The sequence below is a fragment of the Corylus avellana genome, chromosome 10 (genome assembly GCF_965113065.1).
Source record: "Corylus avellana chromosome 10, dhCorAvel1.hap1.2, whole genome shotgun sequence".
In the NCBI taxonomy this organism is placed as follows: domain Eukaryota; kingdom Viridiplantae; phylum Streptophyta; class Magnoliopsida; order Fagales; family Betulaceae; genus Corylus; species Corylus avellana.
The window spans coordinates 13,534,851-13,606,939 of NC_142499.1; the positions used below are offsets into that span (position 1 = coordinate 13,534,851).

At 36.0% G+C, this 72,089-nt stretch overlaps 5 protein-coding genes and 1 pseudogene across 7 annotated transcripts in view; all 6 read right to left on the reverse strand.

Moving 5' to 3' along the window:
- Window positions 1-7,448, reverse strand: part of CAT2 (cationic amino acid transporter 2) — a 16,422-nt gene extending 8,974 nt beyond the window's left edge. The window contains exons 1-3 of the mRNA XM_059606284.2: window positions 6,905-7,448; window positions 6,043-6,244; window positions 5,634-5,718 (exon numbers count right to left, since the gene is read on the reverse strand). Coding sequence (XP_059462267.2) covers window positions 5,634-5,718; window positions 6,043-6,244; window positions 6,905-7,067 — 450 coding nt within the window. The 5' untranslated portion in view covers window positions 7,068-7,448. The remainder of the gene's footprint in view (window positions 1-5,633; window positions 5,719-6,042; window positions 6,245-6,904) is intronic.
- A 7,121-nt stretch (window positions 7,449-14,569) lies between these two features.
- LOC132192049 (uncharacterized) lies at window positions 14,570-17,856 on the reverse strand. The gene is made up of 2 exons (XM_059607238.2): window positions 17,586-17,856; window positions 14,570-15,047 (listed from the first exon to the last, which is right to left on the reverse strand). The coding sequence occupies exons 1-2, from the start codon at window positions 17,752-17,754 to the stop codon at window positions 14,956-14,958; spliced, it is 261 nt and encodes an 86-aa protein (XP_059463221.2). The 5' UTR covers window positions 17,755-17,856; the 3' UTR covers window positions 14,570-14,955.
- A 1,353-nt stretch (window positions 17,857-19,209) lies between these two features.
- On the reverse strand, window positions 19,210-35,690 carry CAT4 (cationic amino acid transporter 4). 2 transcript variants are annotated; one of them, XM_059606451.2, is made up of 14 exons: window positions 35,215-35,690; window positions 32,326-32,527; window positions 31,825-31,909; window positions 28,093-28,233; window positions 27,862-27,980; window positions 27,686-27,782; window positions 24,146-24,318; window positions 23,971-24,037; window positions 22,813-22,971; window positions 22,462-22,723; window positions 21,065-21,173; window positions 20,391-20,503; window positions 20,132-20,207; window positions 19,210-19,652 (listed from the first exon to the last, which is right to left on the reverse strand). In XM_059606451.2, the coding sequence occupies exons 1-14, from the start codon at window positions 35,594-35,596 to the stop codon at window positions 19,493-19,495; spliced, it is 2,145 nt and encodes a 714-aa protein (XP_059462434.2). In that variant the 5' UTR covers window positions 35,597-35,690; the 3' UTR covers window positions 19,210-19,492. The 2 variants fall into 2 exon arrangements, with proteins under 2 accessions (XP_059462434.2, XP_059462435.1); XM_059606452.2 differs by lacking the exon at window positions 20,391-20,503 and having other exon boundaries at window positions 19,561-19,652.
- A 9,097-nt stretch (window positions 35,691-44,787) lies between these two features.
- LOC148583373 (uncharacterized) lies at window positions 44,788-47,280 on the reverse strand (annotated as a pseudogene).
- A 13,859-nt stretch (window positions 47,281-61,139) lies between these two features.
- Window positions 61,140-61,616, reverse strand: LOC148583374 (uncharacterized). Its single transcript, XM_088511386.1, has one exon. The coding sequence runs from the start codon at window positions 61,614-61,616 to the stop codon at window positions 61,140-61,142; it is 477 nt and encodes a 158-aa protein (XP_088367512.1).
- Window positions 61,617-67,192: 5,576 nt separating this feature from the next.
- The window catches only part of BPM4 (BTB-POZ and MATH domain 4), a 10,516-nt gene continuing 5,619 nt past the window's right edge, over window positions 67,193-72,089 (reverse strand). Inside the window, exons 4-5 of one of the 2 annotated variants that reach the window (XM_059606483.2) lie at window positions 67,824-67,871; window positions 67,551-67,733 (exon numbers count right to left, since the gene is read on the reverse strand). In XM_059606483.2, the coding sequence (XP_059462466.1) occupies window positions 67,825-67,871 (47 nt within the window). In that variant the 3' untranslated portion in view covers window positions 67,551-67,733; window position 67,824. Of the gene's footprint in view, window positions 67,734-67,823; window positions 67,872-72,089 lie in introns of both variants that reach the window. The other variant, XM_059606482.2, reaches the window with a different exon arrangement.

Here is a 72,089-nt window from a genome sequence, read left to right on the forward strand (position 1 = left end):
TTCAGCAACACCAACTTCCGATCATCTTCATCGCCATCCAGCCCCTGATTAGGAAGATAGGGGGATAGCTTCCCATTGCGTGCTACCTTATTTGCCCGACGAAAATCCTCCTCCATGACCTTCAAGCTCGCCATATGCAGATCATCGTCCTTTACACCTGCCCTCATCCACTCAATCAGCCACTTTTGGGGTTTGGTCAAACCATTTTCAACAGTTATGGTGTCAGAAGTGCCTTTGGTCCTAGGTTGTGCAACCTCCACTTTCGGAACAAAATTCCCTTTCTCCATCAGACTTATGCCCCTCATCGGATTAGTGTTCTTAGGAACAGGCTTCACTTGAGCATTGTAAGCAGCGAACCCAGCGACTGGGTCGGCATGATATTGTACCAACGGAGCACTAAGGGATTCCACCGTCTCAAGAAGAAGAGAATCATTCACCCGGCTTCCTCATTCTTTCTTAGCTCTCCGGTAGTAGCTTAACATCAGCTTGTTAGGAACTATGGGAGTGCCATTATCCGATAACCCAGAAATTGAGCGTAATCTATCTCCCAATGCTAGCGCCTCTAACGAATGGGCAGCCACGGGTATCAAAGAAAAAGAATGTGAAGGGACAGAGGTATCCACTAAATGTACCTGTTCAATCCCGGTAGTCTTCGGAAACTCCAACGCCGACAAGGAATTCGAACTGGGAACCAAATAGAGACTAGAATCAAGAGGTTGAGCCAAAGCAGAAGCTGGTTCTGATCTAGATCCTGAACCAACCAGGGTCGACGAGACACCTCCTACATCTTAGACAGAGGAGGAGTCACAGATCTCGACCCAAAAAACCCCCGGCCAAGCATACCTTTTGCCAGAGAGGGTTTCCGATCAGTCTTAACAGAGGGTTTCTCCATTGCTAGGGAAACAAAATCCACCGCGACCTCCATTTGCCCTGGGTCCGCACTCTCCATGCTTAGAGAACCCACCGGAGAAGATGCAGACCTAGGTTCGGAAGGCAGCGGCGCAGCAAACCCAAAAAGAACCTCTAAAGATGAAGGAATCGCCGGAGAAGACACCGGCGTTGCAAACCCAAAACCCGTTGGCGCTGCAGACCCAGAAACCAACCCAGGAGAACTCGCCGGCAAAGACTCAACAATCTGGCTCGAAGGAGACTTATATGGCGGCTCCAAATCCCCCGAAAAAGGCTCCGAGTGGGCTGACCCAAGACCCGCTACAGAACCCGACAGCCCAGCGCAAGGCTTCACACGGGGCCTAGAAGCGGACTTGCGACCAGCCCTCAATCTAAACCCAATAAGAAGTTTGGGCTTCAAGCCCATCCTGGAACAAACCCGGTCCAGGACCAACCCAAGCCTCTCAAGAAGCTTCTTCCAGAGACGAGAAACCCTAGCGCCCTTCGTCCAAGGAAAGTCGCCACCCCCAAGACCTGATCGCCCTCCATCGCAGATTGGACTAGAATGACCACATCCGCCCATCTTGAACTCAAAACAATTCACCGGCGAACTCACCTCCCCACCGCTAACCGGCTTGGACCAAGACGCCGCGGGGAACAAGTCCAAATGGCAGTCAAAAAGTGGCTGCTGTTTCGAACTACCCGACTTCGAGGAAGCCACAGCTGCGTAAGAACGATCTGAACCCAAGACACCCCCCTCGGAGTAAACATCATAGACCGACGGCCTCTCCTCTACTGCTAGGAAAACCAAGATCTTCCGCAACTCACACACGATGCGACGCCAACCCCCTCCTTCATGACCCTCAGGGAAACAAATCCCTCCTCTCCGAGCACCCTCAGCAAATACAGCGGCCACTAAGAAACGGCCCGCCTTATTTGAAACCCTTATGGACCTTCAAGGCCTTCCCTTTCTCCCTATAGGATTTGGCAAACTCCTCCTTCCCTGGAGATCGTAATGCCGCTTCCACTGCGTCCGCCAGCCAATCCGAGCACTGGAGACTCAGATCTAAAGATCCAACGAACCCTTTTCTCCTTTCCTCCAATCACAACTTAGACTTACCTACGTTTGCCGAAAAGGAGAACGATTTAGCTTCCACAGTAAATTGTCGCTCCATCCAAACCAAACCAAGCTCATCCCACAACTTCGGGAACAGACTAGCGGAAACGTGCCTGCACGCGCCTCCGCTGAGCGTGCAGACTCTCAGACTCAGATAATCTTACCACCCCTTTGACCTATTCATTAAGCATTATAATTTGGACATCACATATTTGCCTGAATTTCACCAAAATCTTCGTCTCAAATCAATGAATATCACAACTACCGCAAACATGAAATTTAATCAGGTTCTTTATGGAAAATTAAAATGCCGCATATATATGAAGAAAGCATAAACTTTTTGATAATCCATTATCCTCGTCCTCATGGGGGTACCATAGGTGGGCCTTCTTGATTATCCATTATCCTCGTCCAGATGGGAGCTTTGGGCATGTGGCTAATGACCTTCACGGTGATTCATGGCGACATAGAGGGAGAGTGACGACAAAGAGCGAGAGAGTGGGCGGGAGAGACCGAGAGTCGAGAGACTGAGAAGAACATTATGGGTTTTCTAGTTTAGGATGAGTTTAACCTTATCCTGTGATGTAAATTCGACTAATTTAAATTAAACGGGTAAGTCAGGTCAACCAACAAGTCAAGTGCTTTGACCCATGATTGACCCGTTTATTAAAAAGGTCAAGCGAGGTCGGCCCGCTTGTGACCTAAACCCGTTTATGCTAAACCCTAACCCTCTAATTTCGTATTGGGTTCGTGGGTCGTGTCAAAAATTGGCAACCCCAACTAAAATGCACAATGAATGTTTGAGTATACATCTAATATTATAAATCTAGCCATACGAATAGATATAATAATACAAATAAACTTCACTAGTTTCAAGCATAATTTTTTTTGCTTCCCTTGATATAGAAAAGAACATCAATGGCATCATTTTCCACATTTTATACTGCTATGATTCAAGTGATTTTCATGTACACATTGCCCGTAACTACTTTTTTTTTTTTTTGATAAGTAAATTGTATATATAAAAAAAAAGCGCAAAGCGCCTCTAAGTACACGAGAGTATACATAGGTAGCCCAAAAAAACCCAAACCACAAACCCCAAAAAAAACCCAACCCAACTAGAACCACAACCAAACGAAACACCAAAGCAAAGCACCCAAAAAACCCAAAGACTGAAGCCCACAAATCCACCACCAGCCCTAAAAAAATACCAAACCCCTAATGCACCTCTGGAGGAAAGGAGAATGCATTTTTAGTCCCAACACAACCCCGACGACGATAGTACCGCTTAGGAGAAAGTCTCTCTCTAGCCTCATAATTGATGGAGCATTCTAAATTCTTGATTTCCCGCTTTCCTTTTGCCTTAGGGGTAAAGGCCTCCCGCTCCGCTTCAATATTCGAAAAGAGATGCAAAAGACTTTTCTCATCACCTCCTTCACCATTAGATAGACCCACACTAGAGGCGAAATTCACCGCATCTATAGCCACCTCCGAATCATTCCCCACCCCCTTCTCGGAGGGTTCTGCTACAACCTCGACAAACAGCTCCTTATTCTTCTGCAACTGCTTAGCAAGCTTCTCCTTCACCCTCCGGGCATACCCTATTTGAGATTTGGAAACAGAGGAGTAAATCGGAGCACCATTCTCCGACATTCGAGGAAAAGGTTCGCTTAATCTCAAACCCAGCTCAGCCGCATGCTTTTCCGAAAAAGAACAGGTCTGTGAATCTTCGACTACAACCTTAGAGCCCTTTACCGACGATGAACCCTCCTTCATCCCAGGCAGAGAGGAAGAAGAGGCATTTCTAGACCCTAAAAACCCCCGACGAAGCAACCCTTTCGCCGGAGCAGTCTTAACGGGTTCAACCTCCTTCACCGGAACAGCACCAGCTCCCACCGGAGGAGCAGAAACCACCACCGGAGGCAAAGGAGAGACATGGGTACTCACCGGAGTTAACAACCATTTCTGGGTATTCTCCGGCAGCAGAGCAGCCTCCGTCGGAAAAACAGGGACCGTCGCCGATTCAAGAGACACAGACCCCGACGCACAAACCTGTAGAGTTGACTCCTGATGCACCTTCACCATCGACAACCCCACCAACGCAAGCTCGGAATCATCGCTGGACACCCCGGCGAGACCATCGGCGAACGGCGCAAAAACCTCAGAAACGCACGCCTCACTACGATCGGCCGGAGAATCGAACTCTCCTGGCGGCAGGTCCACGCTGTTGAGGCTTGGGCAAACCTTTAACACGACGCTTCATACCCCTGCGCAAAACTGTCTTGAGGTACCCAGTATGTTTGGGCTTAAGGAAAGACCCAAACTCGCGAACACCCAGCCCAAATAAAAGCCCTTTAATTAACCCAGCTAGGACCCGGCCCAAAGCAGGACGTAAAAAACCTAGCAACATCTTATTTTCCTTCTTCTTCTTCTTCGAATGATCCGCCGCCGGGATAGAACCTGTAACAGGATAAGCAGAATCCGGCGACTCCAACTCCAAACAATCCACCATCACCCGCGACTCAAACTCACCGTACCCGGACTCGAAATAGGCCTTCACCGGGAAAAGATCAATGAGTTGCGAAGATCTTACCCTCCTCCCGACGGAAGGCTCCTCAGAACCAGCCGTCAGACGAAGAACCTCCGCAAAGGAGCGCCCAGGGTGACATCCAGAGATGGATTCTCCCAAACCAAGCTTGAGCTGCGTTCCCGGAACAGGGTGCGTAGGGGCTGGAGGACCCAACAACCTCCGCAACTCATTTGCAAACCGACGCCATCCCCTCCCTCCACGGCCCGCAGGTAGCCAAATGATTCCTTTACGACCTCCCTCAGCAAAAACGGCCACCTCCAGGAAGCTACCTGCCTTATTGACACCCCCATGCACCATCAAAGCCTTATCGCCCTCGCGGTATGACTTGGCAATATCAACCTTCAGCAGAGATTGACTCGCCTCCTCGACCATATCCACCAACCATGAAGCACAAGAATGACTCACGAAAATTACCCCTACGAACCCTTTTCTCTTCTCCTCCAACCGAAGATCAGGACACCCTTCCCTCGCTGACAGGTAGAAGGATTTCGCTTCTATGGAGAAGCGCCGTTCCATAGCGGCTCACCAGAGCCTAGCGCACAGCGCCTAGCGCCGCCGCTAGGGCAGAAAACTATCTTGCTAACCTAACTGAACTCTCTCTCTCTCGAAGCAAAACTCTCTCTCTCTCTCTCAGTTCATTCTCTGTGTTTTTATTGCCCGTAACTACTGATTGCCTAGCAACTCAGAAAAGTTGCCTACATGGCTACTGGAATCGTTAACGGTGCTGGTAGTAAATAACAATTAGGCTTGTTATTTTGGCCTAATAACAATCATGATTCTCTTGTTCTTTTTGCCCATACTAGCTATGTGGCTTCTCTTATATACTTCCTGTCTTACACTTTTATTGATATTTCGATTACTTATTAAAGAAAAGCAAATAACAAAGTCACATAGAGAACAGATTAATCTAAATCTGGAGTTACACTGAAGAATACTAGAATATAAATGCAAACGAGCCAATTTCAGCTTAGTAGAAACTACTAAAAATAACCACAAGTTGAGAATGAAATACATTAAAGAGAAAGAAATTTAATGCACCAGATTTGGGGATATGCCACGAGCAACAGCTGCGCCACCTATTGTATATTCCAGTATCAAGGCCCAACCAACCAACCAAGCAACACTGCGCACAATGACAGTACAAAGTACCAAAATCACCAACTGAAGGCATGTCAAAATTCTCATGTAGAGAAAACTTATTTACACAAATCATGTAATCAAACGAGGAACCAACAACTCCAGATGTCTATTCTCAGAAACCAATTTTTAAAAATATTAAAGTTTCAAGACTGAAATTTTTTACCGAGGAAACTATCTGGTAAAACTTTTATCACAATATAAAATGGAATGAATATATATTTTTTCATTCATTTGCAAGAAATGCGAGAGAGGAACCTTCAAAATGATAACAAAACACCACTTAAATGATTTAAGCTGTAAGAAATACCCTTCTCCAACACATATGTATGAATAGTGATAGGCACTCCCAGCAGATGGACAACGACTTGCAAGCTCTGCATAGCAAAAGGCTGAAAGAGCAGCTGCTATTCCAGCTATTAGAAAGGAAATGGCAAGCGCTGGTCCAGAATGCTCTCTAGCAACAGTTCCCACAAGAATATAGACTCCAGCTCCAATTGTTGAGCCAACTCCTAATAATATTGTATAAGAATTCAATAGTAAGCTATGAACAAAACAATGAAATGTTAAATTACACTCTAAAAAAGGTGGATTAAATAGGAGTTCACCATCTTAAAGAGAACATAACAAGGAATTCAGTTGCACAAATATTTGGCAGCATACAACCTTATAAAACAATAGTGAACATCAAAATTTCTAGTCTTTAGCATAATAGGATCGCGAAAATATGGTTAAAATATTGATCCACACAAGGCCACTACCATCAATTAAAGAGAAAAAGAAAAAAGAAATCCGTTAAAAAAATTCATTAGAGAACCACATATTAGATATAAAGCTGAGTTTTAAGTACAAGATTGAACTAATAAAGGATGAAGATTGAGCTTGCTGAAATACTTATAATTTAAAAACTATAGACACCAAGGAAATGAAATTCCAAAAAAAAAAAACTAGGGTAAAACTTCAACAAGAATTATATATATATATACAACACATATTAAAAACCATGACAGAATACAAGCAAAGAAATCAGAAAGACGATAAAATACGTAAGATATTCCAAACCCATGAACAGAGACGCCCCAAAATGCAAAAAAAAATAAAAAAGTCAAAACACGAACATCCGATCAAAAAAGTTAAGAATATGGGGAAAAAAAAGAGAGCAAAAACTTTACCAATTGCAATTAAATGGAGAACAGACAATTCCTTGGCCAACTGTTGACCCCGTTTCTTGACACGAACAGAATCCACCTGCTTCCTCCTAATCAAACTCCTAACACCACCATATGAACCACCTCCCTTTCCAGACCCCTCTTGTGAATCAACCAAGAAACCCATCTCAGAAATCACCAACCTTCTCCAAGTAAAGCCAATAACAACAACAAGAAGTCCACAACCAGGACTTTGTGGTCCTAAAGATCTATACACAAGCAAAGAAAATCTAAGCTGAACCTACCCGCATTCCCTGCACAAAATCCTGCCCCAGATTCCCAAAACAACTTGGAATATCAAAGGGAGGCGGGCAGATTCTCAAAGAAAGAGAGAGAAAAGAGAACGAAAAATTCTCTTTCCCCCTTTTTCCCCTGCTGGGATTTTGCTGAGAAGATAAAGGGAAGGCCAAGGAAAGCGGTGTCTTCCCTTTCCCTTGGATCAATAATTTCGCAAGAAGAAAACCTAGGAATCTCGGATGAATGATGGAGGGTGAGGTGGAGGAGTCTTTTTATATGATCTTCTTTTGTCTGTATGCTCATTTGCTCCGTACGCATAGAAAAAGGTGCAAGCAACGAAGGGCGTGTGGAGGAAATGGGGGATAGTGGGTGGGTGGGGCCCACAATTATTCTCTATTTTTCATTGATTGCGGAAATAATAATAATAATAATAATTAGTTACCAATTCAGCCGGTTTTCGTGATCAATAGATTATAGATTTTAATTAATTTAATTGTCCTAGTCTGGCCGACAACAAAAGAAAAACATGCTCTGCGACCGGATTCCTATAAATCTATAATTGATGCTGTAGAAATTTTAGTTACCGTTATGTTCTATTTTAAGACTAAGAAAATCCACCTTGCGATGACTTGGATTTAACCTAAAACCAGAATATCTATTGCTCTCGTATTAACTATATTTAACTAATATAAGTCTTTTTTTCTTGTTTTTTTTTTTTTTTTACTTTAAGAAATGATTCATGTTAATTTTTTTTTCCTTTTATCCAATCTAAGATTAGATTTGTGAATTCATGCGGGCTTCATACAAATTTAATAGTAAATTTATTTATTCACAATAAAGGTGATTAAAAAATTATTAAAAATAGAATGAAAAATATCGTTTCTCCTATTATATTGAGAGTAATGATTTACCTTATGTTTATTATTGGTTTTTTTCTTCTTTTCTCTCTCTTTTAGCACTTTGAAAAATAATAATTAAGAAAGTAGATAGTAGAATAAATAATGTGTTGCAATTTGTATTGAAAATGTAGTAGTTAAAAATAAAAAATAAAAAGTAAGTGTTTTAAGTAGCTAAAATAATAGGAAAAAGTGAAAAATAGTCTCATAGTTTATCTTATTTGCAATTAACTTCCCGTAGTATTAAAATGAACTTAAAAGTCTCTAAGTATGAAAAAAAAAACAAAAAAACAAAAAACAAAAACAATTTACTCCTTAGAGTGTGCCCGTTAGAGTTAATAAAATTGTGATACTTGAAGGTAAATTATTTTTTTGACATACTTTAAGAACCTTTAAGTTTATTTTGATATCCATGAATGTCGGCACAATATGATTGGATATAAGATAAGTTTAAATTTTAAAAAACCTAATCATTTTATGCCACATCAGTTAAAGTTTTTATGTAAAATTTGTTTGTAGGTCTAGCACTACTCTTTGATATCACATGGAATTAATTGTAAATCAAATAAACCACAAAATTTTATTTTACTTTTTTGTTTTTAAATAATAACTACCATTAAATATGCTCTATCATGGCCTAAAGTTGTCGGAATAGGATTTTATGCATTCTATTTGAAATTGAGAGTATTCATTTAATGTGTCTTCAACGGGTAGTTCAATCGGCTATGGACTACTCCTAATAAAGCAGAGGTCACTAGTTCGAATCTCTCATTCCCCTTTCTTTATGTGGACATGTCAAAAAAAAAAAAAAAAATCTATTTAGTATAAAATGATAAATAATATTATTTTAATATTAAAATTAAATGACCAGATTTACAATATTACTCCTCCTTTCAAAGTTATCTATAAAAGAAAGTTGTAGAGAGAATCTAGTATGGGGATCGAGATCCGAGGGCAATAATTCTTAAACATAATAATTAACAAAGATGACCCATTTTTATTATTATAATGCATTGAGGGGCACCTTTCTAGTGTTTGTAATATGAAGGGATGTTGTGGTGAAGGTTTCCAAATTGCTAATGATATCCCATTAGAATTATAAACCAGGTAGTGGGTCAAGTGGTCACGTGGTCCCAAGTAGTTTTTTTGACTTTTCTTTTTCCCTCAATAACTTCACTACTCAATTTATTTATGGATTAAACGACAAATTAATTATTCACATCTTGCTCTTTCTCTTGCCTTCTCTCTTGTTTGTATTTGATAATTGTTTTATGCACCTAATAACATTTGGATCCGCTAGTTTTATATGCATTACATATGTACCAAAGATAAAACTCCCCTTTTTTTTAGAGGATTGTCTACAATTTTAAGAGAATTGTATATTCTTAAAGTACTGAAATTTAGACTGTTTAGGCATTAAAACGTTTGAAAATGTCATATGTTACAAATGTGGCATTTTATTGAGGCAGCCAGAAAGAATTTTCACTTTTGTGGAAACACTTAGAAAACTAAAAGATAGTATTTGGTTCAAAGCTTTTTTTTTATAATATAGAGTAAGAACCTGATAAAAATATACTCAATTCTCAACTGTACATACCACATGTTTAGCAGGTGGCATTTTTCAAGTGTTTTAATGCCTAAAAAGGCTAAATTTCAAATCTACAATTTTCTTGAAATAATGTGGATATTGATCCCATTTTTTAACCCAAGAGCAATTTTCTGATTCTTCCCTAACTCATCCCTAATTTTTTCTCTAGCTTTCTCAAACATAATAATCTAGTACAGTTATATGTTTAATTATGCATCCATTAAGATTAGAAGAAGTCCTTAAAAGTTGCCAAAAGGAAGTACAAAAATCAATATTGCCAAAAGTCAGTGATGCCAGTTTGAATGGTACGTACACACGCAATTATATTCAAACGTACAGAAAGCTGTGATAAACAAACATGCTCTAATGGCAGACACGAAATTGCATATTAAATTCTTTTGTTCTATTTGTATTATTATTATACATATAATGCACAAGGTCAAATTACGTTAACAATGCGTGTTTGAATATCTAGAATATGGACAAGCGTTGAAGTGAAATGGAAGGGTCCTAAGTCCTAACCGCCGGCGGTCTTCAGCGCCAATTGGACCGGCGACGCACCAGGAAATATCTGGAAAGGCCAAGATTATCAACACCGGCCAAAAGCGCATCATTTCAATCAAGACTCTTGGAAGCTCTCACCTAGCGGCTCCACCACTACTAAAGACGGCTCCAAGTAGCCAAGCCAATACACACGACATGTGCACTTCCTTAGTGCGATCACCTCCACCCTGTGGTCCCCTCCTAGGCCTAGGGACCTAGAGACCCCCCATCCTACAAAAGGCCAAAAAACCCTAAAGCCCTAGAAGATAGAAAGAGAAAATCATGAACCAATAAAAAGGAAGATGTGGGTATCCTCATAGGTACACTTTTTTCACCTGAATTCTCTGAAATTTCCTATTATCTTCCTCCTACCCACTTGAGCATTGGTAGGGCTAGATATTTGGTCATATCGGTTCGGTGTTAATGGACTTATCGGTCGGTAATCGATAAGCTATCAGTTAAACAAATCCTAACCGATTACCGACCGATAAGAAATGTTACCGAAAATTATCGGTCATATTGGTAATCGGTTAACTGATCGGTTAAATCGGTTTTTTGTGGGCTTTTATTGGGCTTTTAACTGGTTGCTAATTAGGCCAAAAATTAATTGTTTTGAAGGTCCAAATACGTTTTGTTGGGCTAAAACCTAAAATAGCTTATTAAAAATTAGTTATTTTGGGGTATATTTTTAGCTAAAATAGCTTATAGAAGCTTTTTTTTTTTTTTTTTTTTAAATATTGATCTACTACAATATAAAATAAAAATCAAAATGACGTCGTTTTGGTTTCAATAATAAATATTAAATTATAAAAAATTAAAAATTAAAAAAAACTTATTGGTCATATGGGTTATATCGGTTTTTCGATAACAAATTATTAACCGACCGATAAGCTTTCAGTATAAAATTTTTAACCAATTACCGACCGATAACTATCAGTTACGGTTACTATCGGTTCGGTTAAATTTGGTAATCGGTCGGTAATCAGTAACCGGTTAATCTGCTCACCCCTAAGCGTTAGAAGAATCACGTTGGGTTCAACCCTGGCCACCCTCTAATCTCTTGTAGCTCTTTTTTGGCTTGGCGGGTATCAATAGTTGGGCATCGCTTGCTTGAATCGCTTCTTTATTTTGCAAGATTTTGATTCTTTATAGTTGAAAAACCCTATGCCTCCAAAAACCATATTAGTGGAAACCTGTCAATAGGAAACACCCACCCCCCCCCCCCCCCCCCCCCCCCCCACATAAACCCTGACCAAAAACCCCCCAAATTTTTATTTTTTATTTTTTATTTTTTTATAAGTAATAAATCAGTCTTATTAAAAGTATAAGACTCCACCAAGTACACAAAAAGTATGCAAAATGAATGACTTAACTAGAAAGAGAAAAACGAACAAGAAAATCATCATAATTAATTATCAGAGGAGACACATAAGCTGCAATCCAAAAATAAAGAAGATAGAATATCCTCGAAGGTCTTCTCCAAGAGTCCAAGTCCTCAAATCTTCTATTATCTTTTTTCCCTCCATAAACATCAAAAGAGGCAAGTAGGCACCATTTAACACACTGCAACACTCTTCGACTTGCCAGATGACCACCAACAAGCAAACAAGTCGACAACACGTCTAGGCATAACCCATGACATCCAAAAACGACTGAAGAGAGCACTCCAAATAGCGGAAGTCACATTGCAAGACTCCTCATTCCTCTTACACATGCAACATCTATCAATCACGATAACGTGCTACTTCCGAAGATTATTCAAGCTAAGAATCTTACCTATAGCTGCTAGCCACACAAAATAGGCCACCCTCGAAGGAGCTTGAGTCCGCTACACTTTCCTCCAAGGGAAGGGATTACCTTCATAACAAACCAAGGAGCATATGAAGGACTTGACCTTAAACAAACCTCTTTTGAAGAAAACCCACCACAACTTATCTTAACTACTTCTTCTCACTTTAATTGAATGGAATACCTAGAGAAAAGAAGCAAAGGTTTGAGTTCCCACTCGAACAATTGAGATTTTTTCTATCTTGAACATTCAAGATCCTACTTGAATGATCGAGATATTCATACTCTGAACATTCAAGTTTCCTCCCAAACGATCAAGTGAGTCTAAGAGCACTTTGAATTTTTGTCACCTCAGTCCTATAAGTGTGCTAGGAGCCATACAAAGTCATCACTATGCCCAAAAAACCCTAACTATTTCTTTAGACGTAACACCCTAGAGGAGAGAGAGGCCCTAAAGAGAGAAAAGGTGACTCTTGGAGATGTTTCATCCTCAAGAGAAAGTAACCCCTAATCTCAATCTCATTTTGACTAATTATTAACACGTATTTGTTGATGATTTTAACATTCGTCGTGTGAGTTTTAAAACATCTGTGTATTACCTTAGGCTTTTGTAATAAATCTTGCATGTGATACTTGGGTGTGGTTGACTAAGCCCTCGTTTGGTTCGCGGAATGTTTAGTCCATTGGAAAATGATTAACTACTACTGAGAATAGAAGAATGTGGAATAGATTAGCTATTCATATTCATTTGTTTGGTTGTAACGCTGTAATAGACTACTTAATCATATTCCTTTGTTTGGTACAATGCAATATGTTGGTAAATGAAATCATATTGTGATCAAATTTCCTAAAATACCCTTATAATACAAATACAATTTATATTATTAAGGACTTTCATTCTCATTTTTTTTTTTTTTTTTTTTTAAAATAAACAGCTTTTCTATAAATTTTTTTTTCTTCTTTGTTTTTAATTGTGTCAGCTATGTGGCCTTTTTTTTTATTATTATTTTTTTTAATTTTTATTTGCAATTATGCTACAAAATTATTATATATATAAAAAATTTAGTTGGAGAATGTATAGAGAATCAAAAGAAATCAAAAAACAGATTACATATTGTATTTTATAAAAACCTTGTAAATTCTGTTTCTCCGCCAAAGAAAAAAAAACCTGAGAAAAAAGAGATACGGAGAAACATAATAATAAAAAAAAGGTACATAAATAATTTAAAAAAAAACAGAGAAACGGAGAGAAGAAAATCAGAGAGAAATGGTACAGAGAATCAAAAGAAATAAAAAAACAGAATTTTTTTTTAAAAAAAATGGAGAAACAGTACAGAGAAGGGAGACGACATAGAGAAAAAAAAAATCATTTGCATTTGCAAAAAAACTGTACCATAAGAATCAGAGAGAAAATAGAAAGAGAGATAGAACGAAATATAGAGTCAAAGAAAAGAGAAACATATATCTATATATATATATATATATATATATATATATAGAGAGAGAGAGAGAGAGAGAGAGAGAGAGAGAAATATAGAAGAATCAGAGAGAGAGAACGAAATTTAATCCCACAAGTGAGGTTTTTTGTGGCAATTTACATAATTAATTTAATACCACAGGAAAATATTAGCTAAGCCACTCATTTTTGAGTGGCTTAGCTAACCCTGTGTGTATGAGATTAGTAGTCCCATGAGAATAGACTATTCCTAGGAATAAAATGTTACTAAACAAAGGACTAGCTATACCTAGTGTTAACTAGTCCAATCAAAGAGTCTATTCTGCAAACCAAACGGGGCCTAAGTGTAAAACTTATGGCAATGCATGTTTAGCCTTATTTTGCAACTAAGATTAAAGGGGCTACGGTCTATTAATACCAAAGTTGTTAAAATAAAAATAAGTTAGCCATATTGTTAAAAAGAAACAAACTTGCTCGTGCGTTCCATGTTATATTATATTATTGATGTTTTTTTTGCCTTTTCATATTATTGATGTTTGATAAGTCTTTATAAGATCATTAAGGGTCCTAGTTGAGTTGGATAATGGGTTTGAGTAGAATTTTTAGGTCTTTCATGCATTATGGTAGTCATTGAACATTCCAGTGTATATGCTGAACGTTCAAAACTTGTTGGCCAAATGTTTGGCCTAGATACCAAACGTTTGATGAATGCAGTAATCTGCATTATTAGGGTTTTCATTATGTGATTAAGGTTTTTATGTGCAAAAGTAAGTATTTCTAATATGTTGGTACTTAATATTAGAATATGATTTGCAGTGACTTAATTGTTAAGATGTCCGAGAATGTGAAAATCGCTTGAGGCAAGTAAATGATCAAAGAAAATAGCTCTAGTGACCTCATTTTTTAGGTCGGCTCGCTTCGAGGTTGGCCGTGAACCAGGGTGGCTACCTCCCCCTCCCATCCTAGGTGATGGTGGAGAAAGGATGTCTCTTTTCTACGCCACCTCAACAGACAGTCCGTTAAAAAATCAACCACTATGAAATCTGGAGAATAGGTCTCACTGCCCCAAGTTGCACTAATGCACCAATAACTACTGCAAACACAGAGAGAAGTTTGCTGGCTGAAAAAAGAAGTAACTTCTCATTGTCAAACCGTTTGATCAAACTAATCATATTTTATCCCCTAGTATAGGCCATACAAGTACAAGGCCTTAACAATCAACAGTGGGTCGATTTTGAATTTTTAACAGTAAAAAGGTGCCTTTTGAGATAAATAGTCTGAACAGTTTTCAGCTTCTATCTAAGTAACAGTTTCTTTTATTGACATGAAACAAAAGTTCATCCCTAATTGAGAGTTCTCTAAGTATTCCTCACGGCAAACAGAAGCTATTCTGCATATACAAAGCTTGAAAGAGAAACAGATTGCCAAACAGAAAAAGCTTCTTCTAATTTTTAACTGTCAAAATGCTCACTGGAAAACCACCCCTTCACCAGAATGCTCTCGAAAATCATTTGGCAGAAGATGAACCTGAAGAGAGTCTTTGACTCCGTGCTTTATCAGCTCTTTCCAAGTAATCTTGATGGGACTGATGTTTTGTTCCTACAAGGGGGCAGCAATTTATTAGGTTGAGCAGATAAATAACAACAGAAGTTCTCTCTCTCTCTCTCTCAATAACAGCAATTTATGTATTATTGCGAGCAGTAAAAGCATAAAGGTAGACTAGCATGCAGGTATAGGACCCATCACTAAATATTCCAAATCCTCAAGGATCGCTATATACTGAAACAAATCCAGTTCACCTTTGAAAAGATACTTTCGCACGGTAGAGTAAGATAAATTTAGGCAATTTTGTCAGTGGGTATCAAATAAAAACGAACACTTCAATAAAAAACATTAAAATGCCAACAGTCACATGAATTTTCCTATAGAAGTGACAGTTTATAACGCACGCATGACCTGCATTACATGACACACAACAAAAGATACCAACATTACAGGTTTCCAATACTTCTCAACTGATTTGCAAACTGAAACGGGTACTAGATAAGTAGATATATTCTGAGCCCAAGAAATATCATATCATTGTTAGGCATCGTAGAAAAGGGTTTCAACAATAAGAATGAATATTTATTAGCTAGATAATTAAGGTAACATACTGCGGGTTACAGATGTAACTTCCTAGCTATCAGTGATGATGGAAAGGACAAACTCACTGCATAAAACAATTTCACACTGATGCATAGATTTGTTCAACACATAATAACAACAGTTTATGTATCCAAAGTACAAATTCATTTATTAGTTGTATAGATCAAAAGGAGGTTTAAGGTAATCTACATCACCGAAATAATGCAGGAGGCAATTTGGGAAATGACAAGTTGCTGCCATAGGTAAGGCTATGCCTTAGTTGCATAGACAGTACTGCTGGCATATTCTATGGTGAAAGCTATACCATCTGTACTTACAAGACTGCCAGTATACTGATCGTGGACTACAGCTATTTAACACAGATGGAGATACTATTACTAGTGCATTGGATGGGCACCAGAGCTACTGAAGAGAGGGAAGCACCTTTGATGAACTATACCAAAGATTCACCATTAGTTACTCAGAAAGCAAAGTTTTTATTAAAAATTTTGAAGGACATATAGACCAATCAGGGCATTGCGCTCACTGGAAAAGCATCAAAGAGCTTTTGAGGACCTAAAGCAGGCTGTGATTGATGAACCTGTATTGGATTTGCCAGATCACATTGAGCCATTTGAAGTACACAAGGATGCATCAGACTACGTCATATGCAGTATGCTATTACAACAAGGTAAACCAGCAGCATAAGAGACTAAAAATCTCAATGAGACCAAAGGCAGGAGAAAGTGATTTCATCTGGTTATGTTATTAATATTAACTCAATCTTAAAACTATGTCGGGAGTATATTGTACCGTCACACGCGGTATACCAAGAAAAGAACACCACTGGCTTAAAAAGAAGACTGGACAGTCCAATATCAAAGAATTCTGTTTTATATCTTTTGTCACTATAACATCGACAACCGTACCTAATATAACTTGTGGTTAGTTTAAGAAAGAGAATGATGCCAAAAGTTTCAGGACGATTTTGAAGTAGGTGGTCAGAAAGCAACTTGTGGTGCATACAGCTATCAAATCTAATCGAAAGCAAAACAACTAATAAGACGGATAGACAAGAGATCATAATTTGATACAAATAAGCTGCCAGAGTCCAGGAAAACAAAGCCAACCGGGGAATCCCTAGCTCTCCTAGCCAGGAACTCACTCAAAAGTAAATCTAAGAATCCACTTGAATCTACAAAATAAGTAAGATGGTTCTTGCTTTTTTCCTTTTTTCTATTTTGTTTCAATTTGAATGCATATTTTCATAGGTTCAGATTACTATTCCATTTTCTTTTCCTTTTTTTCTTCTTCTAAGATTCACTTAAATTTAGCCTTTTATTATCATAAATCATTCCTGCCAGACTAGTTACAAATTATCATATCAAATGCTAGACAATTATATTTTTTAGCATATTAATAATTACCTTTACTTCAGATAAACATCATTTGTCTTATTCTCAGATAATGCCAATGATAAATAACTTGGATCTGAATAAGTATAATAATGTACTTGATATCTTTCAATAGTTATCGTGCATTTTAGAATTACTCAAATTTTTACCATTTTTATACCGGTGTGTAATCCATATCCTAGCTAAGTGCAATTACACGCCTGAACAGAATTTGCTTCCTTGCATATTCACCAACCACAAATAATTAGGGCTAACGACTTGTTGAAGATAAATAATCAATTCTAAGCTTTATCATAAGAAATTTATAACTTTGATAACATTCATATATTCAATATCAAAATTAACCATTGGGTATTGCCTCCAAAACCTAATTAGATCCTTTCACAAATGGGTCCTAATTTCTAATTTGTACTTTAAAAATAATGAAATTCTAAATTTCAACAGGTGCTAAGTGGAGAGTATTTTTTTTTTTTTTTCGCTTTCATTTTCCAGAAATCCCTATCCAGCAATTTTCTCACCAACCAAGCAACATTTTTGTTCAAATCGAATTGCTGGAGTAGTAAAACAGTAAGTAGTAAAAGAAAAACGTAAGAACCTCTGCTCATGAGGAACCAAGGGACGCTGAAGACGACGGTGATAATGGCGATGCCGGCCATGACGTGCTTCTTGTCCCCACTGTAGAGGAAGCGCTCCATTCTCGATCTGAAACCCCCTTCTCCTCCTCCCCCTGTGTTTCCGCCATTGGTTTTTGCCTCGCTGCTCATTTTCCTTCTTTCCAAATTTCCTCCACTTTCTCGCACTTTCTCGCTAGGTTTCCCGCTGGCAGCTGTGCCCTGATTATGGTTGTACACTGAGTCGGCGAAATAAGTTGGGGTTGTGTTTGGCTGTTGGTTTATAATATCCTAACCAGGTGCTGGACGAATGATAGTAGCTGTATAGCCGTCCATAAAATTGTTTCGTCCGAAAATATTTTTAACGAAATCATTATTTTTTAAAATATTTTTCGGCGTTAAGATTTTATGGAAAATGGGCGACAGCATGAAAGGCTAATGACTTTTGGTAACTCTCAGCAAGGTCTAGTATTTGAGAAGGATAATCTTAAATTCAAAAAATAGTTTGAGGTTTTTAAAATGAAAAACTATTTTATGAAAATTAAAGAAGTTGTTTTGGTCAAATAAAAAATGTTTTCAGCTTAAAAATTATCTTTCGTCACACCAAACACTAAAAAATACGCAAAATATTTTTCAAAAATCATTTTACACCCAAAATAAACAAAGCCTAAATTTCATTTCCTTCTCTAAATATAGAGAAAACTCTTAAAAATTTACTTGCAACAATCAAGGAAAAAACTCTTATACTTATTTTATTAAAAATAGAAAGTTTCCTCTTTCTTCTCTCTTTTCCCTATCATTGATTTAAAAGAATATTTAAATAGTATATGAAAAGAATAAGGAAAGTTGTTGTAGAGTTTATTTGAATAGAAAAGAAAAAAGTAACTTGGTTTTTAAATTTTAAAAAATCTAAAGAAATGCTTCCTGAACTATAGAAGATCCAAGATTTTTTTAAAAAAAAACTTATTGCATTGATTTATTGGTTTGGGCCTTTTTAAAATGCGTTTATAAATTTTTATTTTTATTCTTGCATTAAGAAATAATGAAACCACCAAAACTTCATCCATCCTAGTCATGGATAGATCGCCCAAGTTGAGGTCCATAAGTAGTAACAATTATCCTATTAAAACTCTTCCTGCTACGGCTCCCTTATAGGGGTGCCTTCGGATAAGCAGAAGTACAAATAAAACATTTACCTAGGGGTGAAAGTTTGATAATTCGGTTACGAAAATGAGGTTTTCGCATTTCACACCGTCATTGGCCCATTCTACCAACTTTTTGTTCCATTACCGAATAGCGGTCAGTAATATCAGTTTGGTAATATCAATCGATAATGTTAGTTCGGTAATATCGGTCGGTAATGTCAGTAAGCAAATAAATGAAAAATTGGTCTACAAAGTCGATCAGTAAAGTCAGTTAGGTTAGAAAATGTTATTCCACCTACCGAACCGAGTTTGTCGAAAATAAAAAAAGTCTACCACCTACTAGCCATCGGTTAAGCGGTGTCAGTAGATGTCAATCAGTTCTCTGTCGGTAAGCTGTCGATAATCGGTAGGTAATTAATTTGCCCACCCCTACACTTACCAATAGCTCACCAAGTCAAGAAAATGAAAAAAGAGGCACTTTTTTATTTTTATTAAATTATTATTCTAATTACATCGTTTACATAGAAAGCATTGTATTATTGCATAGATATGAAGAGACCCAATTCTTCAAGCCATTTACATTTTGCTACTCAAGGCCCCCATGCCAACCCTAGAATATAACTATACAAACGGGAGACTGAATTTTGGTTCATTCAGCCATGTTAACTAAATACAAACTTTTACAGTCAAACAAGGAATTCTTCTTATGAGAAAAGGGTTGGCTTAGGCCCACAGAGTAACAAAGGCTACGCCACATTAGCCGCCGCTGTGGTGCGATAGATCTCGTTGGCATAAGCTGAGGGAACATAGATTGCCTTTAACAGAGAACTGTGGCTCCGGCCATAAAATATATATACCATTGCCCCCATCACCAACCATACAGAAACCCGGATCCATGTGGCAGCACTAGGAATTATATTTGAAACATCAAATTATCAGGTGATAGTAATGAACTGAACATATAATGAGTAATGTTACTATTCACACTCATTTATTACACTCATATGACATCGGTTGATGTGACGTGTTTTAAGTGACTTCTCATGTTACATCGAGCATAAACACGACGTGCCAACTAGTGTGATAAAGACGTGTTTTAAGTGACTTTCCATTTATCACACCTGTGTCACATTAGTTATAAACATGTCATGCCAGCCGGTGTGATATGCGTATAATGAATGAGTATGAAGAGTAGCATTACTCAATTAAAATTGTTTAATCAATATGTTCACCACTTTCAAGTGTACGCTCTTAAGTGCACAATCCTTGATGTGGTAGTGAAAATTACTATTAGATCTAAAATTCAATAACAATTTTCATTACCATGTCAAAGAATGTGCACTTAAAAGTGCATGTAGCATTTCTCTTTTTATTTTTACACTCACCCGAGGTCAATTAGTAAATATGTGTTTATAAGAATGCAGGCAGCAGGTAGGAAGGGAACAAATGGGCAAGCAAAACCTGGGAAAAGAAAAAAACATAAATAAAGAAAAGGATAACATAAAAAAGTTGCCTATGGCTTATTGAATGCATATGGGAAATTTATTTTAATAATCCTAAAATAAGTAGAGTTATATAAAATATAGTTGGGTATTTTCAATGGAAATAGTAGTAGTCCTAACAACAACAGTCAAAATGATGTACCTCCTGTATATCCAAAGCTGTGTCTAGCATCATCTTCGTCTATAAAAGCGAGCACAAGCAAACTACACAACAGAACAACTCCACCAGCTCCACACAATGTGAAGCGAAGAATACTGGTACAATCAATAGGGAGGGACAGAGTTATATGAAAATTGAAGAAAATTTGGGCCAAACCCAACAGGGGGGGTTTTGGGTGGTGCAAACTCAATGAACCCTTTTTTTTTTTATTTTTGACATACACAGGATTCGATGATAAACATAAGCATTTTAGTGAGTCTCCAGATCAACTTTACTTGACCATATTGCTAATCAAGTTTTTTTTTTCACCCATTAAAACAATTATAAACATGCCCAGATGAAATTTTGCATTGGAAGAATAATTCCACCATTTTGGTGAGTAAGCTACAATCTATAATTTAAATCTAGGAATTTTCCATGATCACATGGAGTTGAAGGCTTTGTTTTTCTCATTTAAGACAATTTACCAGAGTTGCCCTAAAGTTGGATGGAGGTGGGTATTAGTAAGACTAAGTTTGACAAAACAGTTTCTTGCTGGATGAGACTGGTAGAAATTTCTTAAGAATGGGATATTGGGGCATTTAACAATTAAAATGATGAACAACCTGAGCAATTAGTTGAAAGAAGAGTGAAAAGGTTCTGAAAAGTAGACTAACCTGGGAAGGTATTCAGCTGAAGTTGCAGAAGCAAGGATAAGAATACCTATACATAAAAGAGTTATCGCCCAAGCAGCAATTTTGCGCCTCTTTTGTTGCTTCTGCTCATCTGTTTAATTAATATGAAGACAAAAGAGGATATCAACCAGCAAATCCTAGAAAGTTGGAGGGTAGAATGTTAAATATTAAGTGGAATCTAAACTATAAGATTCATAATCAGTAAACGTCAAAGAGGCATCATTGGAATAGTAAGAGAACTTATTAAAAGCAAAAAGGATCGTTTACATTCTCCACAAGATAGAAAATCCCACTGCATAAACCAGGTATCACATCTATGAAAGGACATGCTAAGTATTAACCATAAGAGAGCACTCTGTCCAAGAGTCTTTTGCTTATATATATATATATCAACGCCTTAGGCAGCACTGATTGAGCTTAAATTTTCATTATCACTCTTCGTCTTATATTCATGTAAGCAAGTTTCTTCTCACACAAAGTGGAGAAGAAGTATTCATTGGTAGAACAAAGGGTGATCTTTCTTTTTCCTCCTTGACTACTTCCTGACCATTTGGAGGAACTGGGATTATCTAACCAGATGGCAGTTATCTGTGACCCAGCACATGCTTGATAACTAGTACCACCCTGCATTTCCCTGCATAATCGTCAAATGTGAAAAAATTCAAGGCCAAGCAGCAATTTGGTTCAACTAATGAGAACTTAAAAGGATGTTTACACCATTATATTTCATTTGAACACATTTTGGAATAATGTGTTCGAAATAAATCTGGTTATGTTGTCCTCTAGAATGTTGATGTGTCATACATGATAATCTCGTGATACACACTTTGCAATATTTATAATCACCATCAGGCTCTAGGAGGTAAGCAATTCATGTTTCTCCCAGCCTTTCCAACTATTAGAAAGGGTTTTCATTCATTCATTCTTTCAAGTACATTCAAACTCTTCCATTTTTCATTTTATTTAAAGAACCTCAAGCAACTTACCTGACAGCATTATTGTTCATGATTCTCATTGTGTTTTACGATAAAGATGCATTGAAATAACTTTGATGATCAAAAGCACCTTAGGTATCAACACAAAGTTTGGAAACAAATTTAAGTACTTAGGTTCATACTGTCAATAAAAGTACTCATGCCGTTTTTATTTTTTTATTTTTCCCAAGTAAATAACTGGTGAACTTGATGGGCGGGTAGCCTTAACAAGATGTGCAGGTAGTAGGTAAGGCTAAAGGCTGTTTCTTTCCTTCAGTGGAGATGTCAATTGTCTTTCCTTTTTAAGAGTACATGCCATTGTAGACTTATCCTCCATGAGTGGTGTGGAGACCCCTTACTACGGGTTTAAAGCACAACAATGGAGAGCATGTAAGCCAGTATTACCTTGAGCTGCTCCCTTCTCAATTAGAGGATATCCAAGTAAAGCATCTCCTTTGTCATGTAAGTTATTACTATGACAAGAGCCAGCAGGATTTTTAACATTATCACAATCGACTTCCTGAATATCACCACTGAACCGTGATGACATTGAGTCAATGGATTCATGAAGTGATGATGGAAGTGGAACCTCATCTGGTGGAACATATCTGAGTATCAAAACCGAAACTGCAACAGTGGTAAATGCAAGCAGTGTACCCACACTGACCTGTACCCAAAAAAATAAAAATAAAATATATAACAAGGATGTTAGATACCCTTCAGCTATCTCCAGTTCATACACATAAGTCCACATACCATCCCCGCCAATTGTGAAACGTCCATAAAGAATGCCAGAGCCGCTGCAAAGATACCAGTTGTAAGGGTACTCTTCAATGGAATCTGGGTGCGTTCACTGATGTCTGAAAAAAATGAAGGCAACAGTCCATCTCTAGCCATTGCCATAAGAATTCGCGGCTAAAAAACAAGAACAAATTTAAATTTATTATGCAGACCAGATTCCTATTTTGCCATGAAAAAAAAAAGCAATCTAATCTCCATAACCAAATAACATTTTGAAGCAGATAGACTACAAGGAAGGGATAAACAAAACTAAAAGCAATATAATCTTCATAGTCAAATAACATTTCGAAGCAGATAGACTTAAAGGATGGGTGGGATAAACAAAACTATCATGGGATCTCCACAAACTTAAAACATAATATAACAAGAATTGAACTACAATTGTTTTAAAAACCCCATGGATTGTACACCTTCCTCATGTTTCCAGAGCACAAATTTATCAGAAGAAGTGCACTGCAAATTATTTCCTCTCAAACAGTTCCCCCAAAGATCCAAGTACATTATCATGTCACTTCTCTTTTGATACTTTACTTTATCTAGGCCCATTAATATTGCATTTAATTCAGTATCATTTCATGCTGAATGCTCTATCATATAACGGAGACTCCCTGCAAACTCCATTTTAAAATAATTATACTTCTCTGAAGCCTTTCTGCGGCTTCTGATAATGAGCCATGCTGAATCCTAGCACTATTCATTTATTACTTATTTGTAGTTCAATTACTACCTCCTGAAAATTCTTTATCTTTCCTTTGCATTGATCTATTTATTATTTTATGGTAATTTCCTTTTTCCACAAAATTTAGATCTCAAGTTTTTACTAAGTTGGATTGAATAAGACCAAGAAATATTAGACAATTACTTCCTGTATGCCAGTTTCATTATGGCTGTACAAGCAAGAACTCTCATACAGCAATCTTGTAAAGCTTGCTACAACATTTGCCGCATGTTTAACTCAAGATCAAACATGACAATTGCAGAACAATCCAAAACAAACCAAAGGGTAATCTAAAAAGTAATTTTAGTTAGGACTTCTGAAAGCTCGTTGATTAAATTCCACGCAGTAATTGATGAATATGCTAAAGCACAAATTGAAAATACATACTCATGTACCTGAGGAAGAATTGAACCCAGCAAACTTGCAAAGAGAGCAGTGACTGCCCCAGTTGTTATTATGTACCTGCAATAGGAATAATGCAGCTTGAAACCAAAAGTTTAAACATGTAATGCCATCAAACTTAGAGAATGTCTATACCACAAACTAGAAAAAGTAAAGTATCAAGCTTACACTGCCCATTGCACACCATAGCTAGCAAATGCTGAGGAGATAGGGGTGTCCGGATCCAAGGCATAATATGGTACTAAACCAACAATAACAGCAGATACAAGCATATACAAAATACAACATAGAGACAATGCCAATGCTATCCCAAGGGGCAAATCCCGTTGAGGATTCTTCACCTGCAATGAACATTAAGAAAAAAATAGAATAAGGTTCCAAATATTTCAAGGAATGGCCTAACAATGCCGGAACATTTCATGACGGCCAAATAAATGAATTCCAAATAAAGCAAATCATTAATATTTGAGGGATGAGGAGTCAGGTTAAATCACCAATTGTTTCAAAAGCTTAAGTTGTTAAAAAAATGAGAATTTAATTATTTAATTAATATTATAACGCTCTCCCTTATGTGATAAACCAGACAACATGTAGAATATTTTAACTAAAAATAGAGGGTGAATTGTGGAGATAAGATTCAAACTCAAAACCTCCAATCTGATAACTTGTCAAATCTTCAATTGTTCTAAAAGCTTAATTCACCTTTCATTTCAATTAAATGTTTTATGTGTTGGGCCTCACTTGTTGAGGGAGAGTTTAAATTCACACGTGAGGGAGAGTTTGAATTCATACGTGAGGGAAGCATTAGAATATTGATTAAATGATTAAATTCACAATTTCTTATTAACTTAGGCTTTTTGAATAATTGGTAATTTAGCTTGGACCAGAGTAAAGGTTTTGAGTTTGATCTTTGACTCTATAGTTTAATCCTCATTTCAGTTAATCATTCCACTTGTTAGGCTTCCTTTGTTGAGAGGGAATTTGAGCCCGAATGTAAGAGGAAATGTTATATACTAATTAAATGATTAAATTCATCATTTTCTATCAGCTTAAGCTTTTTGGACAACTAGTGATCTCTTAAAACGCTATGTTCTCTTGCTTCGTTTTTCTTTTCTTCCTCAGCCCTAGCGATGGCGCGTGTAGGTGTTGCATGCTAAGGTCCGGTGAGTTTGTTATGGAACATCGCTTCTCTATTGAAGCAAAAACCTTCTGCCTTTCGGTGAAGGAAGGGTGTCTTGACTTTCGACTGGAGGAAAAAAGGAAAGGGTTTCTAGGGGTCATCTTTGTGAGTCAACCATGCGCCTCCTGGTTGGTGGATACTGTGGAGGAGGCGAGTCATTTACTGGTGAAGGCTGACATCGCCAAGTCTTACCGTGAGGGTGGTGAGAAGGCTTTTATGGTTCATGGGTGGGAGAACAAGGCAAGAAGGTTCCTAGAGGTGGCCGCCTTTGCTAAGGGTTGTCGTAAAGGAGTCATATGGCTCCCAAAGGGCTGTGGTGGGCGGGGATGGCATCGGTTTGCGAGTGAGTTGCGGCGGATTTCATCAAATTCGTTGACAAGACATTTTGTTTAAAAGTTTTGTATCTCATCATCATCATTTCATGTTACTACAATTTCATCAATGTACACAATCAAAGTTGTTACCTTTCCTTGAGTGGAGTGTTTGATAAGGAGTGTATGATCAACTTGACTTCTTTTGTAACCAAATCTTTGCATAGCCAAAGAAAACCGCTCAAACCATGCTCTCGGAGATTGTTTTAGACCATACAAAGCCTTCTTTAATTTGCACACTTTACCATAAAGGATGAATCTTCAAGTCTAAGAGGAACCTCCATATATACTTCTTCTACATCTCTATGAAGGAATACATTTTTCACATCAAATTAGTGCATAGGCCAATCCAAATTTGCTGCTACAGAAGTAGAACTCTAATTGAGTTCATCTTTGCTACCAGAGCAAATGTTTTCTCATAGTCAATTCCATAGGTTTGTGAAAAACCTTTTGCAACTACGTTGGCCTAGTACCATTCCACTAAACCATTAGCCTTATGCTTGACAGTAAACAACCACTTGCATCCAATTGCCTTCTTCCCATTAGGAAATTTAACAAGATCCGGTGTACTGTTTTTGTGAAGGGCTCTCATCTCTTTTTGCATGGCTTTCCTCCACTTTGGATCACTAAGTGTCTTTTGTATATTTTTTGGAATAGAGACAAACAACGATTTAGACATAAAAGAACGATATGATGGTGAAAGGTGCTGATAGGAAACAAAATCAGATATGGGATGGTGAGTGCATGACCTAACTCCTTTGCGTTATGCAATAGGTATTGAAGGATTTAGATAAGGTATAGAAGTAGTACTACCTGAGTCAGGATTAGATGTTTGGATGGTGTCCAGAGTAAACTCTCAATTCTTCCACAGGTAGCACATGCGACTCATTAGTAGGATCAGTAGCAAACTATTAGCAAGCGATTGTTGTTTGTCTTGATCTAGCACAGGAGTAGAGACAGGTAATGGTGTAGAAAACTCCTCTTCACTCAGATTCTCTCCCTGAAGAGGAGTTCGGGTTTAGGAGAAATATGGTTGTGTTTCAAAAAAGGTGACATCCATTGAGAAAAAATGTTTTCACAATGGGGGATGATAACATTTATAACCCTTATGTGTAGGAGAGTAACCCACAAAAAATACATACGAGAGCACAAGGATCTAACTTACTCCGAGCTGGATCATGAATATGGACAAAACACACAACCAAACACTTTTGGAGAGACACCTTTTGAAGTAGAGAAAGGTGGGGACAACACCTCAAGGGGTGTTTTGAAATCTAAGACACGGTAAGGCATCTTATTGATGAGATATGCAGGGGCGAGTGAGGTGTCCCCCCAATAAGATTTGAGAACACGCATATCAAGCATTAAGGATCGCATTACTTCTAAGAGATGTTGATTCTTTCGCTCAGCAACACCGTTTTGCTAGGGAGTATTGACGCAAGTGGTGGTTTGATAGATAATGCCATGTTCACAAAAATACGTATCGAGATCTCTCAACATATACTCACCTTGAATGTTAGAACAAACAATTTTGATGGAGGTATTAAACTGTGTTTGAATCATTTTGTGAAATATTTGAAACACAAAAACCTGTCTTTGATACTATGTTAAATCACCAATTATCCCAAAAGCTTAAACTTATATAAGAAATGGTGAATCTAATCATTTAATTAATATTTTAACACTTTGTCTCACGTGTGGGCTCAAACTCCCCCTCACATGAGCCCAATTCGCGGACTATTCAATTGAAATGAAAGGTGGATAAAAGAGACAAGGTTCAAACTCAGACCTTGACTCTAATACCAAATTGGAAAAAGAGAAAAAATGGAAAGAGGAAGAACAACATTTTATTCGATGATGTTTCTAAAATAGAAAAGAACTACCAACTATTATGGAAATACATTAATGGAGATTACAATCCTAATAAAATCAGAATAAAATCCTAGCATATCAGAAGTTTCTATCTTCAACATCTTGCCAATAAAGGGAAGATGATGATTGCAATGAAATAATCAAACAAACTTAAATTATCACCAAAGCCAGGGGTAAGAGCGTTTACATCAATGGTAAGGCGCAAAATGTAAGCAATTAAATATAAAGTCCTCTAAGACTTAACAGAACAGACAATATCAATTCACCATACAACAAGATTCATACCTCCTCCGCTGTGCTGGTCACTGAATCAAAACCAATGTATGAAAAGAAGACTATTGCAGACCCACTGAACACCCCGTTGACTCCAAATGTAAAGTACCTAAAGTGTAAGGTACAAAATGTGAGTGTGAACAATAATTGGATATAAGAGAAAATAGTCAAAATGAAATACCCATTACCCGTTGGGAAGTTCATATCCAACCCATCCAGTTTTGAAACCTAAATATCCACCAGCTATTATGATGAAAAGCAACACACCAACGTTAACCGTAGTAACAATGGTTTGTGCCAATGAACTCTGAAAATTTACATGATTTCCGAAAGGAGGTAAGAAAATTTTACAAAGTGGGAATAATCCAAAGACAGATTAAAAGGATTACAATTTTCAAATAGAAATGAAAAATGTGTACCTCCTTGATTCCAATACACAAGAGTGCAGTGACAATAAGAACTAATACTGCTGCACATGGATCAACTACAATACCAACCCCAGGTATGGAGTGGCGGGCCAAGAAAGCAGGCAATTTGTCCTCACCTCCGAAAAACAAGGCCTAAAACAATACAAAGAAGGATGGCATAATTGCATCTATTGGGAATGAGGACATTCCACGTTTTACAGTCCATAATAATCATACCCACGACAAATAAATGAAGCAAATCTTCAATAATAATCATAATAACTCTACAAGCTCCATTCAATTCAAAACTGAGCAAGCGATCATTCTCTTTTACTGGCTCTAGCAGAATATATGATATATCTTTGTCCTTCTCCTTTAAGTAGTTCTCTTTCAAGTTTGGATCATGATTCTTGTTTTCAGTAAGGGTACTGACTCTCTCAAATTTGGACAATCCAATCTCTCCTTTACCTATATTATTAGGGTGAGTAATTTTACATAACTGAATCAGATTCATTATAATTTATTCAATTTTAAATTCCTGGCTTTGTCGGGCAACAATTTGGGTGCAATCAGTGATTTCGGAAAGCAAAAAGTAGTAGGAAGAGTCTTCTGCAGCTTCCAGGTTATGGCATTATTTTTGTGTGTTTTTTTTTTTTTTTTTTCAATTCAACATCATACAAAAATGAAAGAGGGAGGGAGGGAGGACCCCGGGGGGTGGGGTGGTGGTGGGGTGGGGGGTGGGGGTGAACTTAACATCCCAAGAGATTATACAGAGACACGGCTACCAACCTAATATCCAAATACATATAAGTTGACACCATAAAATACTAACTAATAAAGCATATCCAAATCCAGGATGTTATATGCGCCAATATCTAATTTCTTAAAGACAAAATACTAGCAAAGATGATGGGATTATCATGCATCTCACTTGTTTGTATTCATAACTTTAATGGCTATATGGCACTCCCCTCGGATGCCTACACAAAATAGCTAGAAGCCATGACCAAATAACAAGGTAAGAAAGTGCATAATTTTTTAAGACTTAAGCTTTTAGGGTGACGCTAAAAAGGATAAGCAGTTTACTTTCAAACCTTGAGGTATAATGTCAGCATCAACTGAGGATGGCATTATAAATACTCAATATTCGACTGTACCCTTTATTTGTTTTATATGTCTATAACTGAAAATTTTGCTCCTATTATCTGAAGTTGTATGTCATTTTTTTAAAAGTAATTTCCATGATAAAAATATATGTCAATCAGGAATCACAACAACGCAGCCATTCAAATTTAGGGTTATACATTTTCTGGTAGTGGTTACCAACTTCTGCAACTTTATTTTGTGTGCACTGACCTCAAACAAGATTAATCAGAATGTTATGACATGAATCATAGGGTTTACAGGTAACTCTTCTATTGATATGGAAGGAAGACATTGACCAAAGGATATTCTAATTTTTTTTTTTTTTGTACATAATTCTTAATACAATCTCATCTTCCGAGACGAGATTCAGCTATGTTGAAGAGGCACACTATCATCATTGCCATCGTGTTGTAGTTGCCATAAATCCATCTGTTAAGTGAGCGCTTGATTTTTCTTTCCTTTTTTCTTTTTTCCTCTTTGTGCTTTCCACTTTATTTTTTCCTCTTTTTGATAAATAATTCATTTAATTGAAAAGAGCATAAGGGTGCAACCCTAGTACATAGGATGTATACAAAGAGAGTACCCCTTAATGCTAAAGGAAGAACAAAAATCCACAAATTCAGAAAAATTAGAAAACTGAGAAATATTATATGCCCTTGTCCAATTAAAATGCGATTTGACCAAGATGTTCTTGAGCTCTTCCTTTGTTTTCTCATGATCTTCAAAACATCTTGCATTTCGCTCTCTCCATATGCTCCACATTAGGCACAACGGGGTTATCCTCCAAACATCTAGAACTGATCAACTACCCCAGTGACCTCACCAACTATCTAACACCTCTATCACCCTTATCAGCCTAACTCATTGGACTCCGAAGAGGGTAAAAATCGCACTTCATAATTCTATTGCCACTTCACAATGCAGAAGAAGATGATCTATAGATTCTCTACTTCTCTTATACATGCAACAACATTTCACCACTATTACTCTTCTCTTTCTCAGATTATCTAAGGTCAAAATCTTACCAAGAGCTGATGTCCACAAAAAAATTCGTTCTCAAAGGGACTTTAACTTCCCAAATATTCCTCCAATGAAATGAAAAACCCCCCAAAGTAGATAACTTGTGAAAAACTGACCACACCTCAAACTTCTTCCTCTTTGAAGGAATCTACCAAATACAATCCCCACCACCTCATCTCCATCTAAGGGAATATAACACACCAAAAAATGCAAGCACCAAATCTACCTCCCAATCCTGTACAGATCTTAAAAAAGATATATTCCACTGAATTACACCATTGGAAAACTGCATATTGTCCCCAACCCATGCCTCCTTACAACAAGCAATACTAAATAACTCTGGAAAAGCTTCCTCCCATAGATGATCCCCACGCCAAACATCATGGTATAACTGAATCTTAGATCCATCTTCCACTTCATATATAATAAATCTCGAGAAAACCCCCAACCCCCTCCAAATAGTTTTCCACATTCTACCTCCTTAGAATATCAATCTCCACTCAAACTATCATATTTTGCTTCCACTACCAAACACCATAATGCCTACCTCTCCGTAGCATACTGCCATAACCATTTACCCAAAGCTTGATTAAACTCAATCAAGTTTCTAACCCCCAAACCACCATATTGCATAGGAGAACAAATCGTCGACCATTGAACTAGATGGAATTTAAACTCCTCATTGATACCTCCCATAAAAATCTATTTGCAGTTTCTCAATCCTATTAGCCACACCCAAAGGGATAGGAAACAAAGACAGATAATACATGGGCAGATTAGACAAAGTACTTTTGATCAATGTCAACCTCCCTCCCTTCGACAAATATAGCCTCCTCCAACCTGCCAGCCACCTTTCCATTTTTCCAATAGTACTATTCCAAATAGAAGTTGACTTATATGGCACCCCCAAAGGAAGAACCGAGTATTTCATTGGTAACAAAGCCACCCTACACTCAAATATTATGGCCAAACTTTCTATATCATCCACCTCTGCAATTGGAATGATCTTTGACTTCGACAAATTAATCTTCAATCCTAAGACCACTTCAAAGCATTAAAAAATAACTGGGTGGAGCACTATTAAAATCGACTTTCAAGGGCCCTGTAGACGCTAGACTCCTAAAAAAAACATCTTAGATTATGAAGAATGTTCACCATTGACACATTTTTCTTGTCTTCTTTTCTTTTATTTTCCCTTTTTTGACATATTGAACTAAGCACCAGAAATGCTAACTACACGTGAGATGTTAATTACAAGGAGAAAAATATACAAACTAATTCCAGTAAAATATAATGGCACAGAAACTTCTAGTCATCAAAAAGAGATATATTTGTTTGTCTGTACATGTTGAGAACATCTAGACTATCATAAGTATTATTAGAATATATTCAAAGAATTAGTAGGCTATTGGGCAGATCAGATACCATAAAGGATTGTCATGACTTATACTTTCTATTATTTATTCAATTTACAGTCAGTTCTTTCATATACAGCTACAAATGTAAAACAAAACAAAATTGAAAATACCCCACAATAGATGCATTGTTTTAGGTAAAGTTAGAGAAGATCTACTGCACCAGATTTGGGGTTATGCCACGAGCAACAGCTGCACCACCAATTGTGTATTCCAGAATCAGAGCCCAACCAACCAACCAAGCAAACCTGAGAGGAACCACAGTGTTTCAATTGCGCTGAAGGCATCACAAATTTTATAAACAAAAGATGGCCATTTACTTGATCTTTTTCTTTCTCTTCAACACAAACAAAATCATGCCCAAGCCACACACCCATCCCTCAAATTGCGTAAGGGACTGTTCTCAACCTTAAACGTGAAGCAAAATACTTTAAAGTCTGTCTGAAAATTTTCAAACATTATCCCAAAGGTAAAACTGAAGCACTCAAATTGGTGGCTTATTCAGGCCGAACAATTAAAAATCAGTGGTTTCACATATCAAAAAATAGCTGCCCCCATAAGAATTCAAGGATTTTCTCATAATGCGATCTGATGTTAGTCAATAATAGTTCACTAAGATAAGTATTGATAGTGTCATTAGGTACTCCAAGAACATCAAAGTTACCCTTCTCCAACACATATGTATGTATAATGATAGGCACTCCCAGCAGATGGACAACGACATGCAAGCTCCGCATAACAAAATGCTGAGAGTCCCGCAGCTAGTCCAGCAATCAGAAACGAAATAGTAAGAGCAGGTCCTGAGTGCTCTCTAGCAACAGTTCCAACAAGAATATACACTCCAGCTCCTATGGTTGCACCAGCTCCTGATTGAAAAGAAAGTCCACGTATTAGCATTATGCATGTAAACCTACAATCAGTAATTTGAATGAGAAAAGGTATTAAAACTCTAAGCATAAATTGGCAACATTTTGACATTAGGTAATGTGTTTGGGAGGTTAAAATCACAAAAAGTCAAAAACAATAAATGCTTCCCCACAATACCAAAGAGTATTAAAAGTTCCACACACCAGTACAACAATGTGATGATTCAGGTCAGATTACCCAGAACACCAATGTTACAAGTCTTTTGATGGAAGGAGTGGCAAATGTCTGTTGGTAGGTTGGATATTGTTAGAGAATTGTCACACGTGTCTTTGAAGAGGTTATGTTAGTTACAACTGCTTGAGGGTTATGTTAGCCTACGGACGATTCTATTGTAATAAATGTAATTAGTATAAATAGGCCAAAGCTTATTATAGTTTGGCATGGAAGCATTCAGTTTCATTTGTAATCAATTAGCTTAGCATTCGTAGATTTGTTTAGCTAGCTAATTCTCAAGTGCAGAAGGAGGTATTACAAGTGGCTTGAATAAGAATCTGTTTGTCTTTTCCAGAACAATCCTCTTAGCCAAACACTAGTTTTCCCTTATTTTTCTTGTAAGAGTAAATTGTGTGTTACAAGTGGTATCAAAGCCGTTCGATTCCATGGCCTTAAAGCTTTTCAAATTTGATGGGCGTAATGCATCAGCCTGGGTAAGTAATGCCAACAAATTTTTCTACTTTGAACAAACAATTGCGTATATGAGAGTGCCCATAGCATCATGCTACATGGGAGGGGAGGCGTTAATCTGGTTCAGGAAAGCAGAAAGATCGGATTTTGAAACATGAGAAGAATTTGTAGAAGCCCTTCAAGAAAGATTTTCGCAAGAGTGGCAGCAGCAGCAGCGAGAAAATGACTTGATATCGCAGATAGTTGAAAAAATTGCAGAAATCCAGAAATTTTTTCAAGAAATGAGAGAGAAGAACGATTTTCAATGTTCGCAAGATTCACAGCAACAACAAGAAGACGAAATTATATTGTTAGATGATGATTCAAAGGCCGGCACTCCAGTGGAACCAAATGATGAGACAGAGATCGTGAGTGATCCTGTTGTTGCGGCTGTGAGTCTTGAGGAAGAGATGGGCGATGGCTCTGATCCAAAGCCATCTGCAGCTCTTCTTCAGTTGCCTCTGGAAAGAGCAGTGAGTGGAACATTTGGCCGCAGTGTTTTTGAGGTGGATTATGTGCGTCTTTGAGGATTTACATCTATATGGGGAAGAAGACCCGAGATGGAAGATGCAGTTGCTGCGGTACCTCGTTTTCTGCAGCTTCCTGTTCAAATGCTAATCGGTGACCTGGCTGTAAACTATTGTCGTGATCGTGTCCATATGGCTTTGGCTGAGATAGAACTTGTGAAGGTGAAGCCATTTGATTATGAAGCAGCAAGAAAAGAGGAAATAGTGAGGCATCGATGGTGTTTTGATCCAGGCAAGCAATCCTACTTTGTTGAATCTGTGAAGCTTAATTGTTCTTCAATCTCTTGGACAACTTATCATTTTAAGTTGCTGAAGTATCTGGTTGGCTTGAGGCATCGATGGAGCTGGAAGAAAAAGAATGTGGGGAGGTTTAGGCGTTGGACTGCATTGGGCCTTGAGCTGCATTGTGTTTCTTTAGCAGCTTTCTTTCAATTGCATACAACCAACAGAAGGTGCTAGTGTGCGACAGACTAAGACTAAAAAAGTGGAGCATATCTCAAAGTGTGAGGAGAGTTGTGTGTGCTGTCACTGTTGTGTTGCAAATGGTGGAATTGGGCATTGTGAAAGTCAGACTTGGGCAGTGTGTGTTCACGTTAGCTGGCTTAGTTGGGAAGCTTTTCATAGGTTGAAATCATCCTACCCACACCTTGTGGGCAAGGTGTTTTGAAGAGAGGGGGTAGTTGTTACAAGTCTTTTGATGGAAGGAGTGGCAAATGTCTGTTGGTAGGTTGGATACTGTTAGAGAATTGTCACACGTGTCTTTGAAGAGGTTATGTTAGTTACAACTGCTTGAGGGTTATGTAACTTATGTTAGCCTACAGGCGATTCTATTGTAATAAATGTAATTAGTATAAATAGGCCAAAGCTTATTATAGTTTGGCATGGAAGCATTCAGTTTCATTTGAAATCAATTAGCTTAGCATTCGTAGATTTGTTTAGCTAGCTAATTCTCAAGTGTAGAAGGAGGTATTACAAGTGGCTTGAATAAGAATCTGTTTCAGTCTTTTCCAGAACAATCCTCTTAGCCAAACACTAGTTTTCTCTTATTTTTCTTGTAAGAGTAAATTGTGTGTTACAACCAATGATTCCAGGGAAAAAACAAAAACTTAAAACCCTCATAAACATGACAAACAATCCAAAATCATGTGAAGGTCGGCAGAACAGAAACTTCAAATGAATTGCCTCACAGCACAATCTAAAAACAAAATGTGACAAACTAATGCACATTTCAATACAAAAATTAGAAAACTGGTAATATACTATTAAAACAAATAAACCCAGTAACAAAAAACTACTCACTTAACGGAAGAAACGGCAAGATAAGAACATAAATACACAAGAGAACAAGCCCAGATAGCCAAACATCACAAACTTTAACTGTGCAATTTCAAAACGCAGTTCTAAATTGGGGAAGACGAAGAATTCAGTAGAGTTACCAATGGCAATGAGGTCAACAGCAGACAATTTCCTGGCCAATTGAGTATGACCTTCTCTCCGCACATGAGCAGAATCAACATGCTTTCTCCTAATCAAACTTCCAAAACCCCAAGAACAATTTCCTGCACCATACCCCCCATTATTTTTCCTATCAGCAACCATACTCATCACCAAACCCTGCTTCGTTTTGTAAAAACAACAACAAAGCCACCGACCCGCTTTCTCTAACAAGGGAATTGCCCAGGAAGAGACAAGCGGAAAGAATTGAAAGAAAACCAGAGAAAATTCTGAGAGAGAGAGAATGGGGAAGAGGAAAAGCAGTGGCCCTGTTAACTCTGCTAGATATATTGTTAACTGTAATTTCAAAGATTCATCAATCATTCAAAGATTCTTCTCTTTCCTCTTACTTATTTGGGTAGGCGCAGCGCAGATAAACGCAGTTCCAAATCTTGCGGGCTTCAAACCCCAAAACCAACCCCCCCACCCCTCAAACCACCCCACCCCCCCCCCCCAAATTTTTATTTTTCACTTCGCCTTGCTTAATTTCTTTTGTAATAGTAATTTAAGATGGGGTAATTTACAGGATTTCGTCCAAAAAAATGAACTATTATTACTATTATTAATCTGTCATCATGGAAATGAACTATTATTATTATTATGGTATTTATATAATAAGTCCGTCAACCCTCCAAAATTTTTAAATCTCTAAGTTTTTTTTTTTTTTTTTCGAAAATTTATTTCCTGTGTCAATAGAAATAACAATAAAATCTCTACCATAAAAAATTTTTAACAGCCGTTAGTCAAATTCAAAACGCACGGTTTTACCTCATTAAAATATGAATTTAATTTAAAAATAAATCTAAAAAAAATAAAAAATAAAAAGAAAGGACTGGGGTAACCGATCCATCCCATAGGGAGTGGCTGGCCACCCCATTTTGCCTGGGGGTGGTTCGGCCACCCCCCACCCCCTAAGGCCAAACCCTCAAAAAATTTTTTTGGGTAAAGTCCACATACCCCCCTCAAACTACCACTCAATTGACAATGTCCCCCCTAAACTTTCAATTGTGACAATGTCCCCCCCAAAGTACCAAAACATTGTCAATGGCCCCCCCAAGACTAGCCATAGGACAAAAATGCCCCTATAGATTTCTCAATAAGACAAAAATACCCCTATAAAGTCAAAAAAAATTGATTTTTTAAAAAACAAAAAATTTTAATTGAAAGATAATATTTAAAAAAAAAACAATTTTTTTTAAACAAAATTTTTTATTTTTTTTTTTAAACGGAAATTTTTATTCTTAAAAAAAAAAAACTAATTTTTTTTATTTAGTTTTAAAAAACAAAAAATTTCATTTTATTAAACGAAAATTTTATTTTTTTAAACGTAAATTTTTATTTAAATAAAATTATAAAACAAAAATTAAAAAAAAATTAAAAAAATTGGCCATCGTTTGGATTTTTTTTTTCTTTTCTTTTTTGTTAGTTTTAGGTTTTTTCTAGAAGTTTTAGTTTTTTTTTTTTCTTTTTTTTTTTAAATTTTACTAAGGGTAATTTTGTTATTGGGGGGAACATTGACAATTTTTGGTAGTTTGGGAGGGACATTGTCACAATTGAAAGTTTGGGGGGGACATTGTCAATTGAATGGTAGTTTGAGGGGGTTAAGTGGACTTTCCCCAAATTTTTTTTTGAGGGTTTGGCCCTAGAGGGTGGTCGAACCACCTCTTTGGGCCGAACCAGCCCCATACGGCTGATCTGGGGGTGGCCGAACCACCCCCAGGCAAAACCCCCTATGGGGTGGTTCAGCCACCCCTGTCCTTTCCTTTTCCTTTTTCTTTTTTTTTTTTTTTTTTTTTTTTTTTTTTTAATTTTTAGATTTATTTTAAAATTAAATTAATAAAAATGTAATATCTTAATGATGTGAAATGGTGTGTTTTGAATTTGACTAACGGCTGTTAAAAATTTTTGATAGCAGAGATTTCATTGTCATTTCCATTGACCCGATGAATAAATTTTTTAAAGAAAAAAAAGAAAAAAAAAAAACTTAGAAATTTAAAAATTTTGGAGGGTTGACTCAGGAACTTATTATATAAATACACTTATTATTATTATTAGTATTAGGAAAAAAGTACATGTTCTTTTTGTGTCCTCTCAAAATTGATGTATCTCTTAAAATTATTATCAAATTTGTGATAGATTACTATTAAATTTTGATTAAATATTAATTTTAAAAATTACGTCAGTTTTGAAATGACACAAGGAGGACATAAGAATGACATTTAGCATCAATGTCTCTCAAACTATCAATTGTATACATTTTTTTCTTAAATTACCAACAAAATGTCAATATCCCCTCTAAAGACATAAATACATTTCATAAAAATTCATAGAAAAAAAAAAACAAAAAAACAAAAAAAGGACAAAAAAAAAAAAACACAACCTAAGGGGGTGGATCCACCCCCAAGACCACAAGGGTGGTTTAGCTATCCTTTCTGACCATATTTGGGAGTGGATGAACCACGTCATGGCCATTTGGAGGGGTATTTTTTTTTTTAAAACAAAAAAAATTTGAGGGGTGGGTTAAAATTTTTTTTTTCCTTTTTAAATATTTATAAAGATATTTTTGTTTTATTAAAAAAAAAATTATAGTTTTTTTTTTTTTTGTTGGCCGACATTGACTTTTTTTTAATATTTTAAGGATGACATTAACAATGAAGTGGTAGTTTGGGGATAATACATAATATCTATCCCAATAACAAAAATTTAGTAATTCATCAAAAAAAAAAAAAATTAGTAAAAATAAAATTTCAAAAATTTATTTAAAAAAAAGGTTACCAACAGGATTGTCGCGGGTCTGGTGGTTTAAGCCTTAAGGCAACAAAAATGTGTTAGATATTTGATCCATTCTTTCCAATTTAATGGCTTCGATTCTTTCTGTATCATGTGTTATTTGTGTTTTTCTGGATTTAACATATTTAGAGCACTCTAAGCTATTGTACGACGGCATCATTGATTATGGTTGGGGCTTACACAAATGATTTGTGAGGATAAGAAAAATGTTAAGAGATACGATAAGAGTACTAAAATGATGTAGAACTCATTCATTTGTACCCAATACATTTCTCTTGATTAATTGTTTTAATCATTTATAATGAATGGGCTACACATAAGTTTGATAAGCCTTTTTTGATAAAATATTTCTCTTGTTTGAATTGTTTCCCAATAGCCTTACTTCTTTCTAGAACCGACAACCTTTAACCATTGAGTAATGATACAAAAAGGATTAGAGTTCTCTCAAAATATGAAGTGGCTTTTAAAATTACCAATAGATGGAAATTCAATAATGATCATCTTAAATTCAATGGTGATTTTAAAAGCAACGTTACATTTGAGAGGACTCTAGTTCTTTTTATATTATTACTTTAACGATTTACTTAACAGATCATAAGCCTAACTACTTATTGCTATATTTATTTGGATGGTTCAACAAAATCTTCACCAGACCAATGGCAGGATGGTAGGTCTTCAACTTTATTTGTTTTCTCATTATATAAGTATTTTTATCTTTTTAAAAAATGTTAAGAACTTTTTTGTCTTTTTGAGGGACAAAAGAGGAACATTGATGCAATCTAAAGTTCAGGGGATATTGATAAGAGTTGTAGTTTGAGGGAGAAACTTCACTTATACCCTATGAATTATTAGGCCTCATTTGGTTCACGGAATATCTAGTGCATTGGAAAAAGGAATAACTACTACTAGGAATAGAAGAGTGGAATAAAATGGATATTCATATTCCTTAGTTCGGTGACAACACACATGCAAACATTGGAATTGAATCAAAATTACGAAAAACCCCATTTTTTTTTTTCAAACTCATATTAAAAAAAAAAAGAAAAAAAAAGACTAAAATAAAATGGGTGGCCGACCATCCATTCCACAGAAGCGGCTGGGGGGTGGCTACGACCACCCCTGAAGCAAATCTGGGGTGGCTCAAAATGCGACGGGGGTGGTCGCTCCACCCGTAGGTAGCTCAGGGGTGGTCCCCTGAGGCGTCTGGGGGTGTAAAAAAATATTGGGACCGGAATCGGGAAACCGAGAAACTGGTTGGAAAAAACCAGTAACTGGGGTGCTCGGTTACGGGTACCGGTTTTGGGGTTTTTAAATGAGTAATGTTATAGATTATCTTTTTATCTTATTTTTATCATTTTAAATCTAATGTGGCTTTCAAAATAACTATTGGATCAAGTATGATTCATTTAAAATTTAATGGTGATTTTAAAAGTCATATCGGCTTTAGAAGGATAAAAAATATTAAATTAAGTCCAAAAGTTAGGCCCAATACATAAATAAAATAAGCCAATTAAGCCCAATACCTAAAATAAGCCCAAAATGCCAAAAAAAAAAAAAAAAAAAATCGGTTACTAGTTCAGATAACTAGGTACCAACTGAAACCGGCCGATTATTGTATAATTGATTAACTAGGTACCCGGTTTCGGTTTTCAAAAATGAAGAACCGGGTACCACGGTTTCGGTTCCCAGTTTTAGCCAATAACTGGGAAACTGGGATCGGGTTTACACCCCTACCTCTGACCTCTTTTGTGAATAGTCAACCACTCCAATTGGTGGTCAAGGCACCCACTTTATTTTTCGATTTTTTTTAAAATATTTTTATTATTTTGTTTAAGTTTTTTTAAGTTTTTTTTTTTTTTTTTTTTTTTTTTTTTTTTTTTAAATTATGTGTATTTTTGAAAAATGTATTTAATTTCTTAAGGATTAACTAAGCCACTCATTTTTGAGTGGCTTAGCTAATTCTGTGTGTATAGGACTAGTAGTCCTATGGTAGTGTGTTACCAAATAAAGGAATATTACATAGAATTAACTAGTCAATTCCAAGGATTTATTTCGCAAACCAAACGGGGTTTTAGAGTTTTTTTGACACCCCTAGTCAGTAGACCCACGGCCATGTTAGTGAATTTTTGTTTTTTTTGTTTTTCCTTACAAAAAATGAGGGTATTTGGGCATTTTAACAAAAAAAAAAAAAAATGGTGAAATCAAAATGAAAAAAAAATTCTTGGATACCGACATTACAAAAATTAAAAGTTTTATTATTGCAAAAGGTAAGTTTCCCTACTCTTTTTCTTTATTCCTTACTAATGTGGTAAATGGTAATCCTCCTTTCCAAAGATTTGAATTTTGCTTCTCATTTAAAAGGTTGGAATTTGGGAATTTGATTTTGAATATAGATATAGGTTCTTTTATAATCTGAAAAAAAAAGTAGCATTACTTAAAAAAAAAAAAAATCTTAAACATTTGGTATTTTTCTAACAGTTTCATATATTCTCCTTATTTTTCTTCGCTAAGCACTATATAATACAAACAATTGATACAATTATTATTGAAAAGTAAAATGTATGATTTTTTTTTTTTTTATGCAATGGACGTGACACTGACATAAGATTAATATTAACCCTCTACTTCAGCACCTTGCTTGGGCAGGAGCCCCCTCTATCAGAAGCTCTACAATTTTTTTTTCGATTTCTATTTTTTTGGTAAAAGATTGTAGAGGATCTCCATCTATTGCTGGTCGCTCAAATAATGATGTTACTTTCCACACTAACAAAATAGAAAAAAGATAAAAAAAAAAAAAAGAAAGTCAAATCCATCCAATGCCAGTGTCACCTCCAATGCATAAAAACAAAAACATTTTAGTTCTCAATAATAATTGCATCAATTATTTGTATTATATATATGGCTTACTTGCTCAAGCAGGGTCCGGAGCACCTGCCCCTCCCCAAAAGGAATTCTTTAGGATCCTCAATTGTAGGAGATTTCGGTCCTACAATAAGAAGTCAGAAAAATATCCCCATATTGGTAGTGTATATGCGATTCTCTTAAAGTCTTAATGCATCGGATAAACGAGCCGAAATACATGTATGGTCGTATGTTCCGAAGCTTATAAAATTATCAGAGGTTTCTTTTGTTCCCCTTTTATTTTTTTATAAATCTAAATCTTTACACCTTCATCACTGGGTATCGGTTGTACAGAGGAACAAAATGTGTGATACTAGGCCTATCGAATATCGGGTGAAAGTTTGATACCCTAAAATTTTTACACGATTTAACGGAAAATCCTAACAGATGAGAGACATTGCAAAAAATTGAAAGTTTGATACCCTAAAATGAGAGTTTTTGAACTTTAAAAGGTAATTTATAAACGCGCGAAAGTTTAGTAGGACTTTGTGAAATTTTATATATATATAAATGAAAGAGCTCCAAAGTGAGCCACCTCTATCTTATTTTTATGTTATTGTTGATACAATTTCTTAAAAGGCTCTCGCATGTGATTGAGAAAATAGTATTATTATGGGTATTACAATTTTTACTATAAAATCATTTACAAACTACATGACAGTTTATAATTGGTAAAATGATTACTATTTATCCCAAAAATTTAAATTAATAGAAAGAGGTAAATTTAATTACTTAATCAATACTTTAACATTGTCCCGGCCTCACGGGTGGGCTTAAACTCATTTTTAATAGGTTAGACCCAACACATAAAATATTTAATTTAAATGTGGTGATTTGATAGAGTCAATGTTCGATTTCATGACATTTGATTTTGATGCTATGTTAAATTACCAATTGCTTTAATCTTCTTATCAACTTAAACTTTTGGAATAAATGATAATTTAACGATATATATTATCATATGAGATAACTTAATAAAAAAAAATTAATCTTTAATTAATAAAAACTTAAAAAAAAAAGACTAATTTTTCTTACCAAGTCATCCCGATTAACTAAGTAGCAAGCGTTTTTCATTCTAGAAGCATAAGATTTATGTGTAAGAAGGTTGTGTAAGCTTAAAAGAGAGATTCCTAGATTCATTTAACTCAAGTAGGCTTTTCATACATAATTTTGGTGGTCGTCGAGGTTGGCATTTAACACGTGATGGGGACTCAGAGATGGGCATAAGATGCGGGGGCCTACCAAAATCTTATCCAAAAAACAAATTGCCTCTTTTTTGTCGGGGCAGAATGATGTGGGATACATGGCAGCATTTGATTGGACCAAAAATCATAGCGGATAGAAAGATTAGACAATAATATACATGCAGACAAAGCATGGCATGACCCCGCCACGATTCGCTGGCCTGCGGCCGGGGGTTACACCTTTTCGGCTCTCTCCCAACTACGGTGGTGGGTGCACCGCCCACTTTGCTAAGGAGGAAGAGTGCGCTACACTCTGTCATCTCATTTTAATTTGTTTCAATATTTTCAACAGGGAATCATGGAACAATTTTTAATACAGCCAATGGAAACCGTAAGAAATCAATAGGATTGATTTGACTTTAAGCGAAATGTTAGGGGTCAATAAAAAATTAATATTTCGATTCGAAAAATGATTGGTGTCAATATTTTACCTATATCATTTTACAAATCAACCATTAGATTTGTAAATTTATGTGAACTCCGTATAAGTTAATTGTGCCTCACAAATTTAATTGTTGTTTTATTAAATTTATGAAAAAAATATGAGCAAAATATTGATACTAATCATTTCTCACAAAATATGGTCCTTTTATTGACGCCAAGCCTTTTCCATATGAACAATTATATATTTATAGAGGTTTCTTTGAATTAAAAGCTAATTTGGTATGTAAGAAATACTAAAAGCATGTTTGAGATTGTATTTGAGAAATAAAGTTTTTAAGTACAAAAAAAGGCTTTTTGGCAAAGCTTCATTTTTAATCTTTTGCCAAAAGTGTGTTTTGGTCATTTTTTTTTTAATTTTTATTTTTTTTACCCCTTAAAAGCGTTTTTACCTGACGGGTACTTTTTTCTTCAAAAAGATTTTTTGAGTCTTAAACACACCTAAATAGGAGACGTTATCATGGAATCACACGAATGATTCATGTCAAAATTCAATTTCACCTCAATCACTAGTTAGGTCGTTGACCAAAATTGATGATTAAAATTCAATAATAATAAAGGAAAGATTGGAAAGCTCGTGTTCTTTGCATTTGTAATCACATGCAGCTTCACCAAAGCGGAAGCAAGCAAACTGAATATTTGGCCTTTATAAATCATCACATGCAGCTTCATCACCAAAGCGGAAGCAAGCAAACTGAATATTTGGCCTTTATAAATCATCACATGCAGCTTCACCAAAGCGGAAGCAAGCTCGTGTACGTTCTTCGCATTTCTGAAACTGAATATCTTGTTTCAGAATCTATCCATTTGAGTCCGCTAATAAAAGCATCGACTTCACAATCATCAAAGTTTGACTCTACTGCTACCTCAAATGGGTTTTTACCTTCACCATTTGCAGGTTTAGTAGAAGATTCAGCCCATAGTATGGATGGAGGTTATGAAAATACGCAAGAAGAGGCTGTCTAACAGTATTGTAAGCTCGGGATCTTTTCCGCTCTAATATAAAAGAGTCCTGCTATTTAGCTGCCAAGAGTCAGACAAGTATTTGCCAAAGTCTGATGTGGCTTTATTTAAAAAAAGAAAAAAATCGTAGAAATCTCTCTCTCTTCCCCCATTTGGTATTTTTTTTGTTAGTTAAATTTTTATGAATTAATATTTAGTTTCTAATGCCTCAAAACTTGTTTTTGAATTTAAAACTAAAACCTATGGGTGAAAAGTTAACCATTTAAGGATGGTATCACCTAAAAGGGATTCAATCATTCTAAATTTGGTGCTAATGTCTCAAATTTGGTGCTAATATCTCAAATTTGAATCCCCTTTTAATGTTTATCTTTTTTAATTAAAAAAAAAAATTGTAAATGTCTGACGCCTGAGGCAGCCGTAAATCTCTACTCAATATAAAATAGATATTTAAAGAAGTTGTTTAATTCAAAACTTTCCAAAAACTTGCTTAGAAATCCGAAACCCATTTAGATACAAATTAATGCTGTCTAGGCCTAATTCTTGGACAGTCGTTGCTCTTCCTCTCACCTATCAAAAAAAAAAAAAAAAAAGTCATTGCTCTTCCTTTTTTCTAAAATTTAATATAATGGTTGGATTGGAACGTAAAGTTGAACAAAAAGGCATTAATTAATTAATTGTGTGTAGCATTTCCAAGAGGAAACTGTGTATCTTTTATTAGTAGTTATTGATCATTGATGTTTCTAAGGGGTAGCTCAATCGGTTGGGTTCACGCCTTATGAAGCGGAGATCACTAGTTCGAATCCTCCATCTTCTCTTGTGTTGACATGTCAAAAAAAAGTTATTGATCATTGATTTGCATGATATATTTTAGAACATATTTGTTAAAATATTAATTAAATGATTAAATTCATCATTTCTTATTAATTTAAGCACTTACATACAGTGGCGGAGCCAGATGTTTAAGAATGTAGGGGCCGTAAAAAAAAATTTCGCATCCTAATTTTTTTTTTTTTTTTGCGTCCTAAAAATTTTGTTCACACTGAAAAATTGGTAATTCACACAGTATATGCATCACAAAAAAAATCTATAAAAGTTCATAAATATGTGCTCAAATTGATATATTAGAAATATAACATGTCGGCACTATATCAAAAAGATAGAAATACAAAAAAGTGTCTAGAACTGCACTTTACGGTCTTTTAGAAGTACAAAATCATCAAGTATCGAATCTAAATCGAAACTCTCAGCAATTTCCCTTTCAATATAAATAACTAAACTATTTGCAAGAAAATCATCATCCATTTTGTTGCGTAGTCATGTTTTAACAATTTTCATTGCTGAAAATGCTCGTTCGGTAGTTGCTGTAGACACTGGCAAAGTCAAAATAAGACGAATCAATCTATCAATAAGATAGTATGTCTCTGATTTTTTTTGTCTTTGCCTATCCTTGGCATAATTCTGCAATAGAAGACAAATTTTGTAATGTCGGATTGGTGCGGACATCAAATTCAAAATACCTCAAACTGATATCTCAAATTAATTTTCTCCTGTTCAGAAAAATCAAGAGGATAATACTTCTCCGCAAGGATACATATATCGTCAATTTTGAAAGATTTATAAGCATCTTTTGGATCCAAAGCAGAGCTAAGTATCAAAAGTTCCATCGCCTTTTCACTAAACCTACTATCAAGCTCTTGCAATTGAAAGTCGATGGCAGTATTGAATATGTCAAAATGATAATGATGCTCCACTGTAATGTGATCCTTTTGATTACGACCTCGACCTTCAATATAACGAGCACTCAAATCTGGAATGCCAATTTCAGATTTCTTGCAGAAACAGACAATGTTCTCAAGTAAATTATCCCACCCATCATCTCTCAACTTTTGGATAAGTTTTTTCGCAATAGAAACTGAATGAATAGCATTTAAAATGTCCAGAGATTTTTGCTGCAACACTTCCCATGAGTTCCTTCATTAAATGTAAAATAAATATGAACTCGAAGGATGTAAGCATTTTATAAGCAGCCTTAGCATCTCCTCGTTGAGAGTAAGTACCTCCTTCTCTTTGAACATCTTCAAGCACTGTACAAGTAGCATCAAACATCCTTATAATGCTACAAATAGAATTAAAATGAGAACCCCAACGAGAATCACCAGCTCGTTTCAAAGTGCCAATTTGGTTAGCCCATTTTCCAGTTTCAAGCTCACCAATAGCTTGCATATGTGCAATATGTGTTGCATGAACAGCTTGTAGTAGATCATGACATTTACATGAAGCACTGACCACATTGATAATAAAATTCAAATTTGTGAAGAACACATGAACAGAATCCATCTCTCTAGATGCAGCAACTAATGCTAATTGTAATCGATGAGCAAAACAATGAATATAGTATGCACAAGGACAATCATTAAGAAATAATGCTTGCAATCCTTTCCATTCACCACGCATGTTACTAGCACCATCATATCCTTGTCCACGAATATTTTGAATATCAAGGCAATAACGAGAGAGAACATCAGATATTCCATTCTTTAGAGTCAATGCCGATGTTTCTTTAACATGAACTATATCAAAGAAACGTTCTTGTATAAAACCATCTTTATCAACAAATCTCAAAACAATAGCCATTTGCTCTCTCTTAGACTCATCTCGTGCTTCATTAACAATAATGCAAAATTTAGAGTCTCCAATATCTTCATGAATTTTATTTCGCACTTTACTTGCAATGACATGCAAAATCTCCTTTTGAATTGTATGTGAAGTATACTTTGCAAATTGTGGAGCATTTTCCAAAACAACACTTGCAACTTTCTCATTATATGAAGCCAAAATTTGAATCATCTCAAGAAAGTTACCTCGATTTTTTGAAGCAGGAGTCTCATCATGACCTCTCAAAGGACATCCTTGAAATGTAAGCCACCGAGCAACATCAATAGAAGTTTTCACACGAAGTCGATTATTTAGAATTTGTTCGGTACTTCGTGCATTCAATACTTTATCAATATGCTATGCTTGATTTCGCAAATCCTCACAATATTTCACAGCATTATTATGAGGTGAACAAGGATCCTCCCCAATATGAGTCAAGAAGGCACAATTTTTTCCATCATGAACTTTTTTCCAACTTCTAAACCCCTTTATAGTAAATACATCCCATCCAGGACGTCCAAGTGCTTTCATAGAAAAAAGATAGCATAGTAGACAATATGCAGCATCCGTAGAACGAGAATACTCAAGCCAAGTTGAAAATTGTGTGAACCAAGAAACTTGAAAGCGACGAGGGTGCTTTTCTGGTCCAGAAAGTGGATATTGTTCCTTTCGAAGAATAGGTTGATATGGACCATGTTGCAAATAAGCCCGCCTGATTTCATCCCGGTGATTGACTGGATAGTCCCATATCGGAGGACGTAATTCAGGATCTCGTTCTATAAAAGAAGCATCAACTTCATCAACATTAAGTGTGGATAATTTAAAATGAGCCTCTTGTGTCTCCGCAATTAGAGATTCTCCGCAAGGATGTTCTTCATCTTCAACCCTTGAAGATTTAAGATGACACTCATCGGGATTTGAAGTTTCGGCATTAAGATCCAACGGTGTATTACTTTTCGAAATGTCGGCTTCTTTCCTTTTAAAGAACGAATCAATAGTTTTAAACTTTGACATGATGCATGAACCTAAAATTTTCAAGTTAAATTACAACCCCGTAAGATAGACGATCGAATTTCCAATATACATTACCGATAATAGAACAAATGCAACTATTTATGATGGGTAGTACCACTAACAGGTATTATTATTCTCTTAATTTGATCAAAGCCTAAAAAGGCTAAACAATAACACAACAACAATCTTCGCTCAGTTTCAAGTTTTCAGACTTTCAGTTATGCTACAATTTTTGCCGTATTGTTTAATTGTTCTACATCAAATTGATGTCTATTTATAATGATTAATGGGTACCACTAACATGTATTATTCAATTTTTTCTCTTAAGTTAATCAAAGCCTAAAGAGCCAAAGAGGCTAAACAATATCATAACATAGCAGCAATATAACACTTTCAAGAATCAAAATAAAAAAAATTAAGCAGATTCTTGGGATACCTACCTCAGTGTTTCCGGTAAAAATCCAATCTCCCAATGGACCCAATCCAATTTGTCAATCTGACCAGTGACCACCTATTTTCTGCCCTGAACATACATGACACCCATTAAGCCTTAAGGGGGAAAAAATCAATACACTAACATGTATTATTCTCTTAATTGATAAACAATGTCATAACACAATAGTTGAACAACCTGAACATCATCAATATAACACTTCCAAAATAGAAACCAGATTCTTGGGATTATGGAATACCTTAGTGTCGCAGGCTCGCAGCTGTCGTCGGTAAAAATCCAAGTCCCCAAATGGGCCAAATCCCAATCAGACTGATTGAATCAATAATCAGTTTCGGACTTTCATTGCTGCCCTAAAAAAACATAACAGTATGACACCCATTTAAATTATAAACAATTTTTGGGTACTCTTCTTTCATCAAGAGAAAACAAATCAAGATTTAATGCATAAAATTAACCCTAAATCAATTCTAATTTTTAAGGGAACAAAGGATGCAAAACCCAACTCATATATGATCTTCAAACCTCTACTCTTATAAGTTACAAATGCAATTTATCATCACTGAAGGAGAGGCTGGAGAGTGATGGAGATTCAGTCTTTCAGAAAAGAGAAAGGGAGAGAATTGAGAACTCAGAGAACAGAAGCCGAGAGGCGAGTGCGTGAGTCTTGAGAAAGAGGGAAAATAATTTTTTTTTTTTTAATAGCTTTTGGGGCTACTGCAGACCAGCAATAAATGTTTTTTTTTAATAGTTGGAGGGGCCCCTTTGTAGCTGGTCGTGTGCTTGGTGCTCCAGACAAGTGTCCAAAGTTTTTTAAAAAACAAAATTCTTTGTGGAAATGTGGAATTGTGGGGGCCGTATGTTAGTATGCAGTTGGATGGATGAGTGGTCAGCAGCTCAACAGCCAAAACTTGTGCTGAATTTTTTTTTTTGTAATTTCCCTTGGGGGGGCCGTGGCCACCACTGGCCCATACATGGGTCCGCCACTGCTTACATATGAGATATATAGTAACTTAACAAAATCTTGCAAAGAGCATGTGGTTTTGACCCTCCAGCATAAACTAACTGAGTCAACCCTCGGTCCCTCACCCATGAGTTATAGAGAGGAGAGGTTGGCAATAGTGGGCATGTACGAAGATGCCATTTAAAATAATGTTACCATATCTTTGTCATTTCTTTATTCATTTTGAAATTTCCTTCCCCATGTATCTTATGGGTGAATATTACACATACGCGATAGGAGTAAAATATCACGTACGTATTTGCGTGTTCTTAATTTATTAAGTGTTCCAGGATCGATTTGTCATCATGATACTTATTGGTGTATGAATGAAATTTAACGAAAATTTGATTGATTTCATCAATTCTAGCTGCGAATTATTTTTGTAACGCTCAGGAAGTTGATCATTGCCAAGCATCATTTTTTTGGAGACACACCGAATCATGATATAGATGTTAAAAAAGTGAATAATTATGAATTTAGCTCACAAAAATTTAACATATATAGATGGCTTGAAATTCTCATCATGTTGTGCATGTTTTCCGACATCATACATGCTACTTGTATTGGCTTATGTACACAAACTTGTGAAACTTTTTATTTGATGAAATATTTAATAATTAAATCTGACTTTTGCTTTGATATGACTACTCAACTGAAGAAAAAAAGGCAAATATATATATATATATATATATATATATATATATATATATATATATATATATATATATGTACTAGTTGGGATGGCACGTGAAATGCACATGCTTCATTCCCTACATTATGTATCACTATAATTGTTACCATTATAATTTTAATAATATATATATATTATCCTATATATAGATTTAATGTCTAGATTATTGAACAACTATACATAAAACTTTCTGAAAAGTAAGACAATAAAATTGAGTAAATATGATGTACCTAAAGAAAACGAAAGAGGTTTAATTTAGATATCACACATAAGTTGTTACTTCAAATCAAAGAATATTGAAAAATATCTCAACCAACCTATAGGTACATAACAACATGGGACTCTCATGAAGAAGCATATGAAACTGAATATGAGATTCTCAAAAACATATAACTTATGAATTTTGTTATCAACAATAATTGGAGTCATCTATACTGGTACTACAGAAGTAACATCAAATTAATATGAAGACAATACATTGATGGAAGGAAATAATCTTACCATTGACTGAGATTCAAGTTCCCCTCTTAATAATAGGTGCGTTACTCATCCTCTCAAAAATGGGAAGAGACAGTGAAAAAAAGGAGTGTGTTTAAAGCGAAAAAATGGGGAGGGAGGGAGACAGAGAGAGACAGAGAGAGAAATAAGCAGAAAAGTCAAACAAAAACTCTGGAACCCTGCTAAAAGACGAAAACAAATGACTTCAATTCCTTTATTCCTCACAACACCAGTTCTATGGGCAAACTAAGTAAGGGCCAAATCGTCATTTTAACACCAAAACAATGCATACCGAAATACTGTCTAGAAGGCAGTGCCAAAAGACGAAAGAAAACGAAATAAATTCATTTATTCCTAACTAATTGAATGGTTCAGTAAAATATGAAATGACAAAATCATAATTTGACACTATCAAAGAAAATGTCACTGTTTAACCGGAGGGCAAAATGGTAATTTAAATATAAAAGACAAAAATATCTAGACAACTTTTTAAATTCATTAGATTCAGGAAGGGCAAATTAGTAGTTTTGCAATCTAAAGAAATGTCAAAAGACAAAAATAACCTTATCTAACTAAATCATGATGAACAAAAAGTAAGGATAAAATAGTAAATTTAAAGTGCAAAAGAAAAGTTACTATTTGGAAGTCATTCACACTTTTTATATATCTTTAAGTATATATATATATATATATATATAAACCATAGAAGCCATAGAAGCCATGAGCTATTCATAAAAAAATAGAAGAAAAAAAAAACACAACAAAACAATAAAAAAGAAAAAGAGAATATATGATAATTATTGGAAGTAATAAAGCAAACTAGCTAGCTTGAAAGATTTCCCCCCAACCCAAGAGAATATCTACGGTATTTTTTTCAGTTGGCATTTCCCTTGGTACTTGTCCAACTCAGCCCAGGAAGGAAACCCAATCTCGCATCTCTTGTACGAAAATGCTACCCAATCTTGGTGTGCTTCGCTTGTATGCTTGTCCATATGTGAAATTGTCATGATTTCTAGGTGCATGCAGTGGGGACATCAGTACATACGGGCTCCGTAGGGCACCTCCTCTTGATACTTGTTTCTTTTGGTAGTCGGATCCACCTTGTGTCTGTCTGGGGTCTCCTTCATCCACTCCCATGGGTTTTTGCTTCTTTGGTGTAGTTTCATGCTTCTTTGGTGGTCGTTTATCTCCTCCCTGGGTATATATATATTTTTTGCAATGGTGGTTGGCAATAGTTACAAGAGCTCAAGAGACAATAATTCATTTTGATATAACTACTAGACTGAAACCGAAAAGCATATAAGCCAGGCATACGTCATTCATAAAAAAAAAAAAAAACACAACAAAAAAGAAAAAGAGAAAATATGATAATTATTGGAACTAATAAAGTGGACTAATTAGCTTGAAAGATTTCCCCCCAACCCAAGAGAATATCTATGGTATTTTTCTCATTGGGCATTTTTCCTGGTGCTTGTCCAACTCAGGCTGGGAAGGAAACCCAATCCCACATCTCTTGCACTAAAATCCCACCCAATCTTGGTGTGCTTCGCTTGTATGCTTGTCCATCTGTGAAGGTGTCATGGCGGCTAGGTACATGTAGTGGGGACATCGGTACATACGGGGCTCTGTAGGGCACCTCTTCTTGATACTTGTTTCTTCCGGTAATTGGATCCACCTCTTGCCTGTCTAGGGTCTCCTCCATCCACTTAACTCCTATGGTTTTCTGCTTCTTTGGTGTAGTTTCATTCTTCTTTGGTGGTGGTGTATCTCCTCCCTAGGTATATTTGTTATTTTTTACAACCACAGTTGACAATAGTTACAAAAGCTCAAGAGACAATGGTTACAAGATTTCAAGAAACAATAATTACAAGATCTCAAGAGACAATGGTTACAAGATCTCAAAAAATAATAGTTATAAGAGCTCAAGTGACAAGAGTTATAAGAACTCAAATGATAAGAATTACAATTATGATTGTTAATGTAAAATTAAAAGAGACACGTAAACTGTTTCTTTATAAATAGAGTCTTATATATCATCAAATAATCAAGTGAAAAAGAAAAGAGGTAGCCAAGAAAAGACTTTGATGTGTCGACGTAGGTCATAGGCTGAACCACATAAAATCTCAGTGTTTCATCTATTTTCTTTCTCTATTTAGATTAATTATTAGTTCTAATATGGTGTCAGAGATTCAAAAACTCAAGCGAGTATCGATCATGTGCCAACAATTGACATAAAATTGAAAGTAATTTCAAGTATTTTGTGTTTTTGGTTATTTGTTTATGTTTTTGTTTTGAAAAGGGAAGCAAAAAAGAGAAGATCGAACAAAAGTGTTTCTATCCTACCATCTTTCCCCAATCAACACCCTTAATCATGACTATAGCCCCTAACTTAACTCCATGTGAAACTATAAGAATAATTGCTGCCACTTCAGTGCCATAACCTACCACTGACATGAAAGATCATCCGATGGTATTAACTTGTTACCATCTCTTTAATGCTTTCCTTTATAATCACTGAGAACAAGTTTTATGATTTATTTTATTATAATGGTTCGAACTTATTATTATATTAAGATACCTACAATATCACAAATTAAAAACCCACGATATAAAGCTCTTTCTTTTTCTAGTTGTATGATATAAAGTCATGATTCACCTGAGAACTGATTAAACCCATTGGACCAATGGTTATGGATCATACGTCAACTCTTTTTATTGTTGTTGTTGTTGTTTATTTATTTATTTATCTAGTTAGGATTTTAGTTTGTATTTGTCTAATTAATTTTCTTTTTTACACCAGTAGCCCAAGTCAGTTTCTCATATCTCTCTTGTTTTTGCTCAATATCTCAAATATCTTACCACCATACCAATGGCTAACCGCCCACACCAGCTCAAGTCCGCATCTCTAATATATAAACATACCCTTTCTATTATTATTATTTTTTTAATTTAAAAAAAAAAAATCAATTTTAAGAGCCTATTTGAGATTGTGACCGGGGAGCTTAAAGATATTTGAGATTGTGACCGGGAGCTTAAAGATTGTGTTAGAAAATTGTAAAAGATATTTTAAACAAATAGTTTGCATGATTAGTTTTTTTTTTTTTTTTTTTTTTTTTTTTTTTTTTTTTTTTAATGTATAAGTATTTATTTGACTTTTTTTATTCTAAAAAAAGAGATTAAAATGCATCATTGAGACAAGCTTAAAAATAATTTTTGTTTAAAAAACTCTTTTTGGCTTTAAAAGCTTTATTTCTTAACACAATCTCATACATACTATAAGTTGAATGACTTATATGCTAATTGATGGTTATAACCACCAAACTTATAAGCTCAATGGTAGTGCAGAATCTGCCTAGTGATCTATCAATATATAGTGATTAGGTCGAGGTGTCTTAAATCTTGTTAGTTTTTGAAAATGTTGAGAGAGAGTGGGTGGGGGTTGGAGATTGAGGATGGAACCCAAGATCTGCCATCCAATGATAACTTGCTTTTGTTCAGCATATCATTTTACTATTATTATTACTTTTTTCATTCAAAGTATATAAAGGAAAATAGGAGAATCGAAGATTTAACCGTAAACATGCACATGATATTCAATGACAAAGAAAAAGTGTCACTGCAAATTTGTTTACTTTTCAACAACTCTACGTTTAAAATTGGATAATATATAAGAAAATTGTTCTTTTTATATTTTATGTCCATTTTCGTATGTCTCTTTTTCAAATTAATCATTACATTTTTAGGTCTTACAGATACAATGGTTAATTTGAAAAAGATGTACATATGAGATGCTTGTGAATTACAAGTTCCTCGCCAAAAAATTGTCACCGACTCACTGTTAACACAAATGACTACCTCAACGTAGGCCCTACAACTCTAATCTCTCAGCAAATGCGTACGTGGGTTGTTACAGCTGATTCTCTCTCTTCTCGAGAGAGAGAAGTTTCATTGGGCATCATGAACAAACCCTTGCGTCGCAAAAGTTAATACGCTTTTGATGGCTTATCCTACAACAATTTTACCATCCTCTTTTCAAGATGTTCATTCAGCATCTCCTGGCTAGTAATGCGACCACATCCCTAAATTGAAACACAAATACGAAAAGTTTAATTTTGATTAAGCTTAGATGACTAATATCTCGAGGGAAATATCCAAAGATTCAGTACTTGAGTCACCTCCCAATCTACTTCGACTCAAGTCCTACACATAAAAGTTCACAGCGATCAATAGTTTCATACATACAAATATAAGTACTTGCGCTTTTGGTTCTCAAAATGGAAAGAAAAATCAAATAAAAAAAATAAAAAACTACCTTTATTTGAAGCTAGAAAGACTTCTTTTCTTCAATGATATGATCCAGTACAAAAAGTTCATCACCCTAAAAACCACCAAAATTAACAATAGGCACAAATAAAAGAATACAAATTTTGGGAAGTTCTGTTGAGTATCATGTTAGATTGAATGACACTGATGCCAGTTATAGTTAGCATAATTAGTATCATTTTTATAATTGATATCATTGTTATATTCAGGACCTTCAAAATTGAGACTAAAATCCTAGTATGAAAAGGCTTTCCAACATCTCGCTTGCGCATTGTTGAGGTGGGTATAGTGCAGTTTTCTTAGATATTTTTCATTCCAAGACTTTTGCGTCATTAAGTAGATCTTACTATTGAATGTGATGCATTTGACCCATATTCAGCTTTCTTAAAAATGAGAACTTTGGGTAGTATAACAAAATGCCTAATTTACAAAATATAAATAACTCCATCTAAATTGAGACAATGATGATTGGAATGCTTTATATTTGGATTTAGAAAATGATAAAGAATTTTCTATTTTATATGGTCTGCAGTCTAGAAATTCAGGGTAGTTTGGTACAGTTTTGAAAATTAATTATAGATGAAAATCATCAGAGCAAGACGGTGCAAAGAGAAGGTGATGTAAAAATACATATTTCAAGATAAACTAGATGTCATTAGCATACATATTGTTCACAAGTTATTTGAAAAAACTGCTAGGTTTGTGGGGTCGTATTAAGAAAATAGTTATAAGAGTTCAAGAGAAAATGATTACAAGAGCTCAAAAGACAATGATTACAATTGCTCAAGAGACAATGGTTACAAGAGCTCAAGAGACAAGAGTTACAACAACTCAAGTGACATGAGTTACAATTATGGTTGTTAATGTTGAAGTAAAATAGACATATAACATTCATACTATTTCTCTATAAATAAAGTCTTGTATACAATCAAATAATCAAGTGAAAAGAAAAGAATAGCCAAGAACAAGGAGTGATTACACAATTAAATAATCATTCGACAGCTCGCGTTTATTGAAATTCTTGTTCAAATCATCTAAGAAGGAACCCGTAAGAATAAGGAGTGTCCAACATTAGTTCTTCTTGAGTTGAGATTCTTTTTATATTTTATGTCCATTTCCGTATGTCACTTTTTCAAATTAATCATTAGATTTATAGGTCTTACAGATACAATGGTTAATTTGAAAAAGATGTACATATGAGATGCTTGTGAAGTACAAGTTCCTCGCCAACAAATTGTCACCGACTCACTGTTAACACAAATGACTACCTTCTCATTGGCCCTACAACTCTAATCTCTCAGCAAATGCGTACTTGGGTTGTTACAGCTGCTTCTCTCTCTTCTCGAGAGAGAGAAGTTTCAATAGGCATCATGAACAAACCCTTGCGTCGCAAAAGTTGGTACGCTTTTGATGGCTTACCCTACAACAATTTTCCCATCCTCTTTTCAAGATGTTCATTCAGCATCTCCTGGCTAGTAATGCGACCACATCCCTAAATTGAAACACAAATACGAAAAGTTTAATTTTAATTAAGCTTAGATGACTAATACCTCGAGGAAATTATCCAAAGATTCAGTACTTGAGTCACCTCCCAATCTACTTCGACTCAGGTCCTACACATAAAAGTTCACAGCGATCAATAGTTTCATACATACAAATATAAGTACTTGCGCTTTTGGTTCTCAAAATGGAAAGAAAAATCAAAATAAAAAATAAAAAACTACCTTTATTTGAAGCTGGAAAGACTTGTTTTCTTCAATGATATGATCCAGTACAAAAAGTTTATCACCCTAAAAACCACCATAATTAACAATAGGCACAAATAAAAAAAATACAAATTTTGGGATGTTCTGTTATGTATCATGTGAGATTGAATGACACTGATGCCAGTTATCGTTAGCATAATTAGTATCATTTTTATAATTAATATCATTATTATATGCAGGACCTTCAAAATTGAGACTAAAATCCTAGTAGGAAAAGGCTTTCCAACATCTCGCTTGCGCATTATTGAGGTGGGTATAGTGCAGTTTTATTAGATATTTTTTATTCCAAGACTTTTGCGTCATTAAGTAGATCTTACTATTGAATGTGATGCATTTGGCCCATATTCAGCTTTCTTAAAAATGAGAACTTTGGGTAGTATAACAAAATGCCTAATTTGCAATTACAAAGAGTGGAACCAACAGAGCAGAAAGGAAAGCGAAGTCAATTTCTAAAATAATAAATCAATGAAGGTAAGAAGACAATACACCATAGAGAACTCCAATGTGGGTGGGAGTTAAGCCACAGTTCAGATTCTATTACCCATTATGTGCTGAACTACATTATATATAACGCACAAACACTAGAGCAACAACGTGGGCAGCCCACATTGTTATACTCTGTTTTGGTAGGAGTGGTTCTGTGGCCACGTTGTTCACACCAGCACATTTAAGTCCAACTTCAACTTCGCAAACCAGAAGGTTTTGGCCGTGGGCTGCGGCAATTCCGGCATGGAAGTATGCCTGGACCTCTGTAGACACAATGCTATGATGTGAGTGTGGACTTGGGTTAAGACACGTCTTCTCCATTTCTTTAATTTTATTTTGTGTTCAACCTAGTGAAGACGTGGACTTGGTGTGGGTTGGGGGTATTTTAGGGAAGGAACCAGCATAAGTGATCACGTACAAGTCACATGATCACATCTCTGTTAGAGAAGACGGTTATGACTAACAGATAGGTTGAATTGAAAAAATTTTAAATTTTGGTGGGGTGCATTGTAAAAATTGAAACATTGGGGGTCAAATTGAAAATCGGCTCAAACTTTGGGAGGTAAAGTGTAATTAACTATTTATATTAACTTCAAATTGATTTTGAATTAAAGTAAAGAATGTTTGAAGTAGCTGTCGATCTTGAGATTTTGAATGCAGTAGATAAATCCAAGTATAATGACTAAAATCATCCACAATTGTGAGAAAATAACTGTTGCCATTTATTGATTTAGTGGAAAAGGGACCCCAAATGTCACAATGGATCATATCAAAGATAGAACTAGATTTAGAGTTGCTATCAGGAAATGAAAGTTTGCACTGCCTAGCTAAAGGATAGATAGTGCATACACCATTGAGATTACATTCAATAGAAGGAACTATAGAATGTAACAAGCTTATTCTGGAATTTGAAATGTGACCTAAACGGTAATGCCATACATCAACTGAAACATACTTGAAAGGAGTGGAAGCTGAACAATGGACAATTGCTATTTTTGAAGAAGAATATAAAACAAATTCATCCTGCAGCATTAGATGAAACAAACCACCATTTTCCTTACCCAATCCAATCGTCTTCCAACTGAGCAAGTTCTGAATAAAGCAAAAACCAGCAAGGAAGGTTAAACAACACTTGATATTTCTAGTAAGCTTACTTGTAGAAATCAAATTGAAAGAGAATGAGGGAACACAAACAACATTTGTGAGAATGAAGGTTGCTGAAATTTTCACAGTGCCTATATGTGTTACTTTAACAAAGGATCCATTAGGCAATTTAACTTGTTTAGAGACTACAACAGTTATAGATGTAAAGAAGGTAATGGAGCTAACCATATGATCAGTTGCTCTAGTGTCAATACTCCAAGCACCAGTGTGACAAGGTTTATGAAGATTATGTGTTTGTAAAACAGAGAAGACTGAATGCTGTGAATTCAAGGAAAAAATTAGGAGAATGTGTAGGTAAAGATTTACCTGCCATATTGGAAAAGATATGATCTTGAGTAGATGTGCTACCTGATTGAATTGCAAAAGAAGAAGTCTTTTGTGGCTGAATCAAAGCAAGTGGTGTAATACCCTGAATTTTTAAATCGTTTTAAAAAGAGTTTTAACTCCTTACTCAACAAGTTATTAGCCTTCTAAACAAGCCCTAAACAGAAACCCTAAAACCTTCTTTAATGGGCCCAAGCCCTTAGGGCCTTTTAGCAAGCAAAGGCCCAAGACCACCTTCACTGGAAGAGCGCTTGTCCAGGGGACCACGCCGAGCACTCGTCTGAACCTCACGCCACCCTTGTGAAATCGTACTCTGAACACTTTTTGGCCTTTTGTGAACAGTACACGAGCGCTCGACCGGGGAGCACACAAGCGCTCGTTGACCATTTTTAGACCGCTGGTTTTTACTCGCGCGTGCCACCTACAACTCTGAACCCTCTGAGCTACAGTACACGAGCGCTCGACACTGTAGTACATATGAGCGCTCACCCCTTTTTAGAAGTTTTCCTATTTTGCTCTCAGCTTCTTCCCCTATAAATACCCCATACCCCCATTCAACCTAGCCCTCAAAATGCCCTCTGGAGCCTTGGGGAAACTCTGCTACTTTGATATTTGAGAGTGTGTGAGCTTTGTGAGTGACTTGGGAGAAGGGAGGAGCACTCTTGAGAGACCTACTTGTTGAGGTAATCTCTACATCTTCTTGTTATTGTGTTGTTAAGTTTCTTGTTTTACAATAGCCTAAACGTTTTCTTGAAGTGATGATTTCTCATTTCAATGTTTTAAGCATTTTAGTGCTAAGGCAAGCCTTTGCACCATTTCTTTGTTTAATAAAACTTATTTCAAAAGGTGTTTTCAAGAGACGCTGTTAGGAACACTTGTAATATGTTTTGGTGCTTAAAACAAAACTATTTCTTATGAATGTTTTCAAAGCTTTTAAACACCTCTCTGATTCTTGTGTTTTACTTGTTTTACTAAGAGCTCAGAAAGTAGGAACCAACCCATAGCTTAGATATGGGCCTAGAATGCATTTTAGGGGCTTTTGGCTGAATCCTAGGTCATTGGCCGAACGCTTGCCCTAGGGAACAAGCGCTCGATCAGAGGCCGGTTCATATTCCCCTTAGCCCCATAAATGTGTGCAAAGTCTTAGTATCTCTTTTTAGTTAGTTGGAACCTCGTAGAATTTTCTAGTATTGCTTATAACGATATGTTGTGTTTCGTTATAGTAGGGATTCGTGATGTCTGAGGACTCGAGCAAGCGTACGAGATAAGTAAACACTTACGAACACTTCCCTTAAAAATGTGGGATATGTCAGCTGACTGACCACGCGTATGATATGAGCATGTCTACTTTTTGTAATAACTTGGTAATTGCTTCAATAACTAGTTGATAAGATGTATCACATGACATAGGCACTGGTATGTGCGGAATAATGGCCATGTGCTTACTATATAAACTTCATTCTATGGTCAGATATGTGTGTTTTATATGGGCTTCGGATCCAATGGTTTTCGTGACCGGCGCAGCCATTCCCTAATGGTTGGTCACTACAGGACGGACATCATTAGTGGTGTGGGCCACCCGAGGTCGGACTCGGTCGTGCCACTAGTGGTGGACGGTAGTGTACAATGGCCAAGGCACCGACATTGTATTTGTAAAGATCTAGGGAAAAGCGCTAGCCACATCTGTACTATTACTCCAAAAGGACTAGTCAATTTGGAGTTTCTCTAGAATTCATTATACAACCCAGTTTCACCTAGTAACTAGGCAATGTGGGACTTAGCACCTATAGCTATCTTTATAAATCACCCACTCTATGTGGACTTCTTTTTATCTTCCCAATATGGGACTGGGTTGTTACAAACTTCACCTCTTAAGTTCTTGACATCCTCGTTAGGGCCATGTCATGCAGTGCTCTAGTACCACATGACCTGGCATTACTAGGTGGCTCTGATACCACTTGTAATGACAGAGGGAAATGCGCTAGCTACATCTACGCTATTACTCCAAAAGGACTAGTCAATTTGGAGTTTCCTTAGAATTCATTATAAAGCTCAATTTCACCTAGTAACTAGGCAATGTGGGACTTAGCACCCATAACTATCATTATAAACCACTCATTCTATGTAGGCTTCTTCTCATCTTCCCAATATAAGACCGGGGTGTTACAGTATTACAGGTCCCTCGGGACAGTGCTAACCATGCTGAGAAAGTGTAATATTTCGGGTAGATCATACATGAGAGTTATGACCTATAAACCATTAGTTTTTATGCATTAAAATACTTAGGTGCTTGCCACCGGGAGTACACCACCTTTTATCAAACCAAACGATATTTTCAAGGTGTATTAACAGAAACAACACATCTTTTAAATGTTTACCAAAACTGCACGTTTATTTCTGCTTAATAATGAGCTCATGTTATACTTATTTGTGAGGTTTACTTACTAAGTCGTTAGACTTATGCTGTTATTACCCTTTTAGGGAGCTTGTTACTAGGATACAGGAGTGGCGCGATTGCCACCGCAACTTTTATATTAAGATTCTTCATACAGTTCTCAGGTTTGCCTTTTATTATTGATTAGTTGCTCCATGTCTTTATTAGAGAAATATACTTGTACTGTAATGTTTATTGTTTTCTCAGATTTATTTCACCTTTATATGCATCAACTCTGATAAGGCTTAGAGGGGCGATTCCTCATTTAGACACCAGTTGGTTTAAATGGGGGTAATTGACCCTGCCAGATTGGCCAATGTCAGTTTTGGGGGCGTTACAAGTAGCTTCTTACACTGTTCTAGAGTAATGGATAGAGGAGGAATCTCTAAAAATTCTTGCACTTGATGATCGAGCAGAATGACTAGGAGAAGCAGCAATTATGGCTTTGTTGGTCTTATAACCAGGAGGATATCCATGCAACTTATAACACTTTTCAACTACATGTAGTCTCAATAGGCATAGCAATAGGAGAGAGCAACTTCTCTCTGCCTTTCCTCTTGGATGACCAATGAAAATACTTTGTTAATTCCAAGAAATGGATCAATTAAGAGAATCTGTCCTCTTATTTGAGAATAGGACTCATTCAATCCCATAAGAAATTGGAAAACATATTCCTTATGGTGAAAATATAGAAGGACTTTCAGACCACTACAACTGCATTATGGAATTGGACGAAAACTTGAAAGTTTATCCAAGAGACTTTTAAGTTGCGTGTAATAAGCACTTATAGAGTTTGCTCCTTGTGTAAGGACATATATGGCTTTCTGGAGTTGAAAAATCCTTGGACCATTGCTTTGAGAAAACCTTTCATGAAAATCCTTACACATCTTAGCCGCATTGTCAATGAAGATAATGCTATTTGCAATTTCTTTTGACACTAAATTAAGCAGCCAAGAAAGTAACATATTGTTGCATCGCACCCAACCATGCAGTGAAGGATCATTGGATGAAGGCTTCAGAATACTTCCATTGACAAATCCAAATTTGTTCTTGGCCACTAGTACCATCATCATGGATCGGCTCCAAGTGATGAAGTTATCACCATGGAGAGGATGTGATACGATTACAAATCCTGGATTGTCGCCATGATGAAGATAGAACGGAATTGATGAAGTATCAGATGGAGTGTTGTTCATCGAAGATTAAGCAGATTCAGGTGTAATTGTATAGAAACACATAATATGATAAATGAAGAAAATAAAGAAAGACACAAAGATTAAGGTGGATCGGCATATAGCCTACATTCACACACTAAAGCCTCAATAGGCTACATATTTCTTTGATTTATAATTTGAGTACACTGTTCTATTTATAGAGCTTTACATATGATTTGAAATATTTCAAATACAATCATATCCCTTAAATCAGGGTTAACAAATATTATCACAACCCCTTGATTTAGGGAATAGAAATCAATATTTATTACCAATGATTTATATCCTTAACATACACCCGCAAGATGAACGGTCCGTTAGCGATCGTTGATCTTGAACATCGAGTGGCTGGAGTTGATGGCGCTTGATTGAAAGATCGGCTCCTCTTGAACTTGAACTTCGGCAACTGTGGCCGGAATTTGAACATTAGTAACTTTTTGGCCAAAATCGGCTACTTTGACCGGAATTTTGACATCGGCAACTTTTGGCTGGAATTTTGACATCGGCAACTGTGGTCAGAATGAGCCAACTACGGGCCACAAGGGCCAAAACATCTGCCACTTTGGGCAATGGACCTCATAGATCGTTTTCTTCTCTGATACATGTTAAAATCAGAGAGAAACAATTAAAGGAGAAAAATGAAGTAAAGAAAATAAAAAATTGCAATCCAGGATCTAGCAATTGGCGTTAGCCTGTTTGCTCTGATACCATATAGAAACACATAATATGATAAATGAAGAAAATAGAGAAAGACACAAAGATTAAGGTGGATCGGTATATAGCCTACATCTACACACTAAAACCTCAATAGGCTATATATTTCCTTGATTTATAATTTGAGTACACTACTTTATTTATAGAGCTTTACATATGATTTGAAATATTTCAAATACAATCATATCCCTTAAATCAGGGTTAATAAATATTATCACAATCCCTTGATTTAAGGAATAGAAATCAATATTTATTACCAATGATTTAATCCTTAACATATTACCAATGATTTCTATCCTTAACAAATTGTCACCATTGAATCAAGAGAATGTTTGAAGAATGAAAAGAAAGCTTTGAAGAAGCTTGAAGGGGGAGAGAAAGCTTGAAGAAGCTTTAATGGCAGAAAACTGTTTCAGGGAGCACGCGTGGCTCTGATACCATAAAAGGAAAGAGAAAGTAGAGAGAATTCTAACTTCTAACTTCCTTCTAACTATCTTAGCTAATCAACTAATAAGCCAATAACCTAAGTACCAAGTTTAACTAAATAACACAATTGTGATATAAAACATATATACTTGATAGAAAGGCACGTCAACTTCAAGGGCAGTGCCATTGAAACAGCAAGAAGAGGCATAGTTGGTGGTGGTTTGGAGAATGAAAGGCAAGTGAATTTTAAGGGTAGTGCCATTGAAACGGCAAGAAGAGGCATGGCAAGCGTGAGGTGAGCTAATGTAGCCCTTTATTATATAACATGAGAATGCAGCTCCCGTAGTGGTGAACAGATGTGGTTCAATCGCCCTCCAGGACCGCCCCTGTAGGGGAGAGCCCTTCATTATATAACATGAGAATATGCAGCCCCCGTAGTGGTGAACGGATGTAGTTTAATCGCCCTCCAGAACCACCCTTGTAGTGGTGAGCTGGTGTGGTTCACCCTTGCACTGGTTTGCCCTCCTAGATCGTCCTTGAAGTGGAGCCATGGCTATCTCTTTGTCGTTTCTATGACTACATAAACAGAAAGGTTGTAAAGACCAATACTAAGATTCCAGAAGAGGTTGATCAAGCAATATATTGAAAAGAAGAACTAACAGAGCGATCGAATCATTCGGTGAGTTCTTCTTCCCTCTCTCTCTCTCTCTCTCTCACTTTCTCTCTCCCTTATCCTTCACCCCTTAAGCATTTCGGTATATTCCATTTAATAAAATTAGGGATTTCGACGGTGTTGAGGGAATGATTGTTGAGGTGCAATGTGAATTGCTCTTAAAACATGTTTTGTGGGGTGCGATTTTGAATGCCATAAAATGCCTCAACTTCTTTTACTAAACACTATTAGAAATATACAACTCTTAGATAAGAGGACCATTCAAGATTCAAGATATTCAAGATATATCTCATGATCAAATGACAAGTTCAAATACAAGATAACATTGTAGATAATTTACATTCAAATATTTCAATTGTATTTAGATATCTTATCTTGTAAAATGTTTAGCTTATATATATATACGAAGCCTATACCAAGTTGATGGTAAGGCAACAAACATAAATTAAGAGATTTTATATGGTATTAGAACTTTTTTGACTTATGTCCATATTTTTTTTTTCTTCTTTCCGCAATTTTTTTTTTTTTTTTTTTTGATGGCTTCTTCAACCCCACCACTTGTTACCTTCACTCACTTTAATCCTCTCAAATTATCCCGTGACAACTATAGCTACTGGCTCACACAAATCGTTCCTCAACTTAAAGGAGGAAACGTATTCGGCTATGTTGATGGCACCATCTGTGCTCCACCAAAGACACTATCCTCGACAAAAGATGGTATTGAAACCATATCTCAAAATCCTGCCTATCTAAACTGGTACATGCAAGACAAGCTGATTCTTGGAGCACTCACTTCTTCATTATCGGAAGAGATGCTCTCTCACATCACACGTTGTGGCACATCTCTGTTTGGCAAACACTCGAGACCTTATTTCAGTCTCATTCGAAGGCTCGAACTTTTCAAGTTCACTACAAGTTGACCACTCTCCAGAAAGGAAATGATTCTATTGCTGATTACACACACTAGCTGCCATATCTAAACCACTCGCTAATACAAAATCTATGACTTTATGTTTGTTGCCTTACCTTCAACTTGGTATAGGCTTTGTGTATATATATAAGCTGAACAATTTACAAAATAAGATATCTAAATACAATTGAAATATTGGAATGTAAATTATCTACAATGTTATCTTGTATTTGAACTTGTCATTTGATCATGAGATATATCTTGAATATCTTGAATGGTCTTCTTATCCAAGAGTTGTATATCTCTAATTTTAATTGAATGCAAGTAATCAACTATGAAAAGCAACCATTTTAATGGAATGCAAGTAATCAACTATGAAAAGCAACCATTTTAATGGAATGCAAGTAATCAACTACGAAACACTCCAATTGATAAAACATGATGTTTATGGTGTTGTTAAGGAGAAAGGTGATTTTTTTATGAAGTTTTGGCTAGTAATAAGAGCCTACCAGGATTTGGGCACATATTTGAATCACACATGAGAGACGACCGGAAGCCGTAGCTGAATGTTTGTAACCAAGTCATCAGTCAGAACATGTTCTGGTAGCTGAACATGTGTCTTTACCAAAGGCAGATCTTGTGTCACTTCAGCTAGATCGTTCGCCATCACTTTCCGTGATGCTTAGTTAAAGAGGAAGAATAGAGATTAGGATTTAGGGGAGAAAATACAGGCTTTGCGAATGGTTAAAAAGTAAGAATGGAAGGGAAATAGTTAGGGTTAGGGTCTTATGCATACATACATAAGAGGATTTTTTTTTTTTTTTCTTTTCTTTTTCTTAGTATACATCAGAAGCCGTAGAAGCCTTTGGAAGATTACATCACTTCAGCTTTTATTAATGCCATATATTTTTATTTTTTTAATATATAAATAAATAGATCAATTTGAAACCCAAATTTTGAATTTCAACAAAAGAGAACCATGCACCCCCAATTTTCATTCGCAAATTTTTAGTGTTAGGATGCATTGAGACGAATAAAATACTTTTTGCAGATTAAATACAGCAAGTGATATTTTCTCCACATAAAATACTGTTACTAACATAAAATATCGTTTTTCTACCTGATTTTACCTTTATAACTAGAAAATCCAATAAGAGATCCAATAAAAGAATAACTAGAAATGAGAACAAAGAAAAAAATAAGTGATTGAAGTCAGCTGTACTTAAAGGTTTAGAGCCCTACATTTGTAATGTCTGAGACGTTTAATTAGAGTTTTAATGCAAATTCAACAATGTTAGAGCACTAACAACAGTTTTCCTTTGATTTTTTTTTTTTTTTAAGTTTAGGGCACAAAACTGCTAGTTTTTGCTTTTTTATGAAAATATATTTCACAATAGCTTCTCTTACCTTTCTTTATACTATTAAAATATTATTTCTTTACAAAATACAAGTTTCTTTCCTACCCTCACTTTTTTTTTTTTTAAATTTTTCACAAAATCCTACCACAATCCCCAATTAAAGACAAAAAGATGAAAGAGGAGAGAGGAAAAAAATGTTTATATTAAAATAATGTATAGGGAACCAAAACACTGTAGCAACCCATAATGGTCGATTAAATGTAGGGAATCTGATGTGGATATGTTTTTGTGGTTTTTTATGAAATTTTCCCTAAACATAAAGAATGTAATGGCATATAAGGCATCTGCTGCTAGTGCTCTTAATGAACCCTTGTGGTAATTGATGTGTTAGGATACCTTAGATAAAGAAAATGTAATGTTTCAGAGTGGTGTCCAGAGATGGCATTGGTGTGCCCGGACAGCTTTGACAGGGGCACTCGTGTTCCCTACGTGTCTGGACGGATTTGCGGACCCGAAAAGCAGGGAGATTTGTGTTCCCTACATGTTCAGATAGATTTGCGAACACGAGAAGCAGTAGGTTTGTGTCCCCTTGGTGTTCGGACAAGGTGCAAATGCGTTCCCTTTGGTGTTCGGACATGGTGTAGACGCGTTACCTTTATGTCCGAACATGATGCGGACACGGAGGAAAAATTGCACTAGGTGTGTCTGGACATCTTACTAACGTGTCCAGACACAGTGAGGGTATAAATAGGCTGAACGTGATTTTCAGCCAATTTTTCTCCCTTTTTCTCTCATTCACCCGAAATTCTCCCTTCTCTCATGTAAGGTTTGCATCCAAACCTTAGGTATTGAATTGTAGAAGTCTCCAAAGGCAAATCCGACTCCGGGAAGTAGTTTCTTGGCATTAGATTGTCCTTTCTACTTGTGAGCAGGATGAAAGCCACGTATAAAGTAATGGATCCAAAATCTAGAGATAAACCACGTCATTCACACCTAATTAATATTCTGTGGTTGCCTCATGGCCCTCATGCCACCTTCTACTCTTTTGCTTTACTGTCACGTGGTACATGCTCTCTAGGTATTATTTCTAACCTGATAAATCTAGAAAGGAGTGAAAAAGGTCGAGACAAACGAAGGAAACTCAATGCATAAACTGTTTTTGAGATTATCTTTTGTCCAAACGTCATTGGCTGGTTTATCAATACGTGACCAAAACCATGCTTAATATTAAGAGCAAGGTTATTTAATAGACTGTTTTATAACTGCCACACAACTTTATTTATATGAATATGTTAGAGACGTTTGACTCAATCGGTGAAATAGCATCTCTCCAAAAAAAAATTACTGCCGAGTGAAAACTGTACATAAGTAAAACCATAATTGTTGACACGGGCCTTTTCCACATGAAAGAGAATCTTTTGATACATTTGAAGCAGAAGTGATGTGGATGTGCAAAATTATGATGCGTTTAAACTAATAAAGCGACAAAAAGTGCATACTGGTTTATCAGCAATCGTGGTCTACATTCTTATAGCTACAATCAGTGCTGATAAGTACAAGTTGCTTTGTGTTAATGCAACCTAAACTATAATCCCTTAATCTACTGCCATTCAACAAACAACAGCAATTTGAGATACAACAGGAGAAGAAGAAAAAGGCACGTTACAATAAACGAAGCCTCTTGTTCTTTTTCTCTTTCTGTTTTCCACTTCATACCAGCAGTGCCTTTCATCAACATGTTTTACCATATCAGCCTTCTTGCCTAGGACTCCTACCACCACCATCAGAAAGCTGCACCCACAAGCTTCGACTTCTTTCCCCCCCATTTTCCCAGGTTTGCTGCCTTACACTTCTATCGTTTGTGTCACCGCCATCAGAAAATTGAGCCCACACGCTTCGACTCTTACCCCCTCCTCCACTGAATTCCTCCTCACATCCTGCCACCGTCTTTAGGAGTTCAGATTGCAGCAGCGGGCAGTTCTCCTTGAGATACTCAAAACCGTCCGAGCGCATAACAGCTGTATCGAACAAGGGCAATCAGAGAATAAGGATATGGTAAGCAAGAGTACAGGGGGGAAAACAAATGGTTATACAAAATTAATGAAAACCTTAAGCTCCATTCTCGATTCCCATGTTTTCAATAACTTCAGGACCCCCTGAAGAGCAAAAGATTTTATAAACAGGATGTGCTGCAGTTGCTTAATCATGAATTCATGACACCATCATGTTCCAAGCTTGAGCAGTTTTCCAAATTTGAATGACTAGATTCAAGGCTTATGAAACATAAAATATATCTAGTAAAGCACAAGTAATTATAAAGAGTAACCGCTGTATAAAACTCAAAATGGAAAAGGGACAAAGTTGCTGGTACTGGATAAGCAGTCAGAGCATTCAAAATAAATAAACTATCATTTCTTACGGTATTGATAAGCAACTCTCACACACCCCCATGGGACAATTTCCCCTCTTCTGAACTCAAAAGATTCACAATTTACCCAGAAAACTTTGTTGAAAATCTTCTGTCCAGGTATGGTGTGGGATAGAAATTAAAAGTAATTACAATCACATCCATGTCTCTCTGACCAATTAGGGTTAAATTTCATATTTCATGCAATACGTGCATCATATGGGAAAATTCATCAATCGCCACAAAACAAATATGAACATTTCATTTTACTCCAAACCATAGGAAGGTTTAGTGATGCTTTTCAAAAAGGACGGAAGGTAATTTGTAATTTCTCTCGACTAGTTTGCCCAATAAAACTTGGTAAAACATGGAGTCCAAGTATTTGGAGAAAACTGGAAGAATATAGATGCCATGCCCATCCAGATGAAAAGACAGGATAGAACCATGATATCATTCATTCTATGATGAAAACAAAATACAGATGTGAAACAATATGAATAAGTCAATTAAAAAACAAAAGGTGATAAATATAGCAAAAATAGTAATAGAGATGCATCATTTTTCAAAATTTCATAGGGAAACGGCTCAAGAGGTCTTTGGCGTATTACTTTTTATCAAATCGTTCCCTAATGTTTAAATTGATAAAATTTAAACCCCAAGGTTAGAACCGTTATCAAATAGACCATTCCTTTAAATTTCTAACGGTGCTGCCACACCATACCCAATTAGAGGGCGACACGTGTCCCTCTTTAATTAAAATATATATATATATATATATATATATATATATATATATATATATATAAGGGGTAGCTGAGACCACCCCCAAAAGTTTAGGGGTGGATTGGTCACCCCCTCTGGCAAATATGAGGGTGGTCCGACCACCCCTAACTTATTTATTTATTTTAGATTTATATTTATAATTTGTAATTTTCTTTTTCTTTTTATAATTTTTTTACTAAAGGGGATACATGCCGCCTCTGATTGGGTATGGCATGGCAGCACCGTTAGAAATTTAACGGAAGGTGGATATAAAGATCTATTTGATAATAGTTCTAACCTTAGAGAGTAAATTGATAAAATTTAAACTTTAAGGAACGATTTGATAAAAAGTGATACCTCATGACATCTGAAGCATTTTTCCATATTTTAGAATTATATGAAGTATATAATCATGCAAGTAATCATAAATTTAAAAACAAGTCAATAAGTACATCGCAACCCCTTCCACTGTTTTTATTTACAATCATATTAAAATGATATACTAGAAAACGTCATCTTAATGTTGATGGTGAATCTGATACTTGTTCAAGGATGTTCTAGATGTTTTCTTGATAAGTAACAAATATCAATAAAAGAAAAAAGGATGTTTTCTAGATGTTGATGGTGAATCTGACACTTGCTCAAGGATGTTCTAGATGTTTTCTTGCTCGTTTTTCTTTTTCTAGTTAGGTGATCCTTTTGTATACTCCCTGTGTACTTTGGGGCGCCTTACGCTTTTAATAAGATTGGTTATTACTTATCAAAAAAAATCAATAAAAGAAAAAAGAAGAATCCTAATATATATGGAGGTTTACAAAGACATGAATAAAAAAAGAATTAAGATATAAATTACAAAGGTTAAGAAACTTGATAAATTAAAGGATAAGCCATTAGTAGCATGAACCAATGGAAGAGCAAACTTATAACATTTTCTTTTTCAATTAGTTGATAATATAATGCCTTCATATGTCCAAGTTCTTTGCTCTCACCAGATGCACACAGAAGGCAAAAAGGGACTGCATTTCATAACATACCATTTACATGTCTATTAAAATCACCCTTTCAATTGGTAAACAACTCCACAATCAACTTGAGGCATCATTCATGATACATTAAACAAGGTAAAAGCTAGTGACCAAAGCTTTTGCGCAATTTCGCATCGAAGAAAAAGATTATCCACCAACTATCCGCTTGTCTTACACATACAACATCAATCTACCATAATCTTGTTATGCATTCTTAGATTATCCACCATCAAAATTCCCCCAAGCTTTACCCACTATTGTCAAAACAAAAAAGACCACTTCTATTCGAACTTTTAAATGTCAAATCTTTCGTCAAGAAAAAGCAGCTCCCAAACTTCCTCTATTTTTTTTCTTTTCTTTTTTTTGATATGTAATCGAAATATCATTAAAAGTAAAAGGCGCTTCCAAGTATACAATAGAAGCCTCCTAGCTAGTCAGGACAAAAAAAACAAGAAAATCATGATAACTAATTACCAAAAAAGAAACAAAAGCAGTTGTCCAAAGATAAAATGTGTTGAAAAATAAAGAATTAATCTCCTCCAAAGTCCTCTCATGGTTTCCAAAACTTCTATCATTCGTTTCCTTCCATACGCACTACAAAAGGCACAAAGGCACCATCTTTCACATGGTAACACTCCAAATGTTGCCAGCAGTCCGCCAACAAACATACAAATCCACTATTCGTCTAGGCATGACCCAACACAACCCAAATCAACTGAAAAAACATTCGAAACATCCTTGTCATGACTTTCGGTGCACTATAATGCCTCTAGGCCACATGGTGTTATTAGGCTAGTTATATACCATTTATCATGCGTCAGCAATGTGCTAACCACATATGTGCAATACTCCCAAAAGAACTAGCCAGTTTTACTAGATGTCTCCAAAGTCACAACATAAGAATGCACTAGCCCCAGTTGTGTGATACTCCTAGATAATTAGTCGCTACAGGACTCTCCTATATCGCCAATGTAACCTAGCTTATACCATGTAATCACAATTTACACAATCCAAGATATCACAAGGCACGTTGCACTGCAATGCCCTTGCACCACATGGCATTGCTGGGTAAGCTTTAATACCATTTGTTATGACTACACTAGCCATATCTACACAATAACCCAAAAGACAAATCACAATTTCATTGTAATCTCTTACAAAACCTAGCACCTAGTATGCAACCTAGGTGGGATTTAGCATACACCCATATAATAACACCATAATTCAATCCAATCTAATATGGGGTATCACAGTATCCCCTACTCAAATTCTTAATGTTCACATTATGAACCAAATTGCATTGCAATGCCCCGCTCCACATGCTATTACTAGGTTGGTTATGATATCATTTGTCAAAGCTCATTGTAATCTATTACGAAACCTAGTGCACCTAGTACGCAACCAAGGTGGGATTTGATGCAACCTTAGGTTTTCTCATTTGTAACATATAAACCTAAGATCTATTTCTCCCATTCCCACCCCACTCATATGCTACCTTAGCCAAGGCCCATACAAATTCAATTAATAATTTGTTGATAGTGTTTTTCTTAAAAGGTCTTTCTTTTTGATAATGAGGAACCCTTGTGTGTGTGTGTGTGTGTGTGTGTGTGTGTGGGTGGGGGGGGGGGGGGGGGGGGGGGGCACTCATTGTACCCATCCTGTTAAGTAAACCTCGGACCTATGTAAAGCGCCCCCTCCACACAGACCGGGTAACGCCGGTGGGCTGGTCCCAAATAATTGTTTGCACTCAAGGGGATTCGAACCTTAGAACCTCAAAGACCAATCTCAGATTGTTTGATTATGTAGGTTTTAAGTACACGTCAACCATATCATATCAAGTGTGGTCAAGAAGAAAATATCATATGCAAACCTAACAAGCACCAATATTGATACACAAATATGAATACTATAAGATACGGACAAGGCAATACATCGACTCTTGAAATCTAAGATACGATCAACAGTGATTTCAATTGATAAATGTAGATTATGCACATTTTTTACTTAAAAGATGTATAACAAACATCAAATGGCATCAAATATGTATAAACAATAAATCTAATTTGGAAGATATAAATATCAGAAGAAAACATCATCGATTATCCATGTTTGACATTCATAGAAATTTGACATTTTAAAAGGTTCTAGCTTTCTAAAACATGTACCTCTCAATTCTTTTG

Excerpts from the sequence above, each read along its gene's own strand:
- LOC148583374 (XM_088511386.1), bottom strand. The coding sequence starts at position 61,616 with ATGAACAACACTCCATCTGATACTTCATCAATTCCGTTCTATCTTCAT.
- CAT4 (XM_059606451.2), bottom strand. The coding sequence starts at position 35,596 with ATGATTGATGAATCTTTGAAATTACAGTTAACAATATATCTAGCAGAG. Across the intron at positions 32,528-35,214 it reads TGTTGACCTCATTGCCATTG|GAGCTGGTGCAACCATAGGA; the intron begins GTAACTCTACTG and ends CTTTTCAATCAG. Across the intron at positions 24,038-24,145 it reads TATGGTGTGCAATGGGCAGT|GTACATAATAACAACTGGGG; the intron begins GTAAGCTTGATA and ends TTCCTATTGCAG.
- LOC132192049 (XM_059607238.2), bottom strand. The coding sequence starts at position 17,754 with ATGAGCAGCGAGGCAAAAACCAATGGCGGAAACACAGGGGGAGGAGGA. Across the intron at positions 15,048-17,585 it reads TTGGTTCCTCATGAGCAGAG|GAACAAAACATCAGTCCCAT; the intron begins GTTCTTACGTTT and ends GCCCCCTTGTAG.